This window comes from Serinus canaria, chromosome 7 (genome assembly GCF_022539315.1).
Source record: "Serinus canaria isolate serCan28SL12 chromosome 7, serCan2020, whole genome shotgun sequence".
NCBI classification, from domain to species: Eukaryota; Metazoa; Chordata; class Aves; order Passeriformes; family Fringillidae; genus Serinus; species Serinus canaria.
Genome location: NC_066321.1, coordinates 8,514,013 through 8,586,101, shown reverse-complemented (window position 1 = coordinate 8,586,101; position 72,089 = coordinate 8,514,013). Strand labels below are relative to the sequence as shown.

The 72,089-nt window shown below is 39.9% G+C and overlaps 1 long non-coding RNA gene across 2 annotated transcripts; it reads left to right on the top strand.

Moving 5' to 3' along the window:
* The first annotated feature begins 29,371 nt into the window (after positions 1-29,371).
* LOC108961692 (uncharacterized) lies at positions 29,372-41,353 on the top strand. 2 transcript variants are annotated; one of them, XR_001990049.2, is made up of 6 exons: positions 29,372-29,456; positions 29,690-30,078; positions 30,247-30,368; positions 30,447-30,598; positions 30,716-30,804; positions 41,000-41,353. It is a non-coding gene; the product is annotated as an uncharacterized LOC108961692 (long non-coding RNA). The 2 variants fall into 2 exon arrangements; XR_007777964.1 differs by having other exon boundaries at positions 30,247-30,598.
* Positions 41,354-72,089: the final 30,736 nt, after the last annotated feature.

Sequence of the window (72,089 nt, the reverse complement as noted above, 5' to 3'; positions counted from 1 at the left end):
ACCTCTGCCAGGGCTGGCTGCCTAATTTCAGTTTGCAGCATGAGCATTACACCAGCCCCTTACCACAATTATGGTTCTAGTCCAGAACTGGGACCTTTAAACTTCCTCCACGATGCTGTCTCTTCCACAGGTCCCACTCACACACAAAACTGTAATCCAGACTTACAGGTGTCTTAATTTGGTTTTGTGATGGCTTTATAAAGTGGGTATCACAGATATCCACTCATCTTCCCACATCTCCTCTTGTTTAAGGCTTTGTAAGGGGGAATAAAACAGATTTATTTGCATCCATTTCTTCCTATGCTTTTCTTGAAGATAAAGTGGTTCAGGGTGCCACTACAATCTTCATAATATATATATTCAGGTTCAGGGTACCACTATAATCTTCATATAGTATATATAGAGTGTATATATATATATATATATATATACACACACTACTATATAGTATAATGGCCAGCACTAGCTACCATACTATATCCCTTCAGAGCACATCTATTTCCTGTTTCATTTCCAGGAGAATTAATGTTGATCTAAATTTCCCTAAAACAAAGTAAATATTTGACTGAATCAGGGCTATTTTTTTTTTTTTTTTTTTGCTGTTCATGCCCTCTGTTTTCAGGTCTTTCAGGTCTTTTGTCTCTGATGCTGTCTAAACTCGGTGATGTGCCAGGTACAGGGTAATATAGGTATTAATCTTTCAATTTATTGGAAAATAACATTAAATACCATTCTGGTTCTCATTCCTCTTCTATGTTTATTCATGATTTCATTTTTGAAAGTGCTACTTTTCTGTTTTGAGGCACACAAATAAGTAATTTCTACCTCTGGTTACTTGTTTTTCTAATTTCTTGCAGTTCTCAGACATGGAGCCATATATTCCCACCTTCCAGAACTTTTCCTTCTTTGCTTCACTGGGGGAAAAGTTTAATTTTCAAATCATATTTTCTGTTGCTTGAATAGACAGTTACAGCTTGGACTTTGACTGTTTCTTCCCTGGTAGCTTTCCTGCTCTGCAATTCCATTTGGTAGTGAAATGTGAACACTATCCATGGTTCTGTCAGTATTCCCTTAAACATATTCAGTGTTAATTTCCTCCCCTGAATTTTCCCTTCAGTAAATTTTTACAGAAATAAACAATGTATTTTTTCCTTCTTTTTCACATGTATGCATACCTAGGTGTAAATTCCTCAAAAGCCAAATTGTGCTTCTTCATGCCACTGGCACAGTGCTATTTAAGGTCTCACACCTTGTACCAGCTCGTGTCCTGCAGCAGAGGGGTTGTTCTGAGCAGCAGCACCTCCTCTCACCCAGATACTCCTCTCCCTGACCATCTTCTAAGGCAATGCTCAACCAGCCAAGCCAGGACACACAAAGGCATTTGTTCTTCACCAAATTTTTTGTTCTCCTCCGTCCAGTGTTTTCCAGTGACCTGCAGCATTGGAATAGTTTCTGTTGCAGTTTCCGCTGCTCCCGGTTTTGCTGTGAAATGGGAATTTTACCTGTGAGGTTTCTGCATCAAGGTCTGCATGAAGACCTTGAGACCCCCTGAAGTTCTCCTTGAAAAAGAAGAGGAAGAAAAACACACACCTGAATGAATATTTAATAGCTGGAGAGTCAGGTCCCTGGAGATGAGACCTGGAGGCTCAAGTTGTGATTGTGTCTGCTTTTGAGGGGCACCTTGAACCTGAACTTCTGACAGCTGGGTGAAAGATGCAGTCAACGGACTTGTGGAGTCTGTCTTAAATCTGTTTTTCTTTTTTGGAATAAAAGTAAAGATTATTATTACAAAGTGTGAGTGAGTTAGTGATCACTGGCGCCATCACTAATTTGTCTTTCTCTCTTTCTTTGAAAGCTTTATTCAAATTGATATTTTTCTGGGAAAGATTTTGCTTTCTTCAAGACAGAATCAAGTGGAAATTACTAGAGTCTAAAAATTCCCCCACATACGCAATTCCATTGAGCCATCTTCTTTTAACATTCACAGGTGAATATCTGTGCTTAGCTTCAGAAAACATTTTGCTTTCCTGTTGGGTTGCAGACATTTACCCATCCCTGGTTTGAAATATAGATTTTTCTCATGTACTTAGACCCACAGTTGGTGCTGAAGCAAATTCCCTGATCTAGCACTTTTATTGTGTGTAGAATTCATCTGGTTTTAACATTTCCTCAAATCTTTGGTTTAAATAAATCTTCCCAAAATATTCATGGTCTTCCTTGAAGGCACTCTGTTTTCATGTTGCTTAAAATGTAAACCATCCGTGCAATGTAAATGCAAACCTCCAGGCAATTCATTTTCTAATTTGTTTTCTCCCGCATTGGAATCACAAGAACATGTACTTCATTTACATCTATTATTACTATATTACAGATATTGTTATTATTATTAACATTATTATTATTATTTACTCTGGGGGTGCTAGGTACCCTCAGGCAGATACGTTGTAAATTGAAACCAGATGTCCAACGAGTTGATGGCAAGATTTCCAAGCAGGACTGAAATCTTTTCCTAAAATCCACAATGCTGCAGACAAACTAACGTGTGTGACAAACGGGGAACAGATCACGGCAAGCCTGAAATTATGTCACATATTGCCTCGTGTTTACACAAAACTCCCACTTTTCACAGTTTTAAGTTTGCTCTTCAAACACAAAGTGAAAAAATAACAGAACAATTAGGGAAGGTAAGAGGCTACAGTAAGATTAGAGAACAGGGAAGGTACATTCGGAAGCCATTAACGACCCAATGCTACTAACTAAAGCTAGCTTTAAGATAGTCCCTCCTGGGAGGACACTTCAAAGATCCTCGAATAAAAAAGGCAATTTATTGGCTAAGCGATCTTCTTAGAGGCCCCAAATTTCCTACCCAGCCCATTTGTTTTTCATTCCTCTTAAATTTTTAAAGTCACCTTCGCAATTGCTCGAGATCTTTAAGGAATTTTTTTTAGAAATCACACTAATTGGCCTATTTTTACTCCCCTCTCTTTGCCCTTAAAGACTACGAAGCTTGGTGCCTAAAAATAAGTCGGAGTGAGCTGAAGCCAGCGCTCTCCAGACGGCGGTGATGGGCTCGGGAGCTCCCCGCGCAGCCGGAGCTCTGCGCGCTCCCCGCGCTCCCGGGAGCGGCAGCAGCCGCACCACAGTGCGGGACACCCAGCCACGGCTGCTCGCACCCACACACCCCGGGCTGGGCTCTCCCTGCGGCCCCCGGCACCCCCGCACTCGCAAATGCTGCGGTAGACTGAGGAAGTGTCGCTACGTTTCTTTCTGGCACAATTCTTTTCAAGAATGTTCCTGGGTTTTACATTCTCTGAACCTCAGAGAAAAAAAAAAAAAACAAACACAACACCCAATTCTTATCTCATTTACTGCTCTTGTGTTGTTCACAAGTGGAATAGATCGTGGTAAGTTGTTTACCTGAAAAGAATTGATAATTAAATTCTAGTGTGAGTGTTTGGATTCACTGACCAGTTGAATCCAAGCGTGTGTGTCGGGGCTGTCAGCTAACACTCACGAGATGCTGTAAAGTGCAGTTCTGTGTGCAGTTGAGTACTTAGCAAATTCAGGTGAAATGTCATGTAACATAGTATAATATAATATAAAATAATATAGTATAATAAAGTAATTAATTAACCTTCTAATAGCAATGGAGTCCTCCTCATCATTCCTCTCCTTCATCAAGAAAAATATCTACTATAAGAAAGAACTGAACCCATCTCCCCAAAGCTCTCACTGTGAGCCAGGGGCTGATGGCAGCATGTAACACCTGAACACTGGCATTGCTTCATGTTTCCGTTCCAGGAAGTCACCCAACTTTGTCACTGCAAGGAGGGACCTGTAGCAGTGAAGAGATGCCTGATCCCAGCAAGCTATCCTCATGTGCCTCTTTAAATGATATTAGAATTTTCTGCAGCACTCTCAAAAATGCAATGACCAGCATTGCCCTTGAAAGAATGTGGCAAATGATATCATGTAAAGGCAAGGGACTGTCCCCACCCCCCCATGCTTGGACACTGAGAGGTACCCAAGGCTGCAGTAAATCCTGCAGTGCTCTGCTCCCCTGCGAGAGTCACAGCCTGTGCTGATGGGGCTGTGTTGATTTGCTGCCTTCCCTACACGGGCTTGAACATGTAGGAGACAAAAAAACCCCATAATCTCCAAGACCTCCAGCTGGCAAGGAGGTGAGAAGCTATACCTAGTAAAAAAATTAAGTGTGTGCTTAATATTAAATCTGTGAATCTCACTAAATTTGCATGTGTTAAAGGGTGACATTTTTATAGGACAATAGAGCACACTTAGAAGCTGAAAACTCTCAGCATAAACACCCATTAAAAAATGGGACTCATTTGTCCATATTTGTTAGAACAGAAAGTGAAGAAAAGTGTTAATTGAATTGTTTGAAATTCTTGTTTAACACTACAAGCTGCCAGGACATACAAACAGGCTAGACTTGAATCATGTTCCAAGCTGAAAATACATACAAATATCTGAGAGATGTAAATGTAAATCAAGGCATTAGGCCAATATTTTACTTTTGGAATTTTGGGTAGAGGCTGATTTTGGCAGGGAATAAAGAGTTCACCACTGCCTTTCACCTATATAACACTGTTCTTATTCTCATCAGATCCTTCTAATGAGCAGGAAGGAATGGGTTATTAAACGATCCAATCAGTATTTTCAATAGGTATCTGTCAAAAAAGGGATTTACATGAGAAGCTGAGAAAGTTGTAGAGCTATGGCAGACAGAAGAGGCCACAAAATGTTGAATCTTTTGTAGATTAAACCCAACTTATTTCCCAGAAATCAAAAGATACTTTATGACTTTTCTGTGCAATGTCTGTGATCTCTGTTATTTGTAAATTCACAAACTGCTGGAGCCCTCAGTGGCTGCTGTTTCCTGCAACTCAGGGGCCACAGGGTCTGGCACTGCCCCACAAAGGTTGGGAATGCCCCAGAGCCAGAAAATTCAGTCCCACTTGATATCTTTTAGCCCAAGTTCCACAACCTATCTCCTCTTGCAGGTGACTGAGGAGGAAGGGAGCAAAGCCGGATCAGAACCAATCTGGTGTCTCCTAATACCTGTCTAAGAAGGAGAATTTAAATGACATTTCAAATGAAGAAGAAAAAGATCCCCCTTGTCTAGTTTGTGCTGAATACTTTCCCCCATGCTATTCCTCATGTTTAATTTTTAGTCATTTGCACTCTGATAGAGATCAAAGGCTTCTGTCAAAATGCAGTTTGCACTGAAGTAGGTATTTTGCAAACATACAGGGAGATATTTTTCTCCCTTGGTGTATCAAAATTTAAAACTAGTCTGAAACGACTCGTGGAAGGAGTGATTCCAACAGATTTCTGCCTCTTGATTGCTTGCATTTTTAAAAGAATTATAGTAAAATAGTCTATTTTGATTTTCTGTGTCCATAAAATGCACTTTATAACTCTTGACTGGCAGGGACATTTAGCAGCAACAAGCAAACACAGGAATGAAAATTCAAAAAACTGTTACAGAAACAATCGGAGAGCAGGTTCAAAAGGTCTGAGCTGACATTGCATGACAAGGTGCTATTTTCCTGCTAGAAGCCATTTTATGTCAGAGAAACATTCAGTAGCTTTTTAGAATTTTATCTGAATGAAGTGAGAAAATAAGTTCAGGATTTTTAGGAAACCAGGTGAAAACTCCAAAACAAACACAAGTCAAAACGAAGGATTGCTTAAAGCACTCAGGAGTGGAGTGCCCTGTATATCTCTCCATCATTTTATCTGCATGAAGGGAAGATCTCTTGCAGGTTGGAAGTGAGGAATTGTAACCTCAGGAGAAGGGAATCACTCCTCCCCCAACCAAAGAGAAATATCATCCTATATATTAACACTTCAAGTCTCCCTGTTTTCTGAAGAAGTTCAGAGGCTTCCTGTGTGTGTTATTAATAAGAAAAGGATAAATCCAATAGGCAAATTTTAAGACCACATCAACCTTGGCTTTCCAAGCTGAAAGGAAGACATATTTCTGTTGGGACAGCCATCTGTAACACCAATAAAACATTTCAGAGATGCTGTGTGTCCATTTACCAAAACCAAACAAGCACATGACCAAAGGGACTTACTTAAAGATTTTGCTGTCCAAATTATTCTTCTGTTTGCATCTAAGACCACCCTTAAGCCCATTTCCCCTCCCTTCTGAGAGATGCTGCCTCAAACCTCCACCACTGGAGAGTCAGAGCAAGATTCTGTGTCCCCTCTCACGTCCCTGAAGTTAATCCCACTGCATGGACAGCAAGCAGGATATTGTCCTGGCACAGCCAGAGCAGCACATGTGCTCCTGCAGGCAGCACACTGGAGTCCCCAGCAGCCCTTATCCCCCAGAAACCACCACATCCTCCCCTCCTTGTCGTGGCCATTCCTCCTCAAAAGCTCACACTTATCCCTCACAAGCACATTTGCCACTTCAAATCTGTTTTCCCACAGGACTTTTTGCTTTATCAAAACAATCTGTTAGCATTGGCTGGACTGCCACATATTGTCCAGGCTCTTTTATGCAGGCTGGGGAAAAAACCCCTCCACCTTTCCACTTCAGATCCTTATTTCTCTGTCTGCAAAAATTCCCCATGAGAAGGTTGCTTTTATTGTTGCTGTATATTTTTATCTTGCCCTCTTATACTCAACAAATTGCTGCCCCCTCCCCATGCCACCTGTTCTCACCTCTGGCCAGCACTTCCTTTAGCTTTTAATTACCATTTCACTTACCTGTTATGACTCTATGCAGAATCACTGACACCAGAAAACACGCTGCACATTGCTCTCTTGTCATTGAGATGCTGGCTAGACTGGTTGTTGTCTTGGCCATGGGGACAGGATTCCACTCAGAGACCCTAAGCAATTATCTTTCTTCTACCCCTTTGAGGTTGGAGCGTAGTATTGGTAATTAAATTCATACTTCTGTTTGTTGTGGTTTTTTTTGATACGTTCCCATTTCCCAGAAACCTTAGGCAAAGGATTTTCTGCCAGGATGAGGAAGAAGGATCAGAGGCTGGTTGGGCTTAACTCTGAAATACAATCTGGATTTAACAGCTACATGGTGAATCATTATGTATTTTTATTTTTTATTAAAAAAAAAAAAAATTAAAAAAAAAGCCCTGGATGTTTGGCTGAGCAGTTGAGACTTTATTAGGTCACATCCACAGTTTGCTACACCAGAGCCTGCCTGGAATGCATTTTTTCAGGGCAAGATATTCAAAGGCTAAAAATGAGCTCCTGGCTAAAACCATCAAGAAGTGGGCAGAGGGAAGGGAAATCCCCTGGGATGGGTCCCCTTGGCTGGAACCACTAGCTCTGTTCTCCTCTCAGCCAGCCGGGAGCTCTTCTCTCTTTTGCATTTCTGGGCCTTGTTTCCTGCCACACACTACAAACCCCAAGCAAACAAATCTCTCTCTCAGTATTTCAGGCCATTGCCAGGCTCTTGTGCTGTGAGCTGCCAACCCCTATCTGAGTTCTCAACTGCACAGGCCCTCTTCTCCCTGCCAGACCCCTTTTCTATGCCAATGTGCCATCTCCCTCCTCCCCTTCTTGATCTGTTTGTCTCCAAAGCCGTCCATTATTTCCCCATTTCATTTCACTGCAGAGGTCCAATCCAAGGCCCTTTGAAATGTTTCCATCAGCTTCAATGGGATTGGAATCAGGCCCAACATCTTTGTCTCTTTCAGGCATCCTTAGCTACCTCTGGGTCAGTATTTCTTCTCTTTTTGCAAGGCCTCTTCTTCCCTCCCCTTTTCATTCAGCAATATGGGATCTCCTCTCTCCTGCCTGGCCCACCCTGCTGGCAGAGATATCTGATGGCCAGCGAGACAGAGGAGCTGGAAGAAGGTGTGGAAATTGCAGTGCATGAACCTTGGCTGGAGGTAGATCCACCTCCCAAGAGATTTGATATTTTCCATTTACTTTTAAGATGGCTCTCATATTTGGCATTATTTCTGGGGGTTTGACGCTGTTTTGTGTAAATGAAACAATTATCAGCTGCATAGAAGATGCAAACCAGACACAGGGTGCGTTAGGTTGCTGCTGAAGGATGAAAGTTTCACAGGTATGCTGTGGAAGAGGACAGCCTTGGATGGTGTACCCCTCCACTGTAATCAAAAAGGACTTTGGACATTTACAGCATCTAAGTATTTGTCCCCGAAAATACAAATCCAAATAAATAAGTTAATAAATAAATAAATATGATTCAGACCCTTGAAAAAAGAAACTCCATTTGCAGCCATGGGTGCAGTTAAAATTTCAGCTCACACTATAATTTTTTTTTTTTCCTAAATTACACAAAAATTGTTATGTCTCTTTTAGCAAAGTAACACTCCAGATGCAGGAACTGGTCTTGGTCTGCCTCCATAAAACATAGTTAAGAATTTTCACTTCTGCTAAATGCCTTTTTCCTTCCATAGACGATTTCCCCCCACATGGAAGACTCATCTACCTTTCAAGTACCCTCTGCTGCTACAGCTGTTTGTTTGTTTATAGCAGGATCATCTTTTCACGGCAGCCTAAAGCCTTTGTGTTTCTCTCTGGCACCATCACTTCCCCCCACCTGCTGTGCTGGCAGCCTTGTGCCCTGCTCAGGTCCCAGCCCGTGCCCCACCCCTGGGCAGGCAGGGATGAGCTGCTTTGCTGGGAGCCAGGGCAGGCTGGGTGTACTCCACCTGAGCAGCCAGGAGAGCACATCCAGCCCCAAACTTCATCCCTTTTGTGATGCTTTTTCTCTGGTCTAGGAGGTGGAGCTGGTACTCTCCCATGGCGGAGGCGCTGATAATTTGAAGTTTTAATTTCACCATTCCTTCAAACACTGGGATTGTCTGGGATGCAGTAAACACCCTCTGAGTGTGTGACTGCTCCAAGCCCCATTGAAATCAGCAGGAGCCTTTCTGAACTATTGAATTGCAGACTTTCCTCGGGGTTGTGTACAATGCCACAGACTTAATTACCATGTTCCTGGTTGGATAAATATGCAAATGGACTTTTCAGCTGGAGGGCCTTAAAATACAGGTTGGCCACATGGCAACTAATGACTTGATTTGGGCTATATGCAAACATTTGCCAGCCAAAGGCCTCCTCCTATTCCCATGGAAGGGAAAGACACAATTATTACCAGCTCCGGGGAAAGCACGACTCAGATGCCTTCTTTAAATAGTGGCCCGTGTTCCCAAGCAGCTCAAATCTGTCAGCAGCCTTTCCTCAGCCTTCCCTTCTTCTTCTCTCCCTGATCTGCTGTGATAAGAAAATGTTCACGACACAGATTTTATCACAAAGGGTAGAGATTTATGCATCTGCAGGTTTCACAGCTGCAGGGCAGGCATCTTGGTGCAAAAGCAGCTCTGGCTCAATTCAACACATGGGTTGTTTTCACAGAGAAGTGGGAGCCTTTTCCCAGAAGGAGGAAATTTCAATTTACCAACACAGCCACTCTCCTCAGCAGTAACTGCACGATGCCACCTCACACTTTCTCTTAAGGTGCTGAGCACGAACCCAGGCTCTCTCAAATCATTAAAGCTGATTTGTATGGCTGATGGTGAAGGGCAAGAGAAGATCCAGCCCCACAGAGCCTGGCTTGCTGACTCAGCTCCATGGGGCTCCAAGGCCAGCTGTAAGCAGACTTGGTAAATCAGCTTCTGTTACGGGATAAAAACATCTGCTGGAAACCTGATGTCCCTAAGAACTCACAATTCCCATACTGTATTTATTGGCATTCATAGTCTATTTTTGACTTTTTTTTTCCCTATCAAAGAGCTGCAATCAATAAAAAACCTTTTCAGTCATATGCTTTTGAGAGGGCTCGTGTCCAGAGACACAAACCGCGACTGGTGCGTTGCTGAAGGAGCTCAGAGCAGTATTTTTCAACAGTGCAAGAAAGCCTGGAGTGTGTGCCAGGAATGGCTTCAGACCAGCTTCTCCAGAGGGGCACCACGGCCCAGAGAGGTGCACCGGGACAGCAGGAGGAATTAGGATAAAAGGCCATTTCTCCTCTGCTGCCCTGGAGGTTTTGCTGTGATGGGATGAAGGAGTGGCAGTGAGAGGTGGGTGACAGGAATTTCTGGGAATCACACTTATCTGGAGGAAAACACTGATGGGACAGTATCTGCCAGCTTGCCACCAGGAGCTCTGCAATGGTCTGTGCCAAGACACAAAGCTATTACTGTGTTATAATAAACTGTATAAGGTACAGACCTGTGTTCTAAATGTCCAATTTTGTGGTGGTACTTTGTATCTTATTTTTCTGAGTGCTGGCAATCAAACACTGATTTTTTTTTTCTGCCATTTCTTTGGCAGAAAAATGTTTGGATAATTGAATATGAAAGCCAGTGATACCATTTTTTAACACAAAGTGAAATACTGTGAGTCCCTTCTGGGTAGAAGGTGGAAAAGGGCAGAAGTTGGATAGTGCTGCTCCATCCATGCCTGTGAATCAGCAATTAAGGGATCATAATAAAATACAGAAAAATAAGTTATTTGTGAGCTGCCTCTTAAATTACTTCAATTTGTGTCAGCAAAGACATCTAAAATAGAGGTTTGAAAACATGGGAGCAACAGTATTGCAGCAACCATGCAGTGTGCATTCCAAAGAAATGACAAAGCCTTGCTGCAGTATTTGACACCACAAAAATACCCTGGGAAGGAAGGAAGGTTCAGTGGGCAGAGCAGCAGACAATATGAAGAGATCTAGAAAAGCAACCAATTGATCTCTATCAATTCCACTTTTCCCCCCCTCTGTGTATTTACTCCAAAGCAGCTCACAACACTAATCAGACTGAGGGTGATAACAAACAAGGGAAAATATATTAGACACATACAGAGGTTAAAGAGAGTCAACAGTCAAATTGTAAAGTAACAATGAGTGTTCATGTATGTGCTAGCATGAATGCATGTGTAAGTGTGCAGATGTGTGTGTATTTGGGCAGTGGCTGAAAGCATTAAAAAGGAAATCTATTATTGCCTCTCTAATATTACATTCGTAAAAAGAAAATAAATTCAGTCATGGCAGTACCTAAGTACTAGGATTGTTAATTGTTAATCTAAAAAACACAATATCCATGAAATTATAACTATTTCCTTGACAATACTGTTGAGAACTAATTGATATTTATGGAAGAAAAGGGTTTTAGATGATCATAGAAGAATGATGTAATTTATATCCAGTCAGAGAAGGCAAGAAGAGGAAAGCTCAAGGTAGTTAGTGCTGGTGAAAGTTTGTTTTTTTTCTGTGAAGTTGTTGAGAACCATACAGGGTGCCTGCCATGCATTAACCTGTTTGGATGAAGATTCACAGCAGGTTGCTTCAGTATATTGGTGTCCTCTGCAAATCATCTGGACAGCTGGGACCATGAAATTCACCCAGATCCAAAAAAAGTTGACCCTCACCAAACCTCAGTGCCCTCTAAGGCCATATGTGCAGACCACTTCACATTTTGCACTTGTTTTGCCACTGTGGAATGACAAAAATGCTCTCGTCAAGTGGACATGAGATTTTCAGGTCCTTCCACACAGAAAACATGTCAGAAAAACTTGTCAGATGTTTTTTAACTACGGCATTATAGACACATTTTCCCTTACTTTTTTTTCCTGTCATCTTCTGTACCACGAAATAAATAAATAAAGGGAAGACAAAAGCCTGTTTGACTCAATTTTGTGCTTCTGAACCAAGTATAATCCCATCAGTTTGGTTCCATCATTTGTAGTAAACTATCCACTAATCTAAGACAGGTGCCCCTGGGTGTTAACATTTAGTCTCCTAGTAGAAAAGTGGGTGCAAAGTTAAACCACATGTTCTACTTATAAATAAGTGAGGTGTGATTAGGCAAAGTCTTTAAAACACGGGCTCAGACACACACACATGCACACAGAGCTTGCAAGGAAAAGATGCTGACATTTGCAGGCTGTGCTACGCAGTTATGGTCTGGACTTAACTCTTTGCCAGGTGGATCACTCTGTAGAAATCTGAGGGGCAGGAGGTTATGTTGAGCTCATTACTGTGGACAGCTTTTAAAACAAAAGCCATAATGTGGACATTCCTGGGATGATGTGTTTCATTAATATTTGCCCACTGCTAGGCTGTGTGAAGAGCTTTGCTTACAGGACACCTTGCAGCTTATTAGAGTGTTATCTCTACAAAAAGTAGATAAACATCTCCATTTAAAAACATGTGTAAAACTGCTTCAATTTTCATGAGTAACCTCCAATCAGCTGAACTTTACTTTTATTGATAGGAGGAAAAAGTCTAGAAAAAGTCCACCAACTCTCTAAAAATTGCTTTTAATGTCATTTCAGGTGGAAATGAATGCCTAAAGCCTGGAGTGAGGGCTGCAGCAACCCAGCAATTCAAGAACTGTGCCCACTGTATACTCCCTTTTGTACAAAATGATTGTCAAAGACTTCCAGTCCTGATTTCTGCTTTATTTTCTCATGAGGATTAAAGCTGCTACTGTGTGGGTGAGTTACAGAGCAGTTGAGACTCCTGGCCAACCTGTCACAGCACAACAATATCCAGGACCCTGCTTCCAAAATACAAAGGGGACAGAAAACTCTTCTTGGCTTTGAATTAATTATTGAATACCCTCTGACATTATTTAAAGAAGCAAAGCACAGCAAACATGATCAATGATTCTGTAAGAGTGCAATTGAGGCTCAAGTTGCAAATGCTTAGAAAGAGGTTAGGAAAGAAGATTTTTTTTTAAAAAAAATTGAAAACAGTTATTGCAGCACTGCTGGTAGCTTTAAAGTCTGAACCATCATAGATATAAATGTCTTCAAACATTGGCAAAAGAGAAATGGAAAATTAACGATGCAGTATTTCAACAGAGATGTTCACATCATCCATTATTGGAGGATCACAGCATTCCAGAGAAATGAATAGCTTATCCCCATTTTGCAGACAACCAGACAGGGAATTTCCGTGGCTCACCTACAACCACTCAGCCTCATGGTGACACTGCTGTGGGCAGAGCAGCTTAATATCTGCTTTCATGTCTACCTAGATGAATTCTAGGCACAAAAGGAACTGCTGCAGCATATCGTAGGCTTTCCACTGCAGAATTATTTACATCTGTGCTTGAAGCCTTGTTTCAGAATAAAGCTATTAAAATTTAAATGTTCCCTCACCCTACAGAATTCAGTAATAAAACTATACTCTTTAGGTGTAAAGAGAAAAAAATGTCACTTATTTTTGAACTCAATACACATTCTTATAATGTCTTATTACAAAACAAGAGAGAGTTTTATCTAGGAAGGAAGATAAGTTTTTTTTTATTGGTAGTGAATATAAATATCCTTCAAGAATAACTAAGATATTAAAAAGGAAGACTTTAATGATACTATACCAGATATAGCATGCCAGTAATATGCTTCTGGAAAGACTTGCAGATGATGTAGGAAGCAAAATAAAATTGTTAAATCAAAATTGTGAAATGAAAATTGACTAAAACGGATCTTTTTCAGAATTAATTTGCATTGGAAATTGAAAACATATTTTCTTTTCCTTCAAATCTGAGAAACACGTACTGGAAAGTTGAGTCATCTCATGAAATTCAAATGTAGTCATCACTTCTTATCCATCCTCACTAAGTACACCTAAGACCTTGGAGCACAGGCGCACCTCTGCTTGCCAAAAGAAACATTTCTCCCTCCCTAAGTGAGGAGACTGCAGTGCTCTGCAGTTCAGATTATTGCCACCTCCCTCCACCGTGCTGAAAAGGAGCTGGAGAGGACCACGAGGCTCTCTGTAAGAGAGAGAAATTAATTCCAAGAGTGTAAATGAAGCCTAAACGAGACCTATGAAATAAGTATCTATTACAGATGGGTGGGGTTTTTTCCAAGCACAGTTTCAGATTTTCACCCCTCTCCTCCTCCTATCACATGTTGCTTGTTTTAGTGGTTGGCAGGAGGGAGGGGGAGAGGAACTAACAACATGTGTGCCTATCATCACCCTGACCACTGTGCTTGTACATCTAACTCGCTCCCCTGTGCTTTGTCTGCTTTCTGTCTTCATCCTGCTCCGTCCTGCGAGCCCCCACGTGCCTGTGAGCTCTGCCTTCAGCTGGGCTGCAAACACGATGCTCACAACATGGAATCCTCCCACTCCTTCCCTGAGAGGGATTTGTCCTGCCAGCAGTCTGCTGCAGGAAGAGCAGAGACTTAAGCAACCTTCTCTGTCCTTCATCAAACCCAACAAACCAACAGCTTTTCCTCCTGGCACATCAGTACAAGAGATAGCTCTCCCAGGGCACAGGGTTTTTACAGACAGACAGAAGGACAGAAGGAGAAAAAGCAGGATGGAAGATAAATTCTACCTCTTGTAGCTTTCTTTTCTATTGACAAAAGTGGGGTGGGGGAAGTGTTAAAGCAACTGGTGTCTTTCCTGGGGATCAGGCTGCCAGCTGATCAGGAGACACCCACACCAAATCTCCTCTCTCCTGACTTGGCCCCAAGAGTGAAGTGACCTCCAGGAGTTTTTCTGGCAAGCAAAATGTCTCTTACCACAACTATGCAACACAACAAGATGGATCCATGAAAAAACACAGGAAAGTTAAAATGAAAGTAATTATCTGTTTCACTGAGGCTAAACTGATAGAGTCCTCCCTTGCATTCTAATTTAGTAAAAACCATCTTCTCATACAGCCTGTACCAAGGAGCCCATATTAAATGGGCTGAGGATCAGTAATGGGCAGGTCCTCTAAAACTCACTGTAAAAGTACAATTAACACGTCCTAGGGATGTTTCCACTTACCATGAAGAAGCCTTTTCTTAGCAGTGCTATTAATTGTTGGGATTACTGAAAACTTTCCAATTCATCTCATTAGCAATAATAAAAAATGCGTGTTTATCTAAGAGTTTAATCAAAATAAGTGAAAAGAAAGGTCAGAAAAATGACTTCTGGAAAAAAAAAAAAAAGACCTGAATTAAAAACTTTTAATTTTTAATTTCTATAAAAAAAGGAAAAAAAAAAAAAGACTACTGGTTCAGGTTACCATTAACAAACCCCTGGTTCCCTGCTCTGATTTTCCTTTCTTATGATGTTTTACAAATATTATCAAGGTACACACCAGCACCTTCCATGAACTGGGAGATCTTTCCTGGTATGCTCATTAAGAATGGTGTAACTGGCCAGATGTCTGGTTCACAACAGAGAGTATGAGAATGTTTGTGCTATATGGCAGGGGGTTACTTTAGTGACACACATTTCATCAAATCCAACACAATCTGTATGCACAGGAACAAAAGGCCTGGATCACCAACAGACAAACTCAAAGAATGCAGGTTCACTGGAAAAATCTTTCAAGAAATGGAAAATAATTAATTTTCCAGAATATAAGTTCTAAGTGCAGAAACATAACTAAGATGTCAACATGGTCACTGGATAGAGAGGGTGAAAAGAGGTGGAGATGGAACTGCTCCATAGGGCAATCATCTGAGGACCCGCCTCCCATGGGAACAATGAGGCAGTTGTGGATGTCTACCTTCATGAGCTTCAAGAGTTTTGTCACTGAAACCCTCAGGAGCTGAATTAAGAGCAGACTGAACACACAGGACCATGGGGAGCTTAGAAGAGAAGCAGAGGACTCATCATCCCAGCCATTCTTGAAATTAGACCACAAATATTTTATTACCTGAGAGCCTGAAACTCAAGCACAACACATGCAGCCATCCTGGCTGTGTGCAAGCTTAGACAGAGAAACAAAGCTGGCTGAGGGGTTCAGCCAGTGAGGGCTGGTTTAACCTGGCATAAATAGAACCATTTATACCTGGTCAGCAAACTGCTGGCAGATGTCAAGAAGAAACATGAGTTTATCTTTAAATGAAAACAAAATAGGCTGATGAGGGCTGGCATCATGTTTGTGAGGAGCCCTCCTTATTCAGCTCAGGCTGAACTAGTCCAGCATTTTGACTTCCACAGCCCACAGCCAAAACCACAGGGTTTTGATGCCATAGCTGTTACATAAAGACCCTATTCCTATAGCACTATAAATGCAAATGATTGTGAAAGGATACTCAGCAAGGTTCAGTAATAATTCAAATCACAAATCCTTTTGCCATGCAACTCATATAATATGATATTTTTTATGGAAGCCCTTCTGCCCCTGAGAAGGCATTAAATTGTTATTCATATTTCAGATTAAAAAATTCAGGAAGAGTATTAAAAGACAGGCAGTGATAGCAAGATAGATTCAAGGCATGTGTATATGCCTCATGCCTTCTATAGCAAGTGCTCCTGCTCTAGAAATATAAAAAGGAAGTCAACTGAACAGCATGAAAATGGATGTAAACATGGAATTAAAGAGATCAATCTCCAGAAGTACAATAGCATTTTTAAGGGAAGGGTGTGTAATTTGAACAAACACAGCTGAAGGCAAGAATTAGCACCATATGCATAATCACATAAATCAAGATAAATAAGATTGGTAGAATTACACATGATGCTTGTTTGCTCTGAAGAGCAGTGAAATAGATAAACAAGGCTGTCTCAGGCATAGCAGGAATTACTATGCTGAGTGGCAGCCTTGGTAGGCTGCTAGTGCTTTCTAAATGCATTACTAAAGAAAATAATCATGGTACAAGAGTCAGAGCTTCTGAAACTCAGGCTACAGAGCTCCACTGATGGCCAGCAACATATGCAGGTGCAAGGGGAGACGTGTTACTCTTAAACAGCTCATTCATTTTAAGTCTCAGTTCATTTGCCACTGAAAATATGAAAGCAGTACGCTGGAGAGAAAAAAAAAATCTGTTAATGTGTGCATACCAGCTTTCCAACAAGCAGTCATATTTTAAAAGCTTATTCATGTGGTTGTAAAGGTGGTGAAGTTTTGTTTTGGATCCTTCACTGTCATAAAGTAATCTTGTTTGAATTTTTTTTTAATGTGCTGATTAATTTATTCCCTAAAAAGTGTCTTTTTATGCAGCTCTTGATCCTGAATTTGACCTAATGAACCCAGAAGCATTAGAAAAACCCAAAGTGAGGTTTGTCATTAATATTAAAATGCAGAGTCCAGCAAATTCAGAAAGAAGCTGATATATTCAGAAAGGATGCTCTGCCACTGAGGAGGAACAGAGCCTCTCAGATAAAGTGTGCTGGGGCTCTGGGCCATCGTTTTGAGCATTGTGGTGCAACAGGAGCAGAGCAACACTTGACTGTCAGTGAACACCAGGCGACTGAGAGGTTTGTGTCTCACCATTCCTGTCAGCTGAATGTCCACCACCACAGGGCTGTAACTGCAATTAATGACTGGAGTCCTCCAGCTTAACTCCTCCCTGAGAATTCCAGTTTGTGTCCTCAGGTGTGCTCCAGGCTGACCTGAAGCACAGGAGGTGAGGAAACCAGATTCACTTCCAAGGCATGCTCTGGGAATACTGAAGAGAGGAGCAGTCCTGTGGGCATACAAAACCACAAGACAGAAAACAAGGTCTGCAAGCTTTTCTTTGAAGGTCCAGATTAATTTCTTTCACTCAGAAGTTATGGATAATGGACAATTGGAAAGATTGAGGCCATCTAGGCAGGAATGTTATAATAATGTCTCTTCTGTGTGGCTAATGAGAAAAGACATATGAAAAGATGTGTAAAGCATAAGGGTTAAGGGCAAAACACTTGGCACAGATAAATCTGAACTGATTTGGCTTTGGTTAGGTCTCCTCCAGCTGTCACAGAACAGCTGCTCTTCAGCATGACTGTATTTTCAAGTGTAATACCATGAACTCTGAAATGTTTCTATTTTTCTAGAAGAACACAGGTCTCACACTCATTAACAAAATTGCTGGGACTTTTTCAGGCTACAGTTGTCTCTTCAGAAGGAACTGCCTACAGCATGATTAAATGCTTTCTTGCACCCTGGTGTCTTTGATAGGAATCAAGGTATTGTTCCTGTGAGATTAAACCAAGAAACTTTGCTTTTGTCACCTTTGGCAGTTTTCAGAGGCCAACTGCTTCAGGCTACAGTGCAAGAGCCTCCTTGCAGCTCTGGGCTGGGGTTGGAGGAGGCTGCGGTTGGTACAGCCAAGCTCCCTCCGTGTCTCCCTTCCCCTGCAATTGTCAGAAATAGAAAGAAAAAAGGAAAGAAAAGACACAGGAGTGCAGAGATAAGAGGCAGAGCTCAGCTTTTCTTTGATCTCCTTCTCTGTTGCAGGCAGAGGAGATCAAAGAAAAGAGGCATAACAGAAAGCACGTGAGACGGGCATGCCTGTAAGAGGGTGTCACTTGGAGTGCCTTGGCTCTGACTTTGGGAGAACGGCTGCTTGGGAGGACCACCTCTCCTTGGGTGGGAGCTGCAGCAGCTGGGACAGAGCACAGGGGACTTACTTTCACTCAGAGAGCACAGGGCGTGCAGCAGCCTTTCCTCCAGCCAACCTTGCAGCTCACTGGTGGGCACCAGGAGTGAGCGCGACCTTGGCTGCGCGGCCCTGGCGGGATTGGGCTCGATTTACACGAGCCTAATTCAGCCCAGGGACACTCTTGGAAGGTCTTCCTAGAATGGAAATATCCTTCCATTGTGCTAGAAAAGCAACTTATGGCAACAAAACCCCACTGTTGATGCAGACTTTTCTCTGTCTTGCCAAACAAGTCGGGTGGAAATGGCCACAGGGTATTTTTTACCAGTTTACCTGCAAGGAAAAGCTTCTGCTTGTGCCAGCCATAGATCACACCTCATTCTACCCTTGAACGACACAATTATGCCAGAAAAGTCTGCTGTGCAGGCTTAAGAGGGAAAATGTGGTTCCATTTTATCACATTGGAGTTTTCTCATTAAACTTATTTGGACTGGGATTAGGCTATTAGAGAAAATTTAACCCCAAATGATTGGAATGGAGAGAAAACCAAATTAAAATATTCTCATATGCTACAAAGGAAACAGCCCCCAAAGAAATTATAGAAAATATAAAAATGTATAGATTTATATGGGGGAAAGAGGTAAAATGGTAGAAGAATTCAGTAAGATATCCTAGTTGAAATAGCACAACCTGAAGCAAAAAAAAAGCAAAAAAGAAAAAAAAATAGATTAAAAATTTTGAAGTACTTTCTGTACTCAAATAATGCTTCTTTTATTGTGAGGACCTACACTATTCATGTATAATAATCCATAACTTAGAGTTAATAGGCTTGTTTTAAGGTTGTACAACTTAGATTTTGACAAGAGACTGTTGCTTCATAAAAATAAGATTCATAGGTGAAAATGATGTCACTGTACCTGAGTTAAATATATATGTTTACTTATATTGAATATATTAGCAATCAGTATGGGCTTTCTTTGCATGCTCAGCTCTTAAGTATTTGTATGACTCCAAAATCCTTGGCTATTTAGTAATTTTTGCTATTAATTGAACTAGCTCTTTTAAATTCCTTTTGTTTCCCCTCAAACTTTGTTTTGCCTTGAATTTTCTAGCTTTTGAAGCTGCTGAGTGCTCTTTAGCACTGGGTGATACAAAGGGGATGGAAAATTAAGAGAGTTCTGTAGACACAGACTGCCTGCAGTTGGGGTGGCAGAGCAGTCTGGGAGCAGCCAGGAGGCCCCAGGGGATGGCTCCACCAGGCATTTATTGCTTTTCTTGTACCTCCTCCTTCTCCACCATCTAAGTTATCACTCTCCTCCTTTCCATGTCTCTGTTTCCTTTTGATAACTTCTCTTTTCCTTCCTTCACTTTCTGTGCTCCTTCTCAACTCTTTGCCCTTTCTTGTTTCCAACCTGTTTTTATCTCACTTCTTGTGGTTTCTCCACAACTCCTCCCATCTTCTCACACTACGGTAAACTCATTCAGCTTGACTCTTTCTTCCAGCCTTCCAGAATTTGGGATTTGGACTGTTTATAATTCAATAATCCTTTCTTAGCAACGTGTGGAATTATTCATTACACTCTCCCATCAATTCCCAAATTATTTTCATTAGCATTTTTCAGTTATTCAGCTAGACTGGACCAGAATTATATATTTACCCTCAAGGGTGGGAGAGGAAGGACCTCCCTGCACATTCACATTCTTGCCCTCCTGTGCTCCTGCCTTTTCTCTTTGTCTCACCCTTTGCTTTTACTCCTGTTTTGTTATCCTCGTGTTAAGGCAACAGAAATCCAACCCTTGTCTCCCTTCCAGCTTCTGCTATGACCTTTTTCTGTGTTGCCAATGCTGCTTTCCTGTGTTTGGCCACCAAACCTCTAGCACACCTATGCTAGACTCTCAGGTATCATGTGCTGCTCTTGGACTTGAGGGTTCTTTAATATTTTTGACAAATCAGTCCCATAATGGAGTGAATTGGACACGCAGCTGAAGCATCCTTTGGCTGGACAAGTTAATCCTTAATACTATAGAAATGAAATATACCATGAACTCAGATAACATATTGGTCAAAAAGAATAAAAAACACCCAGAGCTGGAAAGAAATAAATTCGAGCAGTTGAAACCTTGTGTATTATGGAGCTATTTAGACAGTGTGTTGATTTTTCAAAGAGTATAAACTAGCAGCCCTTTTGGCACTGAAACGTTTTAAGTAGCTTTTTATATGACAGTACCATGAGATATTCATTTGTCTGCGGCAGGCTGAAGGAAGGAATGACTGGATCTCCCAGACAGGAAGATATAAACAGACCTTGAAGAGGTCAGATGAATTCATGTTTCATAACAGCCTGAAGGGAGCTGCTGCAGAGTGGTTAAAGCTGGTTAAGCATTTTTCCCTATGGATCCAGAAGCAGGAGCTTAAGCCTCGCTCCAGACTCGTGTCAAAGGTTTTGCTAATCAACCCAGAGGTAAATGTCTATTTAGTACTTTAGGCCAAGTAGGCACAGACAGGTGGACAAGTGCTAACTGCACCACTGCTTGCATGATACTTTTGACTTAACTAGTCTGGTAGGTTTGTGTTGGGTAACTGAAAAGAGAAAACCAGCTCTGAAGCATCCATGTCATTATCCAGCCCTCCATGGGATTGCTGTGCTTGGGGTCTCAGCAGAGCAAAGGACATGCAATGCTTTAGAGTCTAATCAATATTTCTCCTGGCTGAGGAGCATTTCCCTGGTGCATATTTTAATCATTCCAGTTTGGTGAGTGATGAAATAATAGATTTTTTTTGTAGAATTTATCGTAGGTTGGAAGAGAAAGGACGGTCAGCAGTCAGACTGCCAATACTCGTAACAAATCAAATCCACATTTTGGCTTAACATTTTTAAATATTTAGGAATACTAGTTTTCTGCCTCTTAACTCTATAAGAGTTTTCTAAAGAGCAAAAGAAAGCTAAATTATCTTACTATGCCAGCAAGCAATTGTAACAAATCTTGTCTTGCATAAATACACTTTGTGTTTTGCTTCCTAGGACTACTTGTGAGTTTTTCCAACGCAGGGGTTTTATCTGTGAAGCAGAAAATACAGACTATTTTGTGGTGGGAAACATGCTAAAGTCAAGCATCTGTGGCAATTTGAGACTGTTTTCAAACACAGTCATATTGCTGCTGCATATGCAGCTCAACACATTTGACAATTTAAAGTTCCCTGCTCCACTGACTCTGCAATTTGTTTCCTTCTCAGCAGCAGAACGATGGGCTGGAAACCACCTATTGCAAAGTGTGCAACACAAAGTGGTACTAAGGGCTCAGGCTGCGAGAAGGAATGAATTCCTTCTCATACAAATGCCTCCTGAAAGTCAGAGGTCATCTAAACAAGCCTACTAATTATTACCACCGCTTGATTTTTCACTTTGATATTGCATATGCAGCTCAAGCTACTGGCAAGTTCAGTAGCTGTACAGTGGCTGATAAACTTGTAAATGTGTGCACCAAATTTGGGGGGGAAAAAAATAGGTAGCTTCTCTGCATCTGCAGTCCTTATGTTTGTGTTAAAACTGGACTCCAGGCTAAAAGATGAGCATGAAAGGAAATAATTATAAATTATCTGCATAAAATCTGCAACAAATTACCTATAAAACTATAACTATCTAAACAGGATGACATTTACTTTATAGGTTCATGACTTCCTTTCTTTAAAGTTAGCTAAGAAGAGAGCAAAGTAATTACAGTTCTCTTTTGATTGATTAAACATGACATATATGCTAATATGAAAGTAACTTCTGTCCTTTGTTACCCAAGCTTCTGGTTTAAAGCAATTTTGAAGATAACAGATATAATCTCACCAGTGCTGCCATTTCTAACGTATATGCCAAGAAAGTAATTCCTCTGCCTTTTTTCTCCAACAGAGAAAGCATATTTTATCCTTCATGTTTCAAATTTCGGATACAGAAGTCAGATGATATTACAGCCATAAATCCTCTGTTTCTTTGCCATTTTATATCAGGAAAGCTCTGTGCCACCAGTAGAATAAATAATTCTGCCTTTTCACAAAGGCTGTCCCACTGGTTTGAGGGAGATTATTTGACTGAATAAGGTTGATGGAATATGGTCCAGCAGGAAAAAAAGAAATACCTGCCAAATTTCACTTGAAAGTGCTACACACAGGAACAGTGTCCATGAGATTCACCTTTAGGTAATTCTGGCTCAAGTATCCAGAGACTCTCATTAAAATTGAGGTTCATGGAATTCAGCTTCCATGAAATTTTTGCTTTATAGTGTTTTCATAAAATTAGAGTTTTATCTATTCTCTAATTCCTTGCCTTGATGCCTTTATGCTGTTGTTTCACTTTAATGTCAGCATAACACTTATATTTATGGTGTGGATATATGCTCTTTGCCACCTCTCCTGTAAAAGGCACAGATTCAATTCTCCAAATTTTCTGAGGCTCTCCTTACAGGATGGATCCTCAGCTCTCTCATCATCTGCTCGTGTCCCTTCTTTTCATTCTCTGGTTCCACTCTGCCTTTTCTGTTGAAACCAAAACACAGCATGACATTCTAGCTGTGGTCACACTACTGTGAGCAAAAATGAGCTTCAAACTCTCTGAACTTAGCAGAGACATCCCAAAAATACATTCACCAAATAGATGTACTTTTCCCAACACTGCATCATATTACATACTTAAATTAAACCCAGTAGACCAAATTCCTCTCTGGATTAAGTTTAGTAATGTCTGTGGAGTCCGGTGAGAGAGAATTTGGACCAATAGCTATTAAAATTTCCAGTTCCCTCCCTGAAGCAATGCTCTTTTACTGATGGTAATATTCCCCTCCAGCTTATTAACTGCATGAAGAAACTTGGGAGGAAAGTGATCCCAGTATTCAGTTTCCTCAAGCACACACACGCTGCTCTGGCAGAGGTCTGTCCCCATTCCATTCCATTCCCCACCACCACCAGCGTGCCTGACATCCAGGGTGATGCTGGGGCTGCAGCAGGTGACTGCCATGGAGGGAAAAGGGATCCTCTAGGAATATTGGTTTTGGAGATGATGATCCTCAAGGAATAGCAGGATTTCAGAGATTGTTTTATGACCTGGATCATGTACAAGATGTAACATGGACAAAATTTGCAGTGTGAGGGCAGCACAGCCTGGGGATGGAATGAGAGGAAGGGAGAAAGTAGAGGGGATATGGTAGGGAAGAGGAGCCTTTCACAGGGCAGGAACTCAGCTTTGCTTCCAGAGAAGCCATAACAATTCCAGAAGTACAAATGCCAAGTTCTTATAAAGAAGGTGAGTAATTTGAAGAATAATCACAGAACCATTGAATATTTTGAGTTGGGAGAGACCCACAAGTATTGTCAAATCCAGCTCTTAAGTGGATGACCCATACAGAGATCAAATCCACAAACCTTGGTGCTATTAACAGCATGCTCTAACCAGCTGGGGTACCCAGCAATTAAATAGCTTTGATTTTATGATATTTATAAATTTAAACAAACAGAGTGTAGGATTGAGCACAGCCCTTCCCAAGATTTTCCATACACACTGTCTTGGAGGGATCAGAGCAGCTTGCAGTATTTTTGCTAAAGGCAAGGACAGGATACATGAGGGTTTTCTTTTTGGTTCCTTCCTGCTGCATTTCTGTTTTTCTTGGCTGGCTCTCTACTAGCACTGCCATGGTTTTGTGCTTGGTGTGTTACACCCGAGGGGTGCAACAAAGATGCAGCCTAAATTCATGGCCTGGAGTGCTGCAAACTGCAGAAAAAGGCTTCCAAGGAATAAAAACCTGTGGCTTGAAGTAGTCTTCTACTGGAAAAGTAGAAATGAGTTTGATAATAAAATTTTAGGAACAAAGAATATGCTAGCAAAAACAACAAAAAAATCAGTTTCCATATTTTCCCATTATTTCTTATATTATAAGCACAAATCACATAAAATAAATTAGTATTACCCAAACTATACTATTCACAGGGCACTGTCTTAGATTAATAGATTTGACAAGAAAGAGGGAAACTTTCATAAATAAGAAGAAAATTTTATATTTCTTTTTGTAGATGATCTACCTTATGTTATCATTCTGATGTGTAACACTTAGAAATGGCACTGTAGTAATAGTGGCCCAGAACTGCAGTGCTGGGTCCCTGACTTTTGCACAGTACTGTATCTCAGGTCTCTCTTGGCACAGTGCTAATTTACACTAGTTAAAGATCCAGACCAGAGCAGTTTTCAGGAGGAGATGACGGATTCATGAAGTCTAAGTGACTGAATACAGAAGTAATTCATTAGCTCCATGCTATGTTTGAAAGCTTGACCAGAGTTGACTGCAAAGTACAGCATATATAGGCTAAAAAAAAAAAATTAAGATGGAAAAAAATTTAGGAAAACCCATAGCTAGTTTGACTTAAGTTTAACAATAGATCTGCAACTTAATTTATTTTGGTGTGACTTGAAGTAATGGAAGAGGAAGAAATGGAAGAGCAACATTCCTGCACTCACCATGCAATATGGTTTTCTGGAAGAAATGTGTTGCATACCAAGTTTGCCTTTCTTATATATTCTCCAGATAAACTCCCTCTGTCTAGTGCACTGGTTTTCAGCTAAGCTCATCTCTGCTGCAGAAAACACAGCTGTTTTCTACATTTCTATTTTGAGTTTAACTGTAGGTCCTTTTGGCCATTAATAGCATGGAGCAATTCCTGCTGGAAAGTAAAAGCCACAAGAGCCATGATGTGTGAGTTTATTTTGATCCCAGCCCTGGGATATCTGAATGCTACAAGTCTCTGCTTTTCCAGTCTACATTAAATTGATGTTGGTGCTTTAAATACAAGGTCTTAATTTTTACATAACTACCTAAACCAATAGTACATTAAATTATGTTCCCTTATTATAACATCTCCAGGTTTCTGGAGATCACTGATTAATTTACTGAACAATTGGCTTAGCTCCCCCCTTCTCCATCCACTTCTGTACTAGTGAAGCATCACTTAAATAATTTTCCACTTGTTCATTAGGAGCACCCACAAAAGGAGTTTAGAAGTGACCCCCTGTGAAGTGCTCACAGTCCTTGTGTAGATGAACTGCCAGGCTTTGATCCTTGAAATGATTTAGTCTCTTTTTCTTTGGCCACTTCTCAATAATCTCTTCAGAGCATTGTCAAAGGTGTTTTAAATTATTTTTTTTCTTTGTGAACAATGTGCCTGAAAAACTCTAATACAGTAAGGAGGTGTGTTTTTCTTTGCCAAGTAGACACTGTCTTTATTCTACTATGATTCCCATTTATTTATTTTTGTTTCACAATACCCCTGGCATTAAGAAAAGAAATTGGTGTTCAATTCCCAGGATCATCTGTAGCTCTCTTATTAAAGATAGTCACTGGTGATCAGGCACAGTAGTTGATTTTAATGAGCCTGAATTTTAGAGCTTTTAGCAGTTCAACCATTTCATTCTTAAGCTCCTTTGGAAGCCCTGGAAATATACTCTGCCATTTCAATAGCTGGTGGTTCTCTAATTCTTTCCTTCTGTTCGAGTATGTCCTCTGCTGCTATTGCAGCCTCTGACAGTATCTGATCCTTATTTCCAGAAAAGAGAAAATGTGTCACAAACATCATCTGTGGTAACGACAAAGTCAAATAAATAATTTAATTTTTTCTGCATTGTCTGTGTAATCCTTAATTGTTGTCATTAATCCCTGGTAGTCCAACAGACATACAATTTTTTCAATGACTTTCTGGGCAATCTATCAAATCCCACTCAAATGTCCCTTTAGTTAAGACACACATTGTGATTTGACATATATCTTCCCATTTTTCATGAGTGACTCATTGCAATCTAGCTAAATAATTTTGCATGGTGATATTTAACTTGGATTTAAGACAGAGCAGGCCCAATTGTCTCTTGTCACAAAAACTTTGAGATTTTCCTGCGATTAACCATCCTAAATGTTTTTCAGGTGATTTCAAGGCTTTTTGTGGTTGTGGACAGAATTTATGACTTCTGGTTGTTCAGGTAGGAAAAAGAGGGATATGAAGAGGGCCCTGGTGGATCTCTCAGCAGGGCTGCACCTGATCTCCTCTGCCTCAGGTCCCAGCATCACGTCCATAGGTCGTTAGCAGAATCTGACAGAGTGGCCATGTACTTCTCCAAGATAACTCTTTTGGCAAAATGACATGAAAACAAGTCAGATTGCTTCTCAATAAGTGATAAAGTATTTTTTCCCCATGACAATTGTTAAGTATTTGTAGGCAGCACGGGAAAAAATGGAACAGAAAGACTACACTCTAACTGTGCAGTCATAAATTACGTGAAGTACATTTCATTATAAAGCGCTACATTTTTTCTAAACCTTTATGAATTCTCTCCATTTACCCTGGGGGGTTGTAATGTAAACTGACATCTTATTCTCTTCTCACAAAAATCACTAGAATTCTCTCAGAATGTTTTGTCTATAAATGGGAACAAGGAAATAACAGCGACAGAAGATACAAGAGAAAAGAGTATTTGTTATTTTTCTTTAAGGGAAAGTCTAACATCTGTATGGGAAACCTGAAAATGTTCAAGCATCCCGTGTACAGAAATAATGACAACCATTCACCTATTCCTTCAGTTCTGTGAGAAGGGATAGATGTTATTCTTGATATATAACTCCCTTAAAGAATGAGGAATACGCTAGAAACATTTAACTAATTGCTATTTCATTTATGTTCTGTATTATTGCTATGATTTATGTTGCCTGACAAAGAAATAACAGTCTCATTTTCTTTAGCTTGGATAATTTTGAAGAATTTTCATATTTTTTTCACATATCTACCAGTTAAATAGCTCAAAGCAAGTTTTCTCTACTCCCAGTTTTGAATAGCACAGAATACTGGCTTTGTACCCTTGGGCTGCTTGGATTTAATATCAAATTCTTACCTTGCACAAGGTCAGAGAAAAAGTAAAGCTTATAAAATTGGACTCATATGAAGAATGAGTTTCTATCTTTTAATACTACCAAACAATCTGCAAATTATTTAAATTAAGACAACCAGCACTCCAACATCTGCAAGCAAAATGCTTAAACGCCAAATGCAACTTTACTGGCATAAGAAAATAATAAGTGGAGTTCAATTTGTGTCAGCATAGCTCAGGAAAATAAGATATCATGTCTTGCTGTCTGCTTGATGTCAACTTCTCAGATTCAAACCCTAATGCCTCATCTTAGGCTGTCCTTACTGGAGGCTGCCAAATAGCAAGGTTCAGCCAGAGTTCATGCAGCTACTACAAAATAGGTTTTTTTTCCCTTCTCCTTTTTCAATCATTATGAACCTTCTGCTTTATATTGTACACACTTGATTATATCTATCCTTGAAATGTATACAACTCTATTAGCCTCTTCTCCTATTCTTTTAACATACTGTAAATTCCTTTCTGTGCTTAGTTTGTTTTATGACTTACAGAATTAGGCTTTTAAACTTTCACTGCACAGAGAAGATTGAGTTGTGCTATTGGCTACAAGGAGAAAACAAAGGAATGGGAATTTATATTAATACAAAAAAGAACAAAAGTACAAATACTTTTGCCATTTTTTTCTACTAAAATATTAGTTACCATCATATCCAGTTCTCAAAATAGCTGAAGGTGGTTCTTCTTAGAAAGGGAAGATTACCAGCTCTCTAAAATGCCCATTTTTGTTAATTCTAAGAAGGCTAAATCCCCTTCTGCCGAAAATCTCATCTCTCATTGATATTGATATTTCAAATGAGACCTTGTGCAAGCTTCAAATGAGCAATTTAGATGGATTCATTTTCTCAAATTGTTTTAAATTGGCCGCATATAAAATTACTCTAAATGGAAGTTGTGGGACAGATAAGCCAATAATTTAGTGATAATATATATAGTTTAGTACTGTCAAAGTTTACAATAGCATTTCAGAGAACTCAGTAAAGCCTGTTGGAATCTGCTTTAGGTGGAAAAAGCCCAAACAAAACACAACACATGTGGGTTGGAGCATTAAAATCATGATATACCAACACATATATTTTGAAGATAACATGATCCTTCTGCAAAACAGTGATTGCAATTTTCTGAACACTTCAATCATAATAAATATGCAGAAACACAGATGAATCTATACACATGTGGAAACACAGAGTGCAAGAAATTTCAGTTTGTCACAGCGCTGCTAACAGCAGAGTTTCAATCATTTTAAATTAGCTGATGAGAAGTTAAGAAAATCAGTTGCTTTAATATTTTCTGAAATATGAGGAAGATTTAAAAACAAAAGCTTGGCTCAGTTATATCCTCTTCCATTTCTGACTCGCTCTTCTACTTTAAGGGAAACAAGTTTCTTCACTTAGCCCATTCATTGCAAACTTATCTGGTATGAATTACTGAAACAGATTTGCAATATTCAATGTCTGAACAGATGAAACACTTTAATACCTTAGATGGCTCGTTTCTGGAATCAGCTGGAGTGGCATATTCCCCAAACTTTAAAAATATTTTTTACAAAATTCAAAGGCAGTCAAGATTAAAATTCCCAAATGTGTATTCTGGATCGCCTCCAAAAACATTCAGTCATTATTGGATATTGTCTTGATTAAAATTCCTGTTGGTTTGTTCTATGGTTAAAGAATAATCTTGTATCTTAACTTTTGGAATGTGTTCCTATCATGTGACATCTATGAAGTCTGAATTAATATAAAGAGATCTTTCTCACTACCCAGCATGGGAAAAGGTTTAAAACATTCACATTTCAGCATAAAAGCAGTTCACAGAATGTGTTTTGCACTAAAATTACCATTTATAGACTTCAAAATTTCCTTCAGGAATAGTGAAAAGGTAATTTCTAAAGATTTGCTAGAAACCTTGTCAAAGCAGTATCAGGGAGGATAATGTGTGTACCAGCCAGAAATTACACTGAGAATTATTTATTTTCTCCTTTGTAGCTAACCTTTACACAGATCCCTTGTTTTTTTGTAAAGAAGCTAGAGCTGTTCCTGACTTAGCTCAACTGAGAGAAGTTACCTCAATTTGAGGAAATGAAACTGAAACACTTTTCTTAGTCTTTTAAAACTTAAAAAAAAAATCTGGAAATGTTCCCATTCTCAGAACTTTGTCCTACAGATTCTGGGACTCCAAAGCTAAAATACTCACTTCTGAGCCACCTGTGATTTTCTCACTCTGCAGAGCCATGTGGGTTTCTCTTTACAGTTTTTACCTACCTTGGGAGAAATGCAGGACAGTTTCCTCCATGACCTTGGGCTGCAGGACCAAGCCCCAGGACACTGCTGTGCCACTCAGAGGAGGAAAAGGCAAATCAGAGATTCTCCTCTGTCATTCTCACACCTGAACTATGCTTTTGGTAGTTTTTAACTATTGAGGTGGTATTTAAGGATTTTAAGGTGTTTCTTGTTCATCCCTGACAGGTCCCCCTCCATGAAGTAATTGAGGAGGAATCTTCAGCCTGAATCTCTACTATCTCATGATATGCTGCAGGGAGATGTGGTCTTCAGATCTCCTAGGAACAGTAGAAGGAGAAATTCCAGTTTGGATTCTATGAAGCTGTCCATGAGGAGGTTTCATCAATACTCACTAAGGAAAGTTAGCAGTCAGTTTTTAAAACAATCAGTGTTTTCCTCCCCAAAGTCTTTAACATCTAATTCCCCAACCAGATCTCCAGGTCAGAATGACATCTACTTTAGAATTGCTTCCACACAGAAATTAAAAAAAAAAAAAGTTGTAGGACAGGAAAGGGAAAAAAGAAACATATTCCAGCATCCCCAAGGAACAGCTTTTGATACATAGCCAGCCTGAGGTAATTGACTTGTATGACAAGTTACCTAAAAACTGCAATAATCATACTAGGGGGAATCAGAATTAGAATTAATCTCTGAATCTGTCTACAGAAAATTTGACTTGATCCACAGCATGAACAATACTCTGGTGAGAAGAAGTTCTTATATTGTCTATTTTTTTTTCACAGAAGGACATAAAGAAGGCAAATCCATTCTTCCATGGTGCTTCCAGTTGCCCAAATATTTTGAGGAACCACTTTGTGCCCCCAGTATCTTTTCTACCTGTAACTTTTAGTGCCATGAGTGACAGGTAGGTGCTTTCTAAGTACAATATGAAAAGATAGTTTTGAAATTTGGGTTCCATGCAATAATTTTCTTTTTTTCCCAGAGATATCTACAGAGCAAAATGCAGAACATGTGGAAGTCACAAGCTGAGTAAATTACTCTTACCTTGCTTCAGCTGTCCTTAAATTTAATGTGCATCCATTTGTCACTCTAAAATGTGATTTGTATATGCCAGAAAAAACTGAGAGACAGCAAGTATGTCAAATTCTATGCTTTATAATCTTCTCCTCCTCCCCCTTTATGTTTTGAGGTTGTCTCTTGTCTAGTCTGTCTGCCTATTTATCTAATTACAGCACTCTGTTTTCTGACCAGAATGTCATGGAAGACATAATGCCCTGGAGGAGTTTTCCCATTTCTAAAATGTCATGTTCTCAAGGTGAAAGCTCGCAGAGTTTGAACAGGTAGGACTCTCATTTGGGAGGGACAAGGGCTGGCTGGAGGAGACAGAATTCCCTCCTCAGCTTTGAAACAGTCTTGGAGACAAGACACTGGGCTGTGACAGACCAGCTGTAGGCAGTTATTTCCATGTTTTCAATTTATGGGGATTTTAGGCATCTTTCATGATGTTCTGACTCACCCAGATCATAGTGTGGTGAGTCTGATGCCTTCTGCATTTTAGAGAGAGACTAACCACTTCTCTCTCAGTCTGTGGAGAGCTATCACACAGCAGCAGTGCCTGTCTGGGGTTTAACAGAGTTCATACCTGGCCAGGAGCATCTACACCAGAACAGAAGTACATGTGGGGTAGCTAAGGAAGAGATCTGTTTTTCAGTAAACATTGGAACTGGAACAGTTGGAGAGTATTTGGCAGTTTATAAGTTATCCTAATAATTTAGGAGTCTGACTTTCAGCACCTCTGTTTCAACTGTAAACTCAGGTTACTCATTTAAACCAGGGTTACTCATGCAAGTTAATTTTATTGACTTCAGTTATAATCTTTCTGTAAGTAAGATTTTCAACAGGCTTTTTTTCAGTTTAAAGTATTTTTCTTTATAGTTTGGAGGTATTTTTAACACATTTTGGATCTGTCTTTTCATGTCTGACTGATGATTGCTTGTTTTACTGCTAAGTATTTCATGGTTCCCGAGCGACATAGTTTTGACAAGATAAAAGATTTTTAGTGTGGCACTGAACACATAGCAATGGCTGAGAGTTCTGTTCAGCTTTGTTTGTGTCCTGGCTTTCTTTCCCTAACCATTCACGAGTCTGTGATAGTGTTGTTTCGATCTGGTTGTGAGCATTCACACAGAATCTGCAATTAGTAAAGCAGTTCAGCCTTTGTTTTAAATATTGCACCCTCCAAGCTTCATTGAGATGAAATGTATGTTCCAATTGTAGAAGCAGCAGCTGGTGCACTAGTGCAGAGAAAGTGGAGGCACTCCAAAAGAAAGCTAGGAGTGTAAAATAGTGCTGGCTGATGAGGATGATGACACTGGATCAAAATGTATAACCAAACTTTGAGCATCTGGTTTTAACTGAGGCGAGGAGATTCCACAACTTCCTTGTGCACTTTATGCAGAACCACTTCCTTCTATTTCTTTTTGAAGCTGCTGCTTGCTGGCTTCCTAAGGTGCCTTGGAAAAGACAGTGTACAACTCTTGTTACCTTATCCAGCCCAGATCTCCATGAGTTTATGGACCTCTTCAGGCATTGTTTTTTTCAGAATAACAGTAGACTTTCCATAATTCTGGTTGTTAATGTCCTCTGAAGCTTCTCCTTTAAATCCTTTAAATGAAAGGATTGGGGGTTAGGGGCCAGAGCTGTGTAAAATACTCACCACGTGGGAGCATGGTGGATGCACAGAGGCATCACGATGACACAGGTCTCTAGTTTGTTTTCTTTTCCAAACAAGCCCTAGCATTTGGTTTGCTTTTTGGCCTCTCATTTTTGATGATAAGTGAGAGTCCACCAGTGATTTTACATGGCCCAGAGTACATTTTCCCCAACATACATCACTTCACACTTATTTACAATGAATGGACCCCACAGACTTACATCACTCAGTCACTCAGTATGGAAGTTCCTTGTGAATAAATCACCCTTTTGCTAGTGACACACTACACAAGAATATTTCTCTTTCACACCTTCACTATGTACCTCAAAATGAAGTTTCTTCTCAGTGGTGCATGCAGGTGCTCTCCTCCTAAGTACAAAGGATTTTCTTCATTGAATAATTCATTTTAGTGGAAAAACATTATAACACAGTAAAAATACCTACTTTAAATTTCTCTTATTAACACAGAATAATTTGGTTCAATTGTTTTTAAACAGTCCAAATATCAGTGGAGACTGTTAATTGGGTTCTCCAGACACTACTGTAATGAATAAAATAAAGATACAACAAAATATATTACTGTGACAAAGCAGTCACTTCTTATAAGTACTTTGCCACTAATATTAGGAATGTATTTGTGTAATTTTAACTGTTCCTAAGGAAAAAAGGAGTTCTGGGGTGTTTTTTTAAAGATTAAGCACTCTGTCTACATTTGATTCTCATTTCGTCTTCTCCATATATTCTATTCCATTTGTGGGAAGCCAGCCAGAAACTCAGCTCCATGTAACAACTTTCTTCCTTCCAGGCTTCTAGAAGTATTTGGTCTGACAAAAAATGTTCATGGTGCCTGTTATACTGGTCATTCTGTGTCCCTCTTTCCTCTCAGGCTGGGTGTTAGGGTCACTGGTATAGAGCTTGGCACAGCACCATCCTACACTTGTGCAGATGTTTAGGTACTGCACTGAAAAATATTGGCCACTGCAATAACTATTAATCCATTTTACTATAAATTATTGAATTCAAATAACACAGCATTAAAACTCCATGTATGCCAAATATAATGGTTTAATTAAACCTTCATATTTTAAAGGCTTTAAGGTTTTAAGTAAAAACCAAACCAAACTTCAAAAGGTTTCCAAGTTTCGAGGGGATATGTTTGAGTTTCTCTTGCAGAACAGGTCAAAATTTAGTGATAAAATTTGAGATTATCCAGCTAGAATTCTGGATGTGGTTTTCAGTCATTTATTTAAAATGGTTTGACAAAAGGAGCTGCCGGTGCAAAACTACCAACTTCTTATTGTTTCTAAGAAACACAGGATTGAAAGATTTCTTGGCCCATTCTGCTCTGTCCCACATGGAATGGCAGACCCACAGATCCCACTGGAATGGTAGATTCCTGCTCTAAGTGTACCTCTTCCTGGAGCCACTCTCTCTGGGCAGTTTCACATCAGTGCTTCAACAATTACCTTTGAAAGGCCTGACACTTGTGAGTGAAGCAATTACTTTGAAATTTTGATCAGCCCATGGTGTTCCACGTGGAAAGAAAACACAAACTGGCCCACGAAGATGGTCTTCCCTATTGACTCTGAAATTTATAGTTTGACACAGTAAAAATCACTGTACATAGAACCAGGTCACTTTCTTTACTTGTACAACTCATAAGCAGTATTGGTGATGATCCCATGTTTATAAATCTTTGACTAGCTTGAATCTATTCCCCAGACTCGGTCTCTGTACATCTCTATCAGTTTAGTGGTTTTTTACAGTTCTGTTTTTAAAGCATGCCTCATTTATAAATCCTGCATTTATTACCCTCTGTTCAGCTAAGCTGGGCTACATTTCCACTTTTGAATCCTGTGTTCTCACTTAAAAAATGAATTAAAAAGAAAATAATCACTTTTTAAAGCATATGTGTTTGGAATTCCCTTTGCCTTTAGATTGTTTTTGAAGTAATATTTCTCACCAAAGACAAAAAATTATGCACTTCTTTTCAGAAACATATTCAATGAATATTTTATATGCATTTTCATTGAACAGTCATTTTGCCATGTGAGTTTTGTGGACAAGAAGGATAAAGCTCAGATTCAGAGCTCTTACAAGCCATAAAAATATGCTTGCGGTACATAAACGAATACCTTAATACTAGATGATAGAACACCTGGAAAAAAATTTAAAGTAACATACTTAAAGATCAAAACCAAGGGAAATTTAAATAAAATATTCCAATTTCTTAAATATACTTACAGTTCCACATCTATAGTAGCTGCAAAATATATAAGCAGGAACAACTGATAAAAAGCACTGAAGTTATAGATGAAATTTTGGTTTTATGAGTTATTATTTGAATTTATAAGGTTCTTAACCCATATTCTTTTAAACAGAAGTACTGATGGGTTTTAAATATTCACTGAATATGTTTTCTTCTGCAAACTTTTTCACTTCTGAATCATTGAAATTAATAGAAAATAAAGAAAAAGATCCTGATATAGTAAGAAACCTGGGAAGACTAATTCTAAAATATGCAGAGGAAACTCATTATATCCAGTTTTCCCAGACTGCAGGTAGTGAGAAGTGCAGAGAATCCCCATACAAGGTCTGAGAAGTTTCTAATTCACTGCTCCATCATCACTGCATCCTGCAGTTCCTCTTGTTTGCTGCTGATGGCAGGCAGCTCTGGAAGCCCTTGTTGTGCTTTCTCTCTTTCTGCCCCAGTGCAGAAAGCCCATAAAAACCCCACTGCATTCACCTCTGAAGGTTACCCTCCCAAAGCACTGCTGGGAATCTCTGCAGCTTACAGGTGATTCTGTACAGCTGTACAGAGGATCCAGGTTCATCTTTCCCTGGAACACTCCAATAAATGCACCATCCCATGGGTTTTTCGTGAGAGGGGCTCAGCAGCTCCTTTCCAGCCCCATTCCTCCTCTCCTTCTGCACCTCTCAAATAGTTGGACACTTAGGGACTCCTAAATACTGACGACACACTGCAAAAGTGGGTTTGTGGAGAGGAACTTTGCCAACAGACCTACAGATGGTGTTAGGAGGACAAAAAATGATGGAGGTAATTTTCTTTATGGATTAAATAAACAAAAATTTCACTCAGTCCTGAAAACTTATCTTCAATTGCTCTTTGCTTTGCAAAAACTCCACTACTTCAATCCCAGAAGGTTATTTGGAGAAGACAGAGCAGCTTGAATTCAAAACGCTGCTGTGTTGCAAAACTCGGACCCAGAATTTTTGAAGTTCTCAAAGTTTCCTAACACTTTTTTTCCAAGGAGGTCTTAGACAACATTAAACTTCAAAAACACCAAAACCAAACCCACAACCTTTTGTGTGTGTACACTAACATGACACAGATGCAACTGCTGGAAAAGTCAGCATTTTCCAAAGACACTCCGCAGTGACTGTAGCTCATTTCTCTGCTAACTGTACTGGGGAAAAGACTGGAACATCACATTTCTCTGGCTTAACTTAGCAGACACTGTTTTTCAGGAATGAATGAACTAGAAATAAGTTTCTTATTGTACAGTCATACTGCAGCATTCACAAAAGTTGGAACATTTCCTAATTCCTGCCTAATATCAGACAGCAACAATACAGATCAAAGATAATGCATACAAATTTGATATTTACAGTGCCTCCCTGCCTAGAAAGGATAGGAAAAGTGATATGACTGAGTATAAATAAGAGTTATGACATTTTCAAGGATCAACTACCCAAATAGTCAACATGTGCACAGATATAAGTTTAATAGCCTCTTATTAAAAGATGCAATAAAATTTGAGAGTGTACTGGCAGTAAATAGATTAAAGATCCATTAATCTATCTTCAGGAGAAAAAATTTCATATGCAGTCATGATTAGATAGCTGGGTGCAGCACACATATCCATGTATCATTTTCTAAGAACTGCAGTTGTTAGGTTTTAATCATGCACCATACTTACTTCCATTAAAATATCTGTTTTGTGTAAATGAACAGAAGGAAGTAATAAACACCCAGTCCTTACAGTGTTTTGATATCAAAATGTGGGTGACTGATAGTTGAAAAACAGATTTGCCAGACTCTGCAAATAAACACCAAAATATGAACTGACAATTGGGAAGCAGAGACATTGGATACCTTTAATGTATGTCAGCAGGATGCCTGATGCTAGAAACCCAAATGAAGTGTTTGCTGTGCTTAAGACAAATACTGTCTCATCATCAGAGTATCAAGGTAGAGAAATACTCAGAGAGAAGATCAAAAGAAAGCAGTGGGTTGGGGCTATAATCAGAGCACTAAAACCAATGTTGATGAGAATTGAAGTTGGCTACAGTTCGAGTTCATGTTAGGCAGATGTTTATCATTTTGCCTTTCTCTCAGTGGTGCTAAACAACAAAGCAAGAAGGAAAACCAGAAGGAATAATCAGAGAAAAATCTCAAGAGGAATCTTCTCTGGAAAAGTCAAGTAAAAAACAAACTCTTCACATAGGGGCAGATGTTCCAATCCTATGGAAACAGAACTTGCCGTGAGAAAAAGCCACCAGGCAAATCTTCAGCGTGGTGTGGAAGACTGAGAACAGCACTTTTCCCTTTCCTAAAGCAGAGAAAAAGACACCTTAAAAACTGCTTTGCTACCTACCAATATGGGGATCTACTACCCAGTCAGAGCAGGAATGCAAAAATATTTTTAACTCATCCCCAATCACATTCCATTCTGAGCCGGGACACGATCATCAGATGTGTTCCAAGGAGAACAATTCATGTGAGGTAAACCAGTTCCTTAATGCTGTTGAGGGACTGTTATCCTTGAGGGCATCATGGTGGGAATACAATGCTCACATGGAATGAGGGTTGTTTGGTCCAGTTTCAGCAATACCCTGCTAAGAAGTGTTCCCTGAAGATCCCTTAGTAGAACTTGCCTTGAACACACTTATCATGACCAACCTTGTGCTCTGAGACTACTTTATGTTTTTAATATTCAGTTTATCAGCTACATAAAGAATTGCTTTCCAGGTGCTAAAATCTCCCTCAGCAGTCTGAATTCCTTCGAGAACGTATTTGTTTTTACTGACTTTCCATTCTGGTAACTTTCTAGCCTAGAAATTAATCTTTGTCATGTCAGCATGTGTGCCTTTGGCTACAGCTAAACCCTACTGTGTTTGGGAGGGATACCAGAGACTATGGATTTATATGGTGCCATCACAAAAATATGTAAATGATGGTTAAGGTCTCTGCAGAGACTGGCAAGTTTCAAAAGAACCTTGTGCATGAAAAATAAATGTATATAATTAGTACCCTGGGTTTGCTAGACCAATCATTATGTATTCCTGCCTGCTTGAACCTCTGATGTGCAAAACAACTTGCAAAGCCATCTCCTGACATCTCCCTGTCCTGCCAAGGGAGGCTGAGGCTGGTCCTCTCTGACACAAAGAGGGACCCCATTCTCACTGCTCTCAGGCTGCCACTCAGCCCTGGCAGGATCTGGCACTAAGTCTGCCCACTCCTCTGCACTCTCCCATTTTACAGGGAAATCAAACTTCATACAGTGCTGTGCTAATACTGGTTTGACCCCTTCACACTCCATACACAGCTAATTTAAAGTTTGAAACAGCTCTGACAGATATTTTCTTGAATGCATATAATTATGTTTTAAATTTTTCCATTGCAGTACATGTTCTCACTGGGGTCCCACAAATCATCTGATCAGTTCTAGGGTCATGATTAGGATCTTTCACAGGAGTGGACTAAAACACAGTGAGGAAAGAAAATGGCACACTTATTTTTTTGCCAGCATATTAAAAACTACTCTCTTTCTCCCTTTTTTCCATTTTTTATTTCTAAAAGTACATTTAAAGCCTGTGATTCTCACTGGAGAAAAACAAATATGAAAACCCTATCTTCAGATTTAGTGCATATGAAACTAAAAGTTTACTATATTTGAACTAAAACCAGGAAATCCATTAGTATTAGTGGTACCAGCTGTTCTTTGTATTAGGCCAAACTCTGCAAGGGGACACTGAAAGTCCTGCACTTCAAGGTCAACACAGAATGGATAATTTTATTTTAAGTGAGAGAAACAAAGAATAAAGAGACATCTCAGAGGAACAAAGTGCTGGGCTTATAATGTTCTGTAAGAGCAGGCATTTTTAATGGATTTGAAGAACTCATGGAGCAGGACTGCAGAACTGCTTTTGGGAATTATGCTGGCTCTGTGTCTCAAATGATCCCCTTCTACCCTGCAAGGACATCTGAGCCAAGTAGGGAAAACTTGCAATTTTCTAAATTTTACCATTCTTTCATAGACAGTGGCCTCTTTTTACTTGTTCTTTTATCCAAGTTTTTTTCTTTTTCTGCTGAAAAAATAATAAAAAACCTGATATAGAGTAATTACCCAACATGGAGAAGCACCAGCTGAAGAAGCCAGCAATCCCACCTTCCATTAGGAAGGCAACACACAGAAAAAGCTGGTAGTTAAAAACCTGTGCCTGTTCCAGTGACAATTTCAGCAACTTGCAAATTCAGTTTGAGAAGCAAAACTCATATTTTCAGAATTTGTATTCAACGTCCTATTTCACCAAGTGCAAGTGGTGGCTGAAGATTTTGAGCCCTGAAGGACTGGGAGTTGGATTTTGTCTACTAATTCAACATTGGCTCTTCTAGTTTGTTTTCTTCTCCACTGCTATGTTGAAAAAACTCAACTGATACATTGCAAGAAATATGAAAGTCACTTCACTTCCCATTTGCTTTAGATGTCTGCTGCTAAATAGTGCTGATAAGTAGAGATACAGCTTAAAGCAGCATTCTGATACCTAAAATGTTGTGTTACCTCCAGAAGCTTGCACTGTGCTGTCTTAATTTACATTTTGCAGCAAGAGTTTCCAATTCTACACAGTAATAAATGTGCAGGAGTAAAAGTCACAGAAGGGAAGGGAAATCTTGGCATCCAGCTTTACAACTTGGACAGCAGAGGAATAAATAATATCTTCTATTTTCTGCAACTTGAACGTTACACCAATACTCCTGAAGTCCCCCCTCATAAATATGTAAATAGTTGAAATAAACACCCTTGGTGCTATTTTGTACAAAAAAAAATTCATGAAGATTCAGGGCATGTCTGCACGTGCTTGCCACATTTCACATGTGTAATTTATGCAGCTCCCACAGTACTGGGGCAGAGCACATCCATGTGTTTCACACATGGACTGTGCAGTCCCTATTAGCCATGGTCCACCTGGGCATGCCATGTGGGCAGGCTGCAGTCAGTGGTTGTTTGCTGAGCCTTTAAGCATGGTAACAGAAATATCCTACAGGAGACTTTATTCTTGGAGACTGTAGACAAAACTTTTAGGCAGAGTACCTGGAGGTAGCTCTCCCTTGCATCTGTGCCTCTGTGTGTGGGAGTTTGTGCTCAGATGCTCTGTCAGTGTCACTTCCCCAGGAATCTTTTCCAGGCAAGATGCTCACTCTTCAGACTGTAATTGATTAATGGGTGGGCAAATGTCAGAGGTCATCTGAACAGAAAGAGGGGGAGAGCCTGCCCTCTGAGTCCCAGTGAGCAAACAGGTTTTGCTCTGAGAAGGAGCAAAATGTTTTATCATAGGACAGAAAGGACACTGAGAGCTTTTCTGAGCCTTTCCCCACCCTAAGGCAAGATCAGTGACCCTTTTGCAACTCTAAATGCAGTTTGTCTAGCCTGCTTTTAGAGATCTCCCACAAGGGAAAGTCCAGCCTTCACATGCCTTGTTATCCTTAGTGTTCCAAGGGTTTGGCTGACCCCTGTCTATATAACTAAAATATAAATCCATTAGTGCTTGTCTTGTGCATGATGGACATGGAAAACAGATTAGCTGCAACTGAAACTTGAAGAGTGTGCTCTTGTCACTTGTTCAGTCCTTCTGTCTGACTAAACCACCTCAGACCTTTCTAGACTGTGCTTTTCTGCTTCTCACTTGAAGTTATGTGAATACCTCATGTATTTTGATTTCTTATGAGAACATCACAGAAGCCATGTGAAAACTGTCACTAGAATTAATGCATATGATAATAACAATCTCTTCTCCATGCACAGGGGCTGTTGTCCTGTTGCAGAAAGCAGCTGGCTTGTGATATGTCATACAATATTTCCTATTACTACATAGGATCCTATTTATTTTGCTATATTCCAAGTTCTTCCCTGAAATATATGTTTGAAGCAGGATTTTGTTCCAGCATTTTTGCAGGAATTCATGGTGATTTGGCTGAACTACAATGCTTCAGACTCTTCTTTTTGGGGAAGGGGTTATAAGCAGGTCACAGGCTGCTTTGTTATATATTTTGCTTGCAGTAAAACATTTGCACTGTGTTTTCCATGATGTTCTCACAGGGAAGCTAAGGAACAAGATAAACAAATTTGCAGGGTTTTAGGAATTTCAGTTTGTAGGAATGTTCCTCTTGTACTTAGTGCATGTATCATAAAGACTGCTCCTGATTTAAGATTTTCTAAAGTGTAATTGTCATTTCTGTAGGGCAAATGCATTCTGTATTTGGGGTTCAACTAATGAAGTATTGCTTAGGAAGTCTGTAAAAAATAAATTCAAACTCCTTTTCAGCATCTGGAGCCATAGTTATGAATGTCTTCTAAGGTTTTTTTACTGGAGACATTTCCATAAGATGTAGGGAGAAACCACCACCACAACACATCTCTCCACAGAGGAGATAAGAAACATGAAACTATCAGAAGAACAAAATTCCTCTCAATTAAGAGGTTCTAAATAAGAAAAAAAGCTTTTTAAAAGTGAAATAAAATGTATTTATTTGGTAATATTCATTGTTTCATCATATATTTGTGTCTTTTCTGTTACAGAGCCCTTGAAAAATATTTCCAGTCTGTGTTCCAAGATAAGCTCTTTGTAATGCCTTATGATGATAATCCACCTAAGGAAGTAAATTACTGGGGAGAACAGGAGAGAATTCTAACAGATTTTAGACTCAGTATGTTTGGCAGACTTATAAATATGGTTTGTAATTTCTATGCACTCCTCCAAATTTCTCCTAAGCTTACCTAATAATAATGTAATCTGTGATTTGAATGTCATGGCATCCTTCTCCAAAGCTAGTATGTCCTTTAGTAAGAGGGGTAAGCTGATTAAATCCTACACTTGAAGGAAAATAAAGATACAAACTTGTGAACAGATTCAAGGACTGTAATCTCTGTAATGAAAATATTAAGCACTAGACAACACTATGTAACAGATTTGGCAAGATATAGTCTATCTCAAATAGTCAATAAAATTTAAAACAATTATTTGTCAATAGGAATGTTTCTTCAGGTGAAATTTTAGTCTTTCCACCATCCCCTGTCAGTAACCATGGTTAGTCCTGGACTATTTTTAGCACTGATGTTTTTTTCTTATGAATTGCAACAGTTGCTCTGGTAAATTGACCTATACGATTTACTCGAAATAACTGGTCTACAATAAAATAGCTGTTTGATAAACTTCACAAACTCCTATGGAGATCTTTGATTTCTTTTCTTGAATTTGGAAGACAAATGGGATTCCTATGAGTCAGTCTCAGTATTTGTCACCATAAAGAATAGACCCTTCTGAAGGTGAAAGATGAGGCACAGGTAGTGGGGATAATCAGAAGAAATGCTCTTTAAACTTTGTAGGCTATGGAAGAGCCTATCATTAATGCTGTAGCATGAGTTTGGGAACATTAGGTGTCACCTGCCAAAATATTGCTTAAAAAGTTCATCATGACAAACTCCTGGGATAAAAGGATAAGCTGTGGTCAGTTCTGTAGAAAATTTGGTCTAATTCCTCTGGAAAAAGACCCCAAATGCTAGTATATTAAGAGTGCTATACTGAAATATATTTATAGCTGTTATCAAATGGATCTTTACCTATAAACAATTACAGGTTTACTGAAAAATCATGAGAAAACACTCTTTCAAATCCAGATGAAGAAACAGCCACATGGTCTCTTGTATAACTGGTAGTTCAAACCAAACTTTTGGTGTTGGGTTGCATGATAAAGACACATACCTAATCCCCTGAAAAAAATTCTGAAAGACTGATGAGGAGGCTGGTGAATCCATTCTTTTTGACTGCAATTATCTGAGCATGTGGGGAAAAGAGAATGAGAAATAATCAGCAAGAGAAGTAGGTTCAAGGATTGTCAGGGGAAGGAGTAGGCAAACAGGGCTCCTTGGACTGTGAATAAATCAGAAATGTAGGTTTACAGGTTTCTGATCAAGAAAATTGCCTTCTGCTGATGGTCTTTTTGCAATTAGTAAGAGAAGATTTTGACTCTATTCTATTCTATGTAAATAAAGGAGACTGCATGAAAGGTGGGTGGGTTTTCTTTGTTGTTTGCAAGGGAAGAATTCTTTTTCCTCATTCCAGGAGTGATTTGCTGGGAGGAAGATGATGCTGCAGAGAATTTCCTACCCACTTTCTCTCAGGCCATCACTTTGAGACTGAGATCACAAAGAAGCAAGGAATCCTGTTCTCTTGCAGCATTCATGCTGGGTCATGGAAAGCTCATTTGAGAACTGCAAAGACAGCATGTACCTTTCCAAGAGTGTGTGTGATTATGGTGGCTACAATACAAGACATAAAATGTTGGTCTAATGCTTTAGGTGCCAAGCCATCCTGCTGCCTCTGCCCTTCAAGGAGACATTGACTGTGCCTGCCAGGGTTGAATTTTACTGGGAGTCTTTCAGCAACTTCACTTCTAATATGATTCACATAATTCTAAGTCTTATCTCAAGATCTGGGTTTTTTGCTTGGTTGGCATTTGGAGTAAGAACTTCCGATACAGACTTTGCAACAGACAGCTCACATAAACTGGGGTGTCAGCAACTTACTAACAGGTCTTTGCTCTGCATTTTACACAAATTTACAAGCTTCATTTCTGCACCTGGCTTGCTGCTGTCAACCCTTCTCTTTTCTCTTTCTCCTCAGTAATGTCTCTTGCTGGTCCATGTAACCGTGGGCAAGCAATGGATACCTTACTCCTTGTTAACAAGAGCTAGCAAATGACATATTTTTCAAGTGAAGTCGGTGGAAATCCCCTGTCAGCTGTGAATTGTACTTTTTAAATTATATTGCTGTGCTGACAGATTCAGATTTGCTACTAACCATGATTGCAAAAAAAATTCAGGTATGGCAGAAAATTATTTCTTACAAGCAAAGCTTTACCTTGGAACAACTATAGAGGAAGGCTTTTGGCTCTGTGAGTTACAGATTTCTGTGGCATTTCACTTAATCTTTATGATTATCCATTTACAGAAATTGTGAGTGGGTTCAAACTTTCCACACTGCCCATGAACTAACCAGAGGAAGTTCTCATGGCTTATGTTTTGGCCTCTGGTTTTCCATTATGGGTTTTTATGTAATGATGAGGCATCAGGTTCTTCTCACGTGTCTGGATATTTCTCCCCAGGTCTAGGGGCAGCCCAGTAAAGGGTGGTTGTTGCTCATGGAAGGTGGCAGGGCCTGAGAAAGCAGGGTCTGGGAAACCAACCTGGCATCCACAGCCTGGGCTGTGGGAAAAAGAAGTCTTCAGCCTGAGGGGTTAACAGGGAGCTGTTCCAATCCACTGGCTTTGGGGCAGGACACAAGAAATTGCTCTACAAAAACCCCGTTAGTAAGGCTGGGATAGGCGTCTACCCACCCCTGCATCCCCAGGTCCTGGGTACATAATATCTTCAGGCCCTCTCTGCCCTTATCTGAGGAGATGGAGGCTGCCTAGCAGGGCCAAAAGGTGGGGATGAAGGAGGGACTTAGGAGGAGCTTGTGGGTGCTGGTATGTAAAGTTTAGTTCTGTAAAACCTGCGGTTAAAATCCGGTATGAAACTAGAAGTCTTTTCCAGCTGTATTATCCTGACCCTCACACCAGCATGCTTGATCCCAGTTTGCCCACTGGATTTAGTGTTCTTTGGAGCCTTCAGGCTGTGTTGGCTGTTGTGGCTGCCTGGGGACAAAGGCAGCACTAAGGCAACCCCAGTGCCTGGCATGCAGGCTGCCAAATTTTGTTTCTCAATACAGTGAGCGTGGAGTGGGGAGAAATAATCTTTGTGCTTAGCCTGTGCATGCACAGTTGGGGTGTCCTGAGTGCTGCTCACTGTTGGGAGTGCAGAGCCAGGCTCTGGCAGCTGCAGACTCTTGGTGGTCTGAATTGCTCATTACCCTCCTGAACTCTGGTGCGATAGCAGCCTCTTAATCTTGGGTGCTGCAGTTGGCAGTCGGAATAGGGCCCTTATATCCTGCAGCTTAAGCAAAGACTTTAAGAATGAAAAGTGGTATAATGTAATCCACAAAGTGGGAATAGGAACAAATATTTGGGAATCAATCTTTATTTCGAAAGCAGTATCCAGTAACCAAGAAGAGCTCAGCAGAAACTGACCATGGAAGCACCGGAGAAATGCTTAGTACTTGACCATAATTTGATTAGTTCTCAATAGCTTCCAGGAAAAAAAAATATCTAAACCTGCATATATTTAAGATAAGCCTTTTGTTTCATTTGTAACCCACAAATTGACAAGGAATTTAGGTCCCTTCCCCCTTCTCAGACTCCATCCTCTTTTTATTTTGTTCTCCATGTTACAGAACTTGATTTTTTTCCCTGCAGTACTTTTCTTTGACCTCATTCCCCCCTCCAAGTAACTCTATCCTGTGCTGCTATGTTCATGCCCAGCCAGAGCTTTACAGATGGCTTAATTATTTTCTTTTCTCAAAGAAAATTCAATCTGATCCCCAATACGCATAGGATAAAATAAAATGAATCAGCTGGGAAGCTGCATTATAAAGGGGGAGGGGTAAAAGAAGTTATGTAAAATTTCATGTCGCTGTCAGACTGTTTTCATAGAATTTGTGTTTGAGATTAAATTAAATCTCTAAAACTGCTTTGATAGCTTCATACTTAGGGTGAAATGAAGCAGATGCATTTTACCCCAATACCATGCTTCTCATCTCCCCTTGCAGAGAGAGAATGAGCTGCTTTGTGGAACAGTTCTATATACTTACAGTATTAAGCAATTCTTCTTTTCCCCTGGCATTGGTATTCTTTTATTCAATTTATCTGTACTATAGCTTGGATAATATTTACCAGATGTTAAATAAATAATTTAAGATAACAGAGTCCTGCATGACAGTTGTAGCATTTTGGGTCACCTTTTTATTCAATTTTTTTAAAAAAAAATCACTTCAGTACAAGATTTCAATATAGTTCAACTCAGTGGTGACACTTAATACTTTTTCCTCTCCTTTAATTTGAAAGCAGTGTTCTTCAAATAGTTCATTTGCCATATTGTTTTTATCTTTAACAAGATAAAATAGACGTAGCGGGTTTACTATTTCAGCCTGATGCCAACAAATATGAAACCAAAGAATATGAAGAGCCAATGTTTTGTAAAAGCCAGTGTTATATAATGAAACCAAATGCACAGTTTGGAATTTAGAAAGAAATCCTAGTGTGAAGATAAAAGGACATGAAAGATAGTAAATGCTGAAATGATACACCACATAATGGTATACTGTCAAGAAAGAAAGATAACATGATAACTTACAGAGCCATCTCAAAGCCTACATTGGTACTTGACCTATAGTTTGCAAGGAAACAATCTTTTTGTTTCATCTGGCTCATATTAAAAATAGGAAAAACAAAACCCTTATTTTTTTCCACTCTCACACATATGGTTCAAAATCCATGCAATTTTTAACTGTCTAGAATTCCTTTAAGCAATTTAAGACAGAAAGAATTATTAAATCACTTTTCCATTTCATTTGATGAAAAACTGCACCGCCGCCGTTGGTCTCTGTACTATCAATTTTAAAGCTCGTAGGGCTCCAATTGGTCCTGTGTGCAATCCATCATGAGTGGCATCAGATTTGTATTGCCCAAGTTGGGTGCTGCTGAAGATAGAACTGAATAAAACCTAACCCAATGTGCAAGTTAAGTTTGAGCAACACTTAAAAGCCTTCCCTGCTCCAGCTCTTTCCAGATTTTGAAATGTGACTGTTTTCCAGTTCTTTTTCAAAGAGTTTTCAAAGCCTAACAAGTTCTGCTGTCCTCAGTCCACCTGAACTCTGGGGGCTGCTCTCCTCCTCATCTCTCCTCTGCAGGACTGAGGAGCTAAAAAGCCATCTAAGAAATTATCTTTTTTTTTTTTTTTAAGAAGAGAAACAGAAACCTATCAACCCAAATAATCTGGTTTCCAGAAATGACAGGTTAAAATACCATTAGATTGAAGTCAACCTTTCATCTCTGCTGTGTACACAGTTTTAAACAGCTGTGGTCTGCATATAAATGCTCACAGGTCTGCATTGCAGCTGAGAGTGCTGGAAAATCTTTGGAAATAACTTTTTTTGATAGAAAATTTGGGTTTAGATTAATTCAATTACTTCTGGATGTTCTCCTCTTCAATATTTTAGGAAGTATCCACAAAGCACAAGAAAGATTTGGCGTGATTCTTTCTACCACCCATGCTGAACTTATCTGTGTCTGGCACCCAGCTTTTGGTTTTCAGCTGGAAAACAAGAATTTTCATTTTTTAAAAGCTAGAAAATCTTTGTCTGGGTTTATCAATTAATGATCTTTAATCTTTAACATGACTGCAAGTTTTTAAGAAAACAAAGCCTTATCTGTCCTGTAATTTGAGTCTATTGACCAAACACTCTTGGAAGATGAACTTGTCCCAGTTTTCTTGTCTATGATGCTCTTTTTCACTGTAACAATTCAGGAGGATTTTTTCTGAGAGGAACTGTGGTTTTTTTACCCTGTTATAGAACCTAGACCTGCCAGATTTTATTAGCTAATCTCCCACTCTTCACAATAGCAAAAACAACAATATAACTTTGTAGACAAGACTCTTGAACAAGCAGCTAGAAGAAAAGGAAAGCCATGATTTCTGGGAAAAGCCTTTCCACAGTGGGAGCTGAAGGTGCTCAAAGCCTTTTGAAGTCTTTGTAGTTTACCTGTGAATCCTATTTCCAAATGCTATTAGTGACCCTACTACCAGAGAATATAAATCTGTACCCTAAAGAGATGACTTGCTTTTTCACTGGGACCACTGCCAGGGAATAGATTCAGCACAGCGCTGAATTTCACGGGCTAAACAATAACAGGTAATTGCTCACTTAATTGAGAATTATGTGTTTAGCTGGCAAACACAATATCTGAAGGCCCACTCCCAGCTGTTCACAGGTGTGCTTTGGTATTTACGTGCAGGTTTTTCTTGCTGTGGGGGCTGGCTGAGAGCTTTTGCTGCTGCCTTGCTGTGCAGCTCAGGGTTCTTGGGAGGGAGGGAGCGCAGGCAGAGCTGCTCAGTGCTCATCGTTAAAGCAATTCAGGAAATAAAAGTGAGTGTCTCTCAGCACAATATATTCCTGGGAGCCTAATCTGAATGAGCAATTCATTGGCATGTTTCTATTTCCAGCAGGGGCTGTGCCAATTAAGAGGGCTGCATATAAACCCTTATAGTGATGTACACTGGGAGGTAAAAATAATGATAAAATATGGATTTATTTTTTTAGCTATTCCTTTAGTGATAGTGGGAATGGAGTCAAGCAAGCCTACTGCCTTCTTCTTTCACAGGCTATTTCCATAAGTATCTGGCCAGCCAAGAGATAAATTCTACTTTAGAAGTGCTAAGAAACTTGTCTCTTACTTCTTGTGCATCCGGATGGGAAAATAAATGTTCTGCTGCAGCCAAGATTTGTTATTGCACTTGGAAAATTAAAGGAAACTCTGGCATCTTTATAGTCAAGAGTGTCTTTTTAACTAAGCACCTATTGCTGGCTGTGAGAAGATTAGGGAATGCTGAATTAATGTTATCTGCAGTGTTTGGTCCTTTTATTATTTTAATAAAAATATGGGGTGGGAAAGGAAGCACACCTGAGAGAGTCAAGCCTGAGTGTCAAGAGATTCTTCTCTGTTGAATCATGCAGGAAATAAAGAAAAGAGCTGAAAGGACCCCAGAGACTTCCAGAGCTGAGGAACTTTGGGATCCTCTCTGCATTACTTCACTCAGAGCTATGAACCTCTGTTTAGTACACACAGTTGTAGTTTTATGCTTTTCCTTTACTACCTCATGGCTGCAGTGATGCCTTCACAGCAGCTCTGCTGTGAATCCAGGAGCCTTCAAGGGAGGATTTCATCCACAAAGTGGAGAGAAGCTCCTCCTGCCCTGGTAGCAGCAGGAATTTGTTCCCCAATGAACAAGAAATAGGAACTAAAAGCCAACAACATTCCCATAAAAGGGAGCAGGGTACTTGGAGATTTCCAGTGGGATCCTCCTGGGAGGCAGCAATTGCTCCCATGTCCAGCACCCTGCTGGACCATTGCCAGTGTTGGATTGCTGGGTGCTGGGCACAGTGCAGACCCAGTGTGGTCATTCCTCAAGTCCAAGGCTCCCAGTAAAAAAAAAAAAAAAAAAAAGTATTTTGCTGAAATAGTAAAGGTTCCAGCTCTTGTTTTCACTAAGGTGGAAAATTAATTTGAGACTTTTAGAAACTCTTAGTATGAGAAAAGCCAAACAGAGGATTTTCACACTAGTTTGGTGCAGTAAGTGACCCTCATTCAAAACCTTGGTCTAAGTACTTAATTTGAAAGTTCTTCAGCATAAAGCCAGGTGCCAAACCACAAAAATGTTTGGTGTGACTAGTAATAAGGGGCAGTGGAAAGGTGCAGAAAACATCTCCCATTCTCTGCTCTCCTAGTAGGAGTTATGTTAAAAAAATACAGCCCTCTCCAGCATCTTTGGATGCAAACCTGAGAACTAGGAGAGATCTTTGATGCTGGTGTGTATCACAGATTAACTGGCAAGTGTGTTCCTTGTGTTCCTTATAGCACTGAACAGGCCTGCCTTAAAAGAATTTAAAGAAACATTTTTTAAAAGTACCAAGAGAGCAAACAAAGTAGTCTTTGGATGACCTCTTGTTTCTCTTGACTAGCAGTAGCATTCATTAATCTCCTGCATATGATAAAGTCAGCTGTTCAGCTGGCTCCCAGTAAACTAGACTCCTTTAATTGACAAAGCCCCTGCCATCGAAGAATTTGGTTCATTTTTTCACATCATGCTAAAAGACTAAATAAAATCCAATCTTCTGGAGCAATATTGAGATATTACATCCAGATGAAGGGTGGGTGTCATAAGAGAACAGGCTGCTAGCAATATTTTCTAGGCTTCTTGCCATCAGCTTGGGTTAAAGTAGTGAAGCTGAGGTAAAAAGTAAAGCAGTTTTTATTCCTGCTGACATATTAAAAAAAGGTATAGAGGGCACTTCATCAAGTCCTTTTGTTATATGATTATTGACCTGGGAGTTAAAGGTTTATTGTATTCCTTGCTTCCTAATACAACACTTGTTTTATCTTAGAAAACACTATGCTTTATACAATAAATATACATGCTGTAAGATGAGAGGAGAGAAAAAAATTATTCAGATTCATACTCAGATCAGATTCCAAATGTCCATGAATGTGTGTAATGGAAGGTGGAGATTTCATATTTCTCCCCTGCTAATTTCATCAGGATGAGACTGCACTATCTGTTCTGCTTTTCAGAGTGTGTCAGCCCTGCCTGAAAAATCTTTTATTGTGTTATGGCAGAATGCTGTCCCTACTGTGCTGGGCTATTGAAACAAGAAGCAGAGTTACTACAGTCAAACCTACAGGAACCCTTACACCAAACTGACAATAGCACTTACAGTTCCCTTCAACTGGTGCAAAAACATTCACACCATATGAAAGCTATAAGGCATTACATGAGGATCACATTGAGCTGATGAGCTGCACAAAGCCCACTGAACAGCAACCTGAGGAGCTGGCACAGCTGGAGGGGCTGGGCAGAGGTGGGACAGCTCACACTGCCCAGCGAAACCCACTGTAAAGTGCATTTTCCAGGTCAGTCCTGCAGCTGCTTGAAGCTGTGGTTTGGGTGAGTGTTGGACATCCTCTGGCCGTAGGGGTTGTATGGCCATGAGAGCACACACACTATAGGGTGCAGCATGGCTCAGGGAACTGTTTTCCCTATTTATGAGCACAATTTCATGAATAACTGTTTAGTTTCTGTTCCTCTCCTCCCATTGTTATTCTGTTTTCTATTCTGCTCTTCCCCTCCCCACAGCAGAGAGGGGATTTTCATAAGAGATACCCAGGGAATACTGAAGCAATGGTAACTAAGGCACACCAGGGAAGCTGAGGGCAAACCCTGCACTGATGGCTATGTGCAGCAGAAATATTCTGTATATTGTTAGTTCCATCTCGTCCTGACCTTAATATTCCCTCCAGGGCTTTCTTCCCTGGCATGCAGTGCAGCAAATACCTAGGGAATATGGAAAAAAAAAAAAGCGACAGAAAATTGCCTAGTTACCTAAGGCAACTGAAAAGTTTTAAAAGTGCCCAGTGTAGTTGTGTTTCACAACTCCCATTTAACAGACAATGCCTGTCTCTCAAAATATCTGCTTGGAAATGTGGAACCAACAGGGAAGTTGGAGTGCTCTGACTGTGTGTCCTGCCTGTATCCAATTAACAGCCAAACTATTTGAAAGGAAAGTGATCAAATGGAATGAATTCATTTAAAAAATATAAATGGACATAATGTTTTTACAATGGAGATTTATGTGTTTGCTGAAATGGGGTGGTTTCTAAGCTTTTTAGAGCAAAGCCCATTCCCTTGGGAGAATAGAGTCTTACTTTTATTTATTGTTGCTATTAGATTTGGGGCTTCCAGGCGCAGTGAGGGATGTTTTGCCATGTGTTGTACAAGTCCTTCTCAGTAAGAACTTGGAGCCCAAACAGAAGGCACAAAGCAGGGAGTTACGGCAGGCTAAAAAGCAATAATGAGCTGCTCAACATCTCCAACTTAATGTCTCCCTCTTCACCTTCTGCCTTGAGTTTGACTCTTCCTGCACTGCCCTCCAGCAGATGCCCCATCTGGTCTTGGAAAATGATGAGATCTTCAAAATCTGATGGCATTTCTTAATGCTGTAATAAATGACAAATTAGCTAGCAATGTCTCTGTTTGAAACAGCGTGATGCTCGTTGGCTTCAGGATACACTTGGTAGAGAAATTCATGTGTCATGGATGTGGTTTCAGGCTCTCTGCAATTCAAACCAACATTGCTGAGCTGGTTGCGTTTGGGCCATGTCTCCAAGGGTGGTTTTTATTTTTTTTTTCCCTGGAACTGGAACAGCTGTATTTTAAATGAAAGGCTAAGCCTCAGGAAAATTAATTAAGAGGTTGAGTCTTTACAGCCAACTGCATTGTATGTGTGTTCCTCATGCCAGTTACAGATACTGTATCTGGCAATAATTTGCACTCTCAACAATTCTATTTAATTTTAATTTAGGAAAATGATTCTGTTTCGCTACTAAAGTCATAAAACCAGATTAAAACATCAATCCAATGAAATAAATTTAAGTGTGTATTTAATTTTATGCATACAATTGTTTCTGGTGACTTCCATTTCTATGTTTCAATTGAAGGACATGCTTAAGCATTCTATCACTGATCTGACTTGACTATAACACTGATTTATGATTTTGGTACTGACAACAGAGCCAAAGGAATTTCATCAGCAGTGAATTTGACCCACTGTATTGAAAAAAGGTGAGAAAAGGTTTTAAGAATTCAAATGGACTCAAGACTTTCCAGTTCAGTCAAAAGATTGCCCAACATTTGCCCCTCGGCAAACTTCTCTTGAATACTACTGTTCTTCTGGTTTGCCATTTTATGTGTTTCATCCTGGCTGAAAGGATGACCCAGACATCTTTCTGCTTGCGACAGAAATAAATTATAATGGAAACCATAAGGCAATAAGGGATATTTAAACATTTACAGTCATGAGCATGTCACAATGGGGACAACTTACACTTTGCTATGGAGAAATGGCAACTCAGATGGAGCTATTCAGACAAAAATAAAACCCCTAGACTCTTCCAGATTTTCAGAACCTATTTTTCTTGAGGTAGTCTGAAAAAACTCCAGCTTCTGTGGTGTTTCTTTCCATATCCTATATAGCTGTTGGAGAATAAGTCATAATTAAATATGTATAATAGGAAAACATCATGATACATACATATTCAAGAGCAAATGTTAATTGATGGGCATAAGGGAATTTCTAGTGCAGAATCTGACCCTCAGAGATGCTGTCTTTGAGAACTAGCTATCTAGATACTTATATTACTCCCAGCACTATGATATCTGGGGGCCTTGCAAACGTTAATGAACTTATCCTCACAACCACCTTGTGAGGCTGGGAAGTTTTAGCATCGACTTTAAGGGAGTACAACCAGGCCCTAGGCATGCAGTAGCAGCCACAGAGGAGCTCAGAAGGAATCATGCTTGCTTCAAACAACATTAACTACTTGTTGGATAATAGCTGGGGATAATGGCACATACAGCGTCGAGTGGGTTGCCCCTCTCCCATAAATAATTTGGAGAAGAGAGCCTATGAAACTCCAGTGAGAGAGGTTTTGCAAGGAAGTGGGGGAAATAATACTGCTGAGCTATGGATTCCCTTCTCTCCTCCCCTTCCCATCATGAAAGCCTGATGGCTTTCAGTCATTTGCAGTGGTAGAAACGTGTGTGTGCGCGCATGCGTGTGTGCGTGCGCTGCGCTCAGCGAGGAGGAATGGCCTCCAGGAGGGGAAAAGGAGCTTCAGGCACTTCTCCTACAGGTGTAGACAGATATGCAGTGAAAACACAAAATTCATTTTTTTGACTTTGTGTCCAATTTCAGTCATATCACCCACTGCAATGACCATCAGAATGAAACCTACTTTACGCTCCAGCACGCGAAAGGGCTCGGCCTGTGCAAGTGCAGTAAAGAGCCATCTTAAATTCCTGAGTGCAGCAACTCAGGTGGGAATTGCACAGTCAGTTTTGGTCATTTTTCTTTATCAGAAGGTCACATATCCCATACAGGTGTGGCTTACTGTTTGAAGGCAAAATGACTTTAGCACATATCCCATTCACCTTTTGGGATGTAATTTAAGAAGGGACCTTTTGTAAGGCACAGCACATATTTGGGCACAAAGGAGGAAGCAGCCTGACAAACTGAACAAAGCAGAGACATTTTCTCTCTCTCCTGAATGTAAAAACAGGGAAAGTGCAAAGCACAACCGTGCTTCATAAATTCCAGCTGCTGTCACTCAGTGGTGGAGAGGAATACAGGGGAATATCTGTTACTTACAGGCACCACAGTGGTGGGGTTTTGTCCCCCCCTTCCTGCAGCCCAAGGCAGATTTATGTTTAACCCCACTTGCTGTGAAAAGCCAGTGGCCAAACTAATTTTTACTGCTCTGGGAACAAAATGTGAATCTGCAGTAAACAGCCTCAAAGCATGTTGGTGGGAGGAAATTCTCCAACGCTCTGCTTCTGCAAGATGGAAGCCTGGAGAGATTCCCAAAATGTACCCAGCTACCTCCCGATATCCAAAGGATCTACACCAGCCTCCAAGGACATTGTCCTCAGCCTATAGAGAACTTCTCATTGCCCACTCTTCTAAACTGAGAGTATTTATCTCCAGAAATTTGGTTGCAGGGTTGAGGCACTGAGTGTTATCATCACAGTTTAGTCAACAATGTTATTTCTGCTCTGTAAAACCATAATCCAAATAAATTATTGCTCAATTTCTGCACTCAGATCCTCTGAACAACTTTTCCCCTTATCTTTCTAGAATGGGAGATTTCAAGCCATTTTCAGTGTATTAATAAGATGCACAAATATGTTGTATATATGGCAGAGAAATGGGACAAAAGGAAGCTACTACTCCCCCTGAGCAGTTAGAAAATACACTGAGGTTCAGCAGAAAGCAAAACAAGGCCTTTGAGTTTTTCTTGTCAGGGTGGAGAAGGTTGCATCTAACACATAGGGCAGATGTAATTTTTCTGTGAGCTTTTGCAATTTTTTTGTGGGTTGTACAATTCCTTAGGGCTCTTTATTGTTGTTTTTTGGTTAATATGAACTCTTCACGTGACTGCAGTTGGAGTTGCATGTGTGGAAAATGACAGCATAGGCTAAGAGCAGAAAATTTGACAAGCTGGCTTGATTAGCTTTTGTTGAGCTTTGCAGCACATGCCTTACTATGTGTCTCATGAAGCTGCTCCTTAAATGAGGAGGATTTATTGCTTACTCCTCCTCATGTGCTTTCCTAGGCATGAAGAAAGGGGTATAGAGGACAATAGCCTCTGAACTGGGATCTGACAAAAAGGCTAGTTAGAAAATATGCTAATTATATGATATTTTGTATAAAAGAATAAACTCTGTTTTTGTGAGAATGTTTCCATAATTCTGAGACTGCTGGTTAGAGAATATCACTTCAGTTTTTAATCTTTCTGAGACAGGAACTTCTCCTGCCTTTAATGACTGCACAACACAAGAGAGTGCCTGGTTTCAGGTGAAGAAAACAATCTATTACTAATGAATAGGAAAAAAAAAGACAACATTCATAACTCTGAAGTCAGAGGAAAAAAATGCACAAAATAAGATTCTACATGCTCAAAGAAAAAAAATTTGGAAACTTAATTAAAGAATTAATAAAAAACCCACCAAACCTCTCAATATTTATAAAGCATTTTAGGGTGTTTCTAAAAGGAGATGAAATGCAACCGAAAAAGTGCCACAGACAGATTCCATGTATGTTTAAAGATAAACCAGAAACTTACATCTTTAAACTCCTTGATGAAAACCAAAATGTTGTCCACTGTTATTACATTTCCCTGAATGAAACAGTTTTGCCACTGTTTAGCACATCCCAAGTAGCAGCCCCTGTTAGATTGGAATGCTCAGTCTGGAAGTTTATTTATCAGAGGCACATTGCTAAAACAAAATCTGAGTGAAGGTCTGATGATTGCAACATTGGATTAAATCAACCATTAGCTCCTACAGAAGTGGAAAAGCAAACTCTGTCTCAGTTAAATACATGAAAGCATATTGCCATATTGTTCCACAATGGATTTGTGATTTATTATACTCTTTCTTTTTGCAGTTGAGAGAAAAAAGGTTTCAGTTCACTCTGACTTAAAGCCCTAGAGTCGAAAATGTTAATGAACATGCACACAAGATTTTGCTTACAAAGTTGTGTTGTGTTAGGTGGTTTGAAATTAAACTAAATCTCTACCCAGATTAATAGGGTAAAAGTGAACTTGCTCAAAACAACACAGATTCATTTAATTCATAACAAAGGGTTCACATTAGCTCTGGCTGGTTTTTGTTTTCTTTGAAAAAAAATGCAGTTTTAGCAATACTGAAGTGCTTTCTAAATTCATTGTAGCTCTGCCAAATTGTCTGGAACAAAACCATGATGTTGAAAATGCTGTAATGCTTTATTTCATCATTTTAAAACCAGAATGCTTGAAATCAAAATGATTTTTTTTTCTTTTGAAATTTCCTTTAATATGCTTACAAGTAAAGCTGCTTTAAAAACTCGAATTTGGAAGCATTTGTTCAAAGTGAAACACTTTTTGATTGTGCAAAACTGTGGGTTTTTTCAGAGACATTTAATTCCTCTGGCTTTAATGAGAATTGAATTCTCCATTTAGAGCACAAAAGGTGTGTTTCTTGCTAGCATTAGTATAAAAAGCCCTAATAAAGATAATCCATTTCCTAGGAACAACTTTCAGCAAGTCCAAATAAAGACAATACAAAACCCTAGGATTCATCTTGACCTGTAAATCGACACAAAAACTGTCCTCACTGGGTTCTGAACTTACATCTTTTATAGCTGTCTTTTCTCTCACAAGGACTAGGCTGCATGAAATTAATCTTTTGTTTTAGTTTTGTTTTAAAGGGCTAGATTAAATACAAAAATTCATCTTTAAATCCAGATTTTGAATCTTTAAACTCTGAAGCCGGAGATAGATATTATTCCCATTAACTAAAACCTTCCCTGGTTATTCAAGCCCCATTTTTCTCCCCTCCCTCTGTCAGTATAAGATTACCAGCAGTTTTATAAGCCCCAGTTTCCTCCTCTTCTATATCATGCTGTGCTTTTCCTCTTCATTTACTGCATGGCAGCATTTCTTTTACCACACAGGGCATGTCTTCATCTCCCTCTCCATCTCTGTTCTCCATTTGTGATGCTATTGAACTAAAAATGCCACTCTATCAGAATGGCAAGATGCATTCCTTAGAAAAGCACTTTACTTTCAGGTAATGGAATCTCTTAATTATTCTTTCATCTTTTCCCAGAAATGAAAATGTATTGATGAGGCATTCTAGTAGTCTACCAACTTTTGCATGTACCACCAATATGTCAGCTTAACCACAGAGGGATTGACAACAATAAATCTGTTATCTGTTCTGTAAAGGGAGGGAATGGGACTAAAAGATTGGGAAAAGAGATTAAGGCCAGGCAGGGTTTTAATGATTACAGTTGTGAAAATTTCTGCAGAATATAGAGACCAGGACTGTATTTACAGTCTCAGCAAAAATAAGAGGCATTCAGCCAGATCTTTGGCTGATGTAAATCTGCACAATGTACAAAAATCATTAACACAGGGAAGGAGCTGGCCAAGTGCCTTCTGCTTGAGGCATAACATTCATGATTTAGCAATCTGTGCTCTGAGTGATGGATCTGGGCTGATATTCACCAGGTGAGAATCCAAGCCCTCATCTTAAAATCAAGATGGCTATTGCATACCTTAAGTAAATTCTCTGCCGTTGTTGCTTGGGAAAAAAACCCCAACCAGTTATTGTTTGCTATTATTTCACTTTTGCCTCAAATTGAAATGTATAAATCTGCCTGCTTACCCTGGCCTCTGCTTTCAGAAAGCTCACTGTAGTAGTTATCTCTTGCCTTCTTGAATTGCTGTTTGATATTTTATTGGCCACCCAGAAGGGTAATAGAGCAAATAACATGCTGATGTTAAAACACAGCTTGGGAAGAACATTTTGGTGTGTGTATATGTCTGGGGGTGCACATGTGTGCTTATTTACAGGAAAACCTTTGCAGGGAGAATATTAAGCACAACTGGACCTGAAAGGTTTCACTATTTTCTTCCACAGTCTGGATTCATCCTGAATTAGACCAAAGTAAAAATCCTCAGCTTGGAAAAAGGCTTCTAAAATGTAATTTCAGAAGCTCAAATCCTTGTATTTCCAAAGAGCCCAGTCTCCCTGCGTCCTTCAGATGTTCAGCAAAAAGTGACACTAATGTCACCTGGACCAAGCAGCATCAGGTTCCAGCCTGGATCCTACCTGTGACCAGGTCCTGTGTCCAGGTTTGGCAGTAAAGCTGGAAGAAAAACTTACTCTAGGTGAAGTCCTTAGCATTTCTTGGGTCCTGGACCTGTTAAAAGAAAAAAAAGGTTATTAAAAAAAAATAAATTCTGCTGGTGACCAGGGCATGGACTCTGAGAAAAATTTTGCCTTGATTTGGGCAATATTTGTTTGGACCTAACAGGCACTGTGAACTTCACAATTTCAATTAAACATCATCATTTCTGCTGTAACTGTGTGTCATCAGATGGTTTCTGACCAGACTTTCTTATGGCCAAACTCCACATCTGACGAGCTCTGGCTGTTTTTCACAGCACATTTTAGTTTCTTTGCCCCTTGAAACAGATATGACATCATCCTCAAATATGCTTTACTTAGAAATATTTCCAACAAAATATCATGGTCTACCAATGGTTTAATTCACACTCCAATTGGTATAAAACTTCACATATCAAAAACCTCCACAAATTTTAGCATATGTAGTCAAGTGTTAACTGTGTATAGGAGGCATGTGAAAGCATTCTGGTTTCATTTGAAATTTGCTCTGTTCAGGATCATCCGGACTTTAAAATCTGGGATCACTCTGGGTGTTCCTCAGCTGAGCCAGAGCCATGGGGAGCACAAAATAGTAGAGGCTGCTAATATAGAGCTTGTGAATATTCAGTGCACTTTAGCCTATGTCACTGGATTTAAAGGCAGTTTGTAAATCAACTTCCCATTCTGTGACTGCCATTGCCTAGTCCTGAAGTTTAATCTGGGCAAAACTTCCAAAACCAGCAGGTACCAGCCAGTTATTCTTGATATTTCAATTCAATGCTAAATAAGAGATGATAATTAAATCTAAATGGTTTAAAAAATTTTTGCTGCATATCTCAATGTATGGGCTGTGAACGAATGAGAGCAGGGGAGGCAAAACCAGCCCTTCAATGTATCCAATGTAATAAATCCTCTGAGGCTAATCAGCCTGCCTCCCCCCACTAACCCCAGCCCCACGCTATGCCAAATAGTGAAAGCAGATGTCTCATGAACAGGTAAAAAACAATCTGAATTCCCATTCCCCACAACTGAAACAAATGTTGGGCTTGGGGTTTTGATTTGGGAAGCTTCCAAACTGAACTGCATGAGACATTTCATCCAAAGCCCTTCAAAGAAACAGCCCAAAAAGAGGAATTCAATTTAGCTGGCACAAGGAGAGAAGATCTATTGTAATATGGAAGAAATTCAAACGCTAAAGGAGAGCCAAATGACATTTCAAATTGCTGTGATTTATCTTGCCTTGCTTACCTATATTTCTTCAAAATAGCAAGCTAACAAACCCAGTTTTTAATGCTTAATACACAGAAATCCTCCCATTTCTTCGTCTCTTTTACTCTCTAATTTTCTTTAAGGATTTGCAACCAAAAATTCTCCATCTTTGGTCTTAGAAGATAAAATCCTTCCTGTAGAGTATGCTATGATCTTCCAGTTATTACTCTTGGCATCAATCTGTGCATGAAGAAAGTATTTCTAAGGTGCTTCACTCTTTGAGATTATGTAAATGAAATAAGAAATATATTATATTGGAGTAGCTGAGTAAGAATTCTTCAGGTCAATATGTGTGTGTTGCAGGTTTATTTTCTTGACTAAATACTTCAGGAGCCTACAAGTAAAATTTCCATCCATCACAGAGAATGCCTGGGGTAACACACCACCATTCCCTGTGCTCTGACCTGCAGGCTGGTTAGCTGGTTTGAGACAAGCCAAGGAGCTGACACTATCAATAGCCTTGTGCCTGCTTACACACAGTGAAACAGGAATTGGAATTTCTGTGCAGCCCTTAGCAGCCTCTCCTCCAAACCAGAGCTTGGTGTTGTGCCTGGTTCCCTTCCTGGTGCTACACACCTGTGGGCAGCACCTTTTCCCCTGTGCAGAGCAAGGGCAAACTGTCTGTAAACTGGTGCTTGTGCCTCTCTTCTGGGAGTATCTGGGAGAGCAAAATCATCAGGTGAAGCCACTTCGTCTGAATTTTACATCTCTTAAAGGCACTTTTGGATCATAATAATGCTGCCAGGAAAATAATGTATTAAACATGAGAGCAATGTGGCTGGACAAAGCTCAAGGTGAAGACTGTGCCATTTTCAGCTCTTTGCAGGACTGTGGAGCCTCAACACAATATTAAGAGTTTTGCAGTGACATGTTGGAGTTTTTTTTCAGAAAATGGCTGAGAAGTATGCCTTTTTTTCCTTCCTTTTTCTTCTAATGCTTGTACCACTGAAACATCCCTCATCGCTTGTGCTGGTCTCATACCTGCATCTCTACAATTGTCTCTACAATGCCTTCTGTTGTTTGGGGATCTGCGGGGGAGATAACTAGCAGGAAAGGAATTTGATCTCAGTGGGTCTTTGTGAGAGTTTTGATGCAACCTTTAGCTAATTAGTTTCATTTAATACAAATTCTCATGGCTGAAGTTCTCAAGAGACAGGAGGACTGTTCTATGAAAGGAAGAACTCTAATCCTTAGCAACACTTTCATATGCACTACCTTCTTGGGGGAAAATGGGTAAGAGGTTGGCTTTGGAAAGCCACTATTGCCTGAACAGAGTTGGAAGGTTGGGTTTTGGGTTGCAGTCGCTCCTGTGTGATATAAGAAAGTAGTTTCTAAAACATGACCCCCAAAAAATTCCCATTGATTTGCAGAACAAAATTAAATTATCCAAAAAGCTGTGGAGACTCCACCTAGTTACACTGATGGTGCATTGTAGCAAACTTTCACAGTCTTAATGAGCATAACATGCCTCTGAAATGTTTCCCTGTCTTTGATGGCTTCCCTTGACCACAGCCCTTGCAGCCAAGCAATGGGTCCCAGAATGGAGGTGAGACTTGATCCGAGCCCCTGAGCAGCCTGCAGGAGTCACAGGGAGCTCAGGAGTTTTCTGTAGGTGTCTGTGCTGCCCAGCCTGGGATCCTCTGCAAGCCCTGAGAGGACATGTTTATGTAGTATAGGTAAAGGGAAAACAGAGAACCACATTCCTGTCTGATGCTCAGAATATAAATCTGTCAGAGGAGCCTTCGGAAGAGATTCTGGCCGGGGAGTAATGAAGTGAAGGAGCTGTAGGTGAGTACAGATGACTTAGTAAACTAACCTAATGGCTGATTGGGGAATTAGCAGCACCAGGGAAATTTGAAGTGAAACCTACCCTGAACTTTCTCTGTGACTGTGCCACTCAAGGTCACTGAGCATGAGAATTTCCTCAGAATTAATGGAGATACTATAGAGAAAATCAAGCCTTGCTTTCTGACATTTTTCCCGTCACTTGCAAAGCTCCGTCCCTCTTGCTTCCCCCTGGCTTTGGGTGAGCTGAGAGTTGTGCAGGTTGAGAGTTTGCACAGTGCCCCAAATGCCACTGTGATGGGGTGGGAAAGGGCTGAAAAAACAGCCAGGCTCTTTCTATTGAAACTCAGTCTTAAAGGGCAAGCAATGCTCTACAAAACCTGTGTCAGTTTGAAAAGCCAGAGCTTAAAACACAGGAACAGGTTCTCTTTCTACTGCAAGTTCTCCACTCCAGTGGAGATCCGGGATTTAATTGATTTAAAGTAAAGCTGGATTTATCTAGTTAAAAAAGGAAACTGATTTGTTTCTGGCTGAGATGATAACCTTTATTACCTTAAAATAAACAGGAAAAGGATGGCAAAAATGTCATTCTACTTCGTAAAGCCTGAGCATCTTAGGCCGATAAACAGAGCAGCACAGAGGAAAATATTCTGCCTTTTGTATTGCATTGTGCAAACATTTTCAAATAATCAAGCACAACCAAAAAATGAACAATTTCATTCTGAGAAATAACACTGTGATATAATTTTATTTTTGAGTGTCTGTTTATTTCTCTTCTTTCCCACCCTTTTTTTCCCTCTCATCTCTGTATATTTTTCAATTCTCTTTCCCTTTACTTTTACTCATTTCCTTAATCCTTTGCTGACTGAGTCCCTCTGTTAATTTCCCTGCTTCTTTACTCTTATTAATTCTCCCCACCCAACTGTTGCCTGGGTTAACTATTCTGGTAAGGCAATAGGATTGGAAAAGCCAGCACTTATTTTGAGAAGACCTTATGGGGAAAGAGGATTCATACTTCAATCTCAGGTGAGGGTCTAAACATTTCCCAAATTCTCTGACCCCTAAATATGAATATCATTTGACTTTGAATAATGAGCTATTCGTTCATCTCTATATAAAACTTCATGTATCCTGACAGTTCCCTATTGCCTTCCTGTCTGAAGTGGCTCAGGAGTATAAATTATTCTAGCGAAGGTTGGCAGTAATTTATGCTCAATAAATTGACTATAGATCTGCTTGTTTCAGTAGGTAGCATGGGAAGGACTTATACATTTTGCTAAATTCCCTCATTTGTTCTCGGACAGACTACTCACTGTCCTGGGGCTGATCCTGAGCCCCAAACCTCTGTGATGGGCAGGCACTCCTATGCCTTCAGTAAAACTGCTCCTGTGGCTAGTTACTGCTGTGAGGAAGATCTAGGATGGCCACTGGAAAGTCACTGGCACAATACCGTGGAAACTGGAGGTCATATTTTGCAATATATGTGAAGGGCAACGAATGAAACAGCAAAGTCTGTTGTTAAAATATCCCCCTCACTTTAACTGGCAGAGAGTTGTTGTTTCTTTTTAGACTGAATTTCTGAATTTTCCCACAAGAGCATGAAACAGCCCATGTAGTCTTTTGTTTTCTTTTCTATTTTTTTTCTTATTATTTTTTTTTCTTTCCTTTTTTTTTTTTTTTAATGGAAAATGGACTAGTTCCTTTGTAGGACTTTGCAGAAAAGGGTGATACAATCCTTTTGTCCAAGATGCAAAAAGCAGAAAGTAATTCATCACCTTTCAAGTACAATTTATTATGGGTCAGGGAGAAAGGTTTCACTCATGATCATTAGGTTTCAGCGGTGCAGATGCTGGACATGATGAACCAATGAGGCTTATCAGGTGTGATAATCAAAACAGATTTTCTTTTGTATCTGCTGTCTCTCTCCCTTAGAGATATCTGGGTTTTGGACACCGACTATGATTTCATAGATACAGACATAGTCTTTATTGTTCTGTGTGGAAGTTATCACCTGATATTTTAAATTAGAGTGGTGGAACAAATACCATGCCTGAAGTTTGATGCAAGTTTTTAACCTGCCTTCCTGGGCCCCGTGGGAGCAGCAAGGACAGATCCTCCTAGCTGGCACAGGCACAGGCACTACTCATCTCTGTCCACAAATGCCTGGAGCTGCAGCAAAGCACTGAGTGGGGCAGGCACACACATTCCATGGCCCACGTGTGCTCAGGCTGCTGACCTGCCATTCAGTGTATGCACAGAAAGTTAGGGCCAGGTCCTGCTGTGAACACTGCCCAGGCACATCCTTGTGCAGAGGGTTTGTCACTGTAGACAAAAGTCTTTGTGTGGCTGCAGGGATATGTCTGCAAGCAAAAATCTGGCTTAGGGTAATCAACATAATTAAAGGGCCAGCCTTGCACAGTAGTGTTATTCTGGCTCTGTGGATTCACTGCAAATGTCTCTGATGAATTCAGGGAATCCACAGCACCATCTCTTCCATCCAGTTACCCACATTATTCAGCTTTGCAGTTTTGTGAACTTTGCTATCAGCAGTGCATTTGAGTGCCTCACCCCTTACAGCTTCTGAGCATTGTGAGGTGATCACACACAGAGAGATGGGAAAGCAAAATGCACACTGGGGGATTTGCTGACAGTGTGCTTCCAATGCTTGTCAATCATATAAACTGAGGCACCAACAGCTCCAGGTACCTCACCCAGCCCTCAACCCAGATCCTTGTGGGCAGAGGCAGAAAAAGATTCTCTGACACCTAACAGCCAAACTCTACAAATTGGTATTGAAACCTCTGAGATTCCCTGAAGGCAAACTTGGACTAGATACTTCTTGTGCATCTGTATCGCTAATTCCGTCAAAAATTTTCCATTGAGGACTGAGTTTAAATATCTATACACATATACATCCTGGAAAGACCCACATGTCTTTCTTACATACACATATGCACCCATATTCATGTATTCTTCTACAAAATTATCTGTATCTCACAAAGCTGCCTGTGATTGCAATAGATTCATGAGTTATCTCCTGAATGTAGGCACAATCCTGGTCTTATGGGAAATCAAATAATTTGTGACTGCAAAGCCTGATAAGACAATAAAATTTAGTGCCACTCCTCTCCTCTCCTCTCCTCTCCTCTCCTCTCCTCTCCTCTCCTCTCCTCTCCTCTCCTCTCCTCTCCGCTCCTCTCCTCTCCTCTCCTCTCCTCTCCTCTCCTCTCCTCTCCTCTCCTCTCCTCTCCTCTCCTCTCCTCTCCTCTCCTCTCCTCTCCGTCTCCTCTCCTCTCCTCTCCTCTCCTCTCCTCTCCTCTCCTCTCCTCTCCTCTCCTCTCCTCTCCTCTCGCTCTCCTCTCCTCTCCTCTCCTCTCCTCTCCTCTCCTCTCCTCTCCTACTCCTCTCCTCTCCTCTCCTCTCCTCTCCTCTCCTCTCTTATTTCTTTACAAATTTCTGAGTCCAAATGATGCTCCTTTTCCTGTATTTTAAAGGACATTTTACCTCTCCAGATTGTGTTTTCCATCTGGAATTGCATTGGGCAGTAATTGGAGTTATCTGTAAGTTTGAGAATGTTAGACTCTAATAGATGTGAATATTCAAGGGAATAAAAATACATCTCACATTTTTCCAACTACTTTGCAGTGATTGTTAGGTTGTTTTGGTTTTTTTTTTTTTTCTGATGGGTAAGATAATTAAATGAATTAATTCCCCCACTCCTCCTTTACATGAGTAGCTCAGACCACAGTGAACATGGGCTCTCTGGTTCCAGGATAATGGTCAGCTTTTACTGCCACAATGTCAGAACTTTCATTTTCTGCCCTGCAACCAAAAAAATAACATCAGGATAAAGAAAATATCTCTGCTTCCACTCTCCCCCTATCTCACCATAAATAAAAGAAAAATTCAGTTGGATTAGAAATATTAAAGTCACTAGAACAGTCTAGAATTAGGTGTCCTGTTTGTTTCTCACACAAGTAAGTGAAGATAAGTAAATGTCTGCTCACCATTTCAAGTAGGCATGAACTTAAACTGGACATCACCTATGGCTGATGTTCAGCTTTGGGCTTTGCTGCCAGATTCCCCAGCAGCTGTCAGGAAGCTGCTGCAGGGATCAGTGCAGGGGCACTCATTTCCCACCCAACCAGCTCAGGGGCTCTACATCCATTATAACTCAGGCAACTGCTCTTGGGAGTATTTCTAAGTGCATAAGATTTACCAGATCTGGAGTTTGTAGGGCCTAAATTCAATGCCTTCTCTAAGAGTTAGTCCCATATGTACTGAGATCCCCTGTGCAGACAGTGCTGATTCAAACAGTGTCACCTCCCCACTGAGCCATGCCAGAAGGGCTCACTTTACTCTCCAGATCATCCTCATTCATATTTTTTACATAGTAGTTCAAAGTCAGTGATTCTTTGACATTTCCTCTTGATCATTATCTTTTTTTTTTTGTGCCTCTAATTGCAAAACAAGCATAAACATGTTTTGGCTAGTTTGTTGTTCTTTTTCATTTTTTCCCCCAAAATAGTTGGCAAGTGACTGGTACAAAGTATTATCAAAATTCCTTCAGTGAATGGACAGTGAGACTGAGGAAACGTTTTTCAGGAAAAGGGGGAAGGGAAGAGAAAGATAAGTTACTGTCCCTCAAACTCTATATCAGATAAGGATGTTTCCTAAGGAAAAAAAAAGCCTAAATTGTAACAGGAGCAGAAGTATTATATATTTAATTGCAGCAGCTACTGGTCTTTCATGATGAGAACCTCTAATCAAGGGCTTTGATTATAAGGGACACTGTTGAGATAAATATCTTATTCAACATTTTGAAAAGAAAAATTCCTCAACCTGGTCTTTTAAGGAGATATTAGGTACTACAAACTACAACTGTGTTGTGAATCAAGCCTACCCTCTAATGAGGATATCTTTTGCTTTTACCGAAATGTGACATAGTGTCCAGTCTATGGAAAAACTGCTTCATCCAGGCACTGGCACAGGAAAATACTTCAGCAAACAGCAAATGAGAAATGCATTGAATCCATTGCTGAAGTTGACCCACCAAGCTGGAGCTCTATTCCTTCAGTAGAAAAATTCCCTTCAGCCACAACACAAGGATATTTCCCAATTCTTAACAGAGAGTAAGAAAGGCATAGCCTTCTTACAGCTTTTATTTTCACTAGTTTTACCTCTTTGTAAACTGAAGATTTTGTTCTGTAACTTCACAGAACATGTAAATTGTGTCGTTCTAGCAGCTTGTGGGTCTATTCATATGAACAGGCTTGTGGAAGTTGTTAAAAATTGATGGTATTCTCACAGAGATCTGCAAAGTCAGTAAGACCATAGGAAATTTTTGTTGATGCTTCTGCTGCTGTCCATATGTGGTATTGTAAAATGTTGCAATATAGAGTTCTCTTTCAATGGTTTAATGTCTTTTTTGGTGGGTTTTTTTTTTTTTTTTTTTGGTGATGTTTGGGAATTTTTAGAAAGAGGCAACACAAAATACATATTTGAGAACAAATCAAAACAAAGTTGGAGTACATAATTATTCTACATGGTCTCTTTAAAAAGTAAGTATAAAAAAAACCTCTAAACTGTGATCAGTCTAACCACCTAAACTTTATATTAAAGTCTGATTAGCCATCTGTCATCTATTTTATGATCTTTATCCATGCCTAGACATGAAGCTCTCAATCACATCCACTTTCTCAGCCAACCAGCTGCAAATTGAAGAGTTTGTCCTTTTGTCAGAAATTTTTTCATCGGTTTTGGGGTGCCCAGTCTGGGCACTGAGTATCTTATTCTGCTCCTGCTGACCAGGCTCCTGTTGCTGTGTTTTGTGCCCAAGAGCTGATAGGGGTTTGTGCCTGAGTGATGAAAGAAATGTGCTGGAGCCTGAATGAAACCCAGCCCCTTGCTGCCAGCTCAGCACAAGGTAAACATGGAAATTCCAAACAGGAGAGCACAAGTGAAGCATTGCCCAGCTGTAAAGCTGACCTGCAGTCAGAGGATGAATTGCTTCCACTCAGGATCTGATCCAGACTGAGTGAGTTCAATGGGAGTCTTTACAGTGGAAATTAACTCTGGCCTTCCCTGATTTCAGGAGGTGACTGGATCTTACCACACATCTCTTCCTTATGAATGAGAATGCAGGGGTTCCTCCTGCTGTTACTGACTTTTCCTGTCCATCTCCTAGAGCTTAGAAGGGAGTTGTTTTATTGACCCTTTGAGTTCCCAGAGTCAAACCCAGAGCTGGCCTTAGGCTGTGGCTTTGAGTGAAAGTGCAGCTGTAGTTAGTAACACACTGACTCAACAGATCCATTCAATATGAGCACTCATTCAAACCATATCTACTGAATTTCCTGAAAAAAATAAGTTTTTACTACTGTACTTAGCATAGCACAGCCCAGCTAATGGAGGAGGAGCAAGACTCTCTTCCATCACCAACAAAAGCCTGCTCCAGCTGCCCAGTCCCTGCTCCAGGTGATGAAGTGTGAATCAGACAGGGTGCAGCTCAACTTTCACGTGCAGGATTAGCTGGCAGCATTGCTGGAGAGAAAAATAATCTTTTCACCATTAAAATACACAAATTTGATCTGGACTCAAGGGTGCACCCTACAATGACATTTTTCACAGAGTGGCCTTTTAGCTAAGAAGCACACTAGAGCCCATTTCCTACTTCTTAGTGGAAGAGCAATTACTCTACTGCTCTGTTAATGCTTTTTCCCCTCCAGTTTGTTGATAATTCTAGGACAGTTACACTGACTTCTTTCTTTCCTTCTAGTTATCCACTGCAAAAAACCCTGAAACCCAATTTCTCAACACAGACCACCACTTGTTGACTTACCTGCATTAAATGTTCAGTGCAAACCTAAACTATAAAAATATTACTCCTTCTATTTAACTTCAAGGGTGATTCCTCATTCAGTTGCAAAAAAAAAAAAAAAAAAAAAAAAAAGAGGAGAAAATGAAAGAATCTGTTTGAAAGAAACATCTCAATACAGTGGGCCAAATTCTGCTCTCAGTTCTGCAAAAATGTCAAATTTAGGTCTAGCAAAAATAAATCAAGAGCATGTTTAATTATTAGCACATGAACAATTCTTTTTGTCCTCACTGGAAGGGCTATATGGTATAAAATATGCTCATGGGAACACCAGTACTTCCATACTCCAATTTAGCTGCAAGCTCTGTGTCTGCCTGGAAAGTAGTCAGCACTTGAAAGACTAAAATTCAGAAAAGATGTTGAGCACCTAAGACTTCCTGAAGAAAATGCCTGCCTGGAGGAAACATCTTCCTAGAAAAACACAGATTTCAGTGTTTTGTTTATTCATTTATTTTTTAATCCAGGGACATTTATTCAAGGGTTTTAAATACTCTTTAGAATCAGATCTAAACTTCCAAATCAAGACTAAAGTATGGGCCTTGACCCGATTTTAGTCTAAGTAACTAAAGCTAGAAAATCAGCCTCAGACTCTTCTACATTGTTCACATAGCAAAGAAGAATGGTCTTCATGGGAACAAAAACCAACTGAAAGCATCTTAATTCAGACTCAGCAATTTTATTATTTTCTGAGGAAAAAATTTCAGACCTAATTCTGATTTTGAATACGAATCTGCACATCACAGCATAGCTGTGGATAGCAGCTGATTTTTACCAGAGAAACGTTACATCTCTGAACTGTGAGTGTTAAACCAGAAAAACATTTGCAAGCTAGGCACAGCTATTTAGTAATCTTAAAGTTCAAATAGAGAAATTCCTAAAGCCCTATTCACAGCATTTTATGTGGTTTAACATTGTGCTGGAAAGACAGGGCTTCTCTTATGATACTTAATGAACTCTCTCTCCATTTTCAGCTCATTTGCCTAAGCTTCTCATTTCCTTAAGGTTTTGGTGGGGGTTTTTTTGGGTGTTTTTGTTATTAATAATCTGTAGCTACTCAAAACCTCCCATTTTATTTTTTTTTTCCCAGGCTGGGTTGTACCCCTTTCCAGAAGGCAAGTCTCTATGTAAACATCACTTGTTGCTACCCACTTATATTTTATTTCTGTGGCTCACCACACTTTATGTATTTATCTGGCACAAGTGCTTCTATGCTACTATTCTATGGCTGGCTGAAATACAGCTGTTTTGATTTTGGGGAATTTTTTTGATAAAAAAACCCAACACTCCATGTCCTCTAACTCAAGCTGTAGTAAGTCTTTCTCATCATAACTCCATTACTTGAGATAAAACTTTTCATTGAGATCTTTTTTCATGAGTCTGATCTTGTGTTTGAAGGCAGCCTTACTATTCCAGCAGACTGGGTTTCTCTGGGCCACAATTCAAGATTTCTGTTCCTTCCTCCACCTCCCTGCCCACAAAAGACTTGAAGGGAATGAGGCAGTAAATACCCCCAAAGAAGTAAATTTCCCAAACCAGAATCGTAATGGTAATCAAAATCAAATGCTCTTACAGTATGTGGAGTTCTAAAGTAATGAGAATTTGTGAAGGTTACCCAGAGATTTGCTGGTATGGGTTTTAAAGAGAAGTTGGGCAGACCCTGCACTGACAGGAGATACCAGAAATCCCTTGTGATATATAAGTAATTGACCCCCTCTGTAAGATTAACATTAGAGGTAGGTCTGCACTCAGCCTCTGGGCCTTTCATATCCCCAAATTTGTGGGATATGCACCAGGATGTATTCAAGTAAGTTTATTACAACAAGTCTTGAGTTTTTAACAAACAAAATTCCTTCTGCAGCTCTAAAATTTGCTCTTCCTCTGAACACCAGAGCTCAATGTGCTCATTCAGTCTAGAAGAAATGTTTGACTCACACAAGGAAATACCTTCTGGCGCGGAACATAATCATTGCTGGGAACCCACTGGAACAAGGGATGGCTGAGCTGCCCTGAAATCACAGCACAGACACTGAACAGGCAACAGGAGTGTGCTCTAAGCTCTTGTTCTAGGTTGTCTTGAATCACCCATATGAACATCTCAGGAATATCAGCTGGAATTACAGGAGGCTGAGCATGAGTTTGCTCTGACATAGTAAGGTGCATACTCAGAGCCCTGAAAATAAAAAACAATACTTAGCCACCACTGCACAAGAATATTTTATAGGTTCTTCTCAGGAATAATTTCTACCAATACATGTAAGACCTTTTCATCAAGCTTTTGAGGATAAATAAAACAAAAATATTTTCTGATAAAGTGCACAGATTATTGCAGACGTTGGTGGAATGGTTGATGATGTAAGGAGAAGGTGGTCACTTGGAGGAATCAACACCAGGGAAATCCAAATAAAGCTCACATCAGCAGATCCAAAGGCAAGAAGAGACATTCAAGGACCAGAACTGAAGGCCAGGTTTTGACAAATAAGGACTGATATAGTGGAAAGTGGGCATTCTGAGAAGTTTCTTGGATAATAACACATCAACAACTGCACCTGAGCTGCCAGTAAAACCTGTGTCAGAGAGGGCTGCTGCAGTCCTGAGGTAAGCAAGCTAACAACAGTCAGGAGAAGGCTGTGCTTCTTTGCAGTGATTAGGAAAGGCAGCTGTAAAACATTTTAACTAGAAAGGCAATGCAATGGGACCTGCAAAATATTGCCTCATGCCTTTGGAGCCTATAGCTCCATATTTTTCAAAGGATGTTAAAAAATTAACTGGTTACAGAAGAAAGATGTTTAAAATCTATTCAAGGCCTAGAAAAAAATGCTGAGAGTCAACAATTTGAGGCACACTTTTAGGTATTCTAATCACTTAGTCATAATACTTAAAATACCTTTGGGGAAACTCCAAGAGAAGAATGAAAGACTGATGATTTTAAAAGCATATCAGACAATACTACTGGTAATAAAAACCCCCCAAACAGACAAAACTTCTTGGCAGTGAAAGCCATGAGAACTGAGGGATTCTTCATTTCTGATGTCCACAAAATAAAACTATATTCCATCAAAAAAACAAAAAAAAACCCTTTCATCAGGCCCAAGTGATTGGTCTCAATGGAAGAGGAACTGGATGAAATTCAATTGAATGTGATACTCAGGAGAATAAACCAGGTCATTTGAAGGCATTTCTGCCCAAAGCTTTGTGAATATTCATAAAAATCAGGATCTTGGAAATGCAGTCGAACTCTGCTTTTGCTTTGCCTTTGAGCTATGTGCACATATTTCTTGGGCACTAATTTAGAAAGTCTGAGCACAAATGAATCACCAAGTTTCTTCTGGTTCCCTAACACCATCCAAAACCTGTAGAGTCAGATCTGAACCAGCTCATTTTAATTTAAAATATATTTTTATTCCAGTCAATTTCAACAAGCTGTATGTAAGTTTGCAAACAAGCTTGGTCCTGTCAAATTTTAGTATGTGCATTTTTCAAAGTGCTGCTTTTAATTGTATCTGCTGTCATCATGTCTTAGGGCTGGGAGCTGGACTTCTGGATACTATAATAATGCACATTATTATAAAAATAAAGAGCAAAATAGGAAGTTTTGGGTCACAGCTGCAGGGCTGTTGCCAAATCACTAACCTCCTCCTCCCCCCAAACTGCAATAAAAAATCATCTCCAGAGATTCCAGCAATGAAGGCAACAAAGTACAGTAGTTCCATTTTGAGATGGAATCCAGAAACTGCCAGAATGAAGATATGCAGTCTCCACTTGGGAAGAGGCGCTGAAAGCCCAAGTACATATCCTGACAAGTGAATCATGTCAACAAAAAGAAAGCAGCAAAAATCAACTTGTAAAAAGCATCTCTGTGTGTCAAATTGTTCAAAGCAGTGGACACATTGCTGAAATGAGTTCAGTAAAGATGAACATCTCATCGTAGCTTTCAGGAGCTCAGGCTGCATACCAGAAGTGGAATGAAATTCCATATCCCTGTGCAGCTGGAAACAGAGCAGGGATAAAAGTGTGGAAACACTGCCTGCACTGGATCCACATCCTCTGCACTTGGGGGAGAAATCATGTTTGATGTCCAAGGCAATTGTAATGCATATATATAAATATGTTTATTCTTAGAGATGCACCTAAAGAGTCTGTTTTATTCCCTGGGATGTGGGATGGATGCAGACTGGGAAGGATTCAGACTGGTTGCTCTTGAGAATGAGTAGTGGGAAAGGCAGACAGTTTTCCTAAAATCTCTTTGCAGACTAGGATGACTTGTGCAAACCAATTTAGCTTGGTGACTTAATTAAAAGGCACTATCTGTAATTCCTGTAAGTTCCACATCCAGCCTGCTGCAAAAATCCTGCTGGTCTACAGACAGACAAGTTATTGCAACTTTAGGCAGCAGGGCCTTTTATTGGAAAATAAAAATGACCAAATGATTTTTGGGATCTATTTCTTAACTTTGGGGATACTGGGTGTTGAAAAACTCTTCTAAACAGCTGCCTTTTGGTTTAAATGACATTTCCAGTGAACGAAAGAGCAGAGGAACCAGCTCTTAGTAATCTTGCACATTAACTAATAGATGGCAAATGTATAATAAATTTTCAACAAATTTTAAAGAATTTGCTATAAATAAATTAGTGGTATTTGCTTTGAAAGATTAAATTCATCCATCAGGTGACTGTGTTGTCTTTATTGAAATAACACAGAATTGGGTTTTTTTTCTTGCTTCACAAAAGCTAGTTGAAATGTCTATAGAAGTGGAATACATTT